At 47.7% G+C, this 71,680-nt stretch overlaps 2 protein-coding genes and 1 pseudogene across 2 annotated transcripts; 1 reads left to right on the top strand and 2 right to left on the bottom strand.

The window, feature by feature from the left end:
- Positions 1-17,212: 17,212 nt before the first annotated feature.
- Positions 17,213-18,171, bottom strand: LOC119142142 (annotated as a pseudogene).
- A 1,447-nt stretch (positions 18,172-19,618) lies between these two features.
- Positions 19,619-20,557, bottom strand: LOC119142141 (olfactory receptor 10AG1-like). The gene is given in 1 exon segment (XM_037374862.1): positions 19,619-20,557. A coding segment is annotated over 1 exon segment (939 nt).
- A 32,768-nt stretch (positions 20,558-53,325) lies between these two features.
- LOC119142143 (olfactory receptor 10AG1-like) lies at positions 53,326-68,836 on the top strand (the record flags this gene model as incomplete). Its single annotated transcript, XM_037374864.1, is given in 6 exon segments — positions 53,326-53,455; positions 59,371-59,402; positions 66,661-67,196; positions 67,198-67,384; positions 67,697-67,718; positions 68,676-68,836. Coding segments are annotated over 6 exon segments (1,068 nt in total), but the record flags the coding sequence as incomplete, so codon positions are not given.
- Between the last annotated feature and the right edge of the window lie 2,844 nt (positions 68,837-71,680).

The raw sequence follows: 71,680 nt of genomic DNA, 5'->3' as shown, positions 1-71,680 counted from the left end.
AGCTAACGACTATGAAGTTGTTCTCCTGAAGTAAGTAGTGGAGTCATAGTATACTACCATGTGTGGGTGAGTGTCCCGTAATCCAGGGGAAAAGTGTGTCTGAGCTGCAGCAACAGCAAACTAGTTGTCCGATATAACAGTTGAAGGGCAAGTCTCGCGTTTCCCCTCTTCCAGCCCTGCAGTCCTGCTACTTCCTTTGCTATTTGGTGAGCACAAGGACCGTTGAGCTGACTGGACTGACCAAATAGTGAGTCTCCCCTCGAAAAAGACTGTTATTATAGTCATAGAGCAAACACCCTAAAAATCATTCTTCTTGTTTAAGTTTTATAAGAAATACATATATATATATAAAAAAAAATATAAAGAAATATTTAAAGAACTGTATAGATCTGTGCTAGAAAACCTAGGACATCTACTTACAGGTAGTACAGTAGAACTCTTTCTTAGTGATTCAAAACAATCCTTCCAAAACACAAGCTGAGGAAAAACTTCTGCTGTTTTTGAGTCGGTTACTGTACTCTGTCAGCAGCACATTGCTGGAGACAGAAGAGAAGAACTAATGTCTTCTGGCAGAATAGAGTGTCCAAAAGAAATGCAAACCCAGCATCACTAAATTTGCACCCCAATCCAGAATGTTAACTGTGTCCTCAGCAGCATCAAAACAGGTTTGCAAATGCATGAAATTTATAACTATTACATGTATTGTTGCGATGACATAACAAAAATAAAAGGCATACCCGGTGACTAATGTTCACTCTGATTGAATACTTATTTCCATTGAATTTTAAACTCGCTGGGGTAAAAACTTGGGAAAACAACTTCTTTCTGGAAAGGATCCCTTTAGCAAGTGTTGTGACCACCCCTTAAATGGTTTTCAGTTCATTGGTCCCCCTAAAGAGTTCTCCAGTTAAGCTCATTCTATTATGCACATGTGAAATATTTTTTTTCTTCCTAGCCTGAAGTTTTCTTTTAACCTAAACGTAGATAGCTTAAATTGATATCACCTAGGCTCTTTTACCTTTATGCTACTCTGTTCCAATAGCCATGATATTTTGTTTGCCTGTCAGTTGGGCAAAGTGTGTGGCTGTAGAATGGTAGTGCATTTTTGTCTGTGGGGCACGAAAACAAGGGCGTATTGGAACCCTGCTGTGACAGGTCTGAACGTTAAAGCTTGATCTGTTCAGGCATTCCTGCTTGGCAGCATTTAATCCTGGCACAGAAAGGCAATTCTGAAGTGCCTGCGTAGGTTCAGTTGAGTAGCTTAGCAGCAGGCCACTTCTAGATCTAACAAAACAGAGTGAACAGAATAGTGATTTGAATTTGAAAAAAAAAGGGGCGGACACACACCAGAATACAGCAATATTATCCAGAAATCCTGTGTCTTTGCATCTCACGTACATTCTCATTGTTTCTTCACTCCTTTCCTGTTTGCATAGGTGAAATGGACCAGCACTTCATCTGGCAAGTTGTTTTTCTTTCCTTCCTCCTGAAGGGGAGGCAACTCCCTGAAACTCCTGGAGAGCAGACAGAGATAAGGAGCATTAGATGCAGGAGCTGGAGCAGTATCAGAAGACTGAGGCCTATGAAGTCTTTAGCAGGAGAGCACAAGACAGACAAAAGGCAAATCACACAGACAAGGCATTGAATGGGACAAAAATATGTGCCCGGAACAACACAAGATTCCCACCTGGTTGTGCAGGCTGACACTCGTTTACAGCCTTTGATGTACAGGCTTGTTAAAACGTGGATGCTCATCTCAGGGAGCTCATCTGTGGACATGAAACAGAACATTTTTCTTCCTGCAGATCCAGGTTTCATAAACGTGACATATACACTAGAAACAGCAATTGTCATCAGCAGTGACCAAACCATTGTTAATTGTTCTCCATTGTTCTGGTATTGCTTGTTAAAGAAAATGTGTTTTGAATTCAGAAATTTAAAGTGCTAAAGCAGCTAAGTGGCAGAACCAGGCCTCGTCCCTAGTGTAGCCCTAATCCAAGGCTGGTTTAACACCCAGTTCAGTTAATCACTGGGAGAACAGAGAAACAACAGATGATCAATTTGTGCACACAGGTGCTTGCAGAAACGCAGGTGTTTCTAGAGAAATCAGTAGATGTGACTAGGAATTGCTTGTTCAAAGACTTAAGTGTGCTTGAAGGAGTGTGTGAGTTAAAGCAGGCAGAGATCACGATCCGAGGAGGAGCCTGGAACTGAGGCAGAGTCTGGAACCGAATAGATCAATCAGCTGGGACAGGGTCAGGTGATGGATTTGCAGAATGGACAAGACCAAAGGAAACTTCTAAAAACTTCGGACATTGACTAATGACTTGATAAGTGTATATAAGCCATGCTGTATCCCTTTGCTCTCTGCCACTCACTGGGGTGGTGGCCCAGCTCTGAGTGGCGATTAAAGCAAACCAATTATAACAAAGTTGTGATTATAGCAAACCAATGCTGCCAGCAACTAGGTGAGATCACCTGATGAGACTTGGACATGGGTAATTCCAGACACAGAGCTGAAAGTGCTCTTGCGTTTAAATTTAAAAAATCGCATACTGGTGAGGAAGGTAATGAATTCGGTAAGAATGGAAAGTACACCCGGCATTGAAAGGGAGGTTGAAAACCTTGCTGAGGTTTTAGAGAATTGGGAAAAGATACCCCTGGCACAGGCTTTGCTGAAATGAAAATTCATTCTTTTGTGCCAGGAGGAATGGCCATTCCTGACTCGTACTAGAGGAGGACCCATGGATGTGTGGTCTCCTAGAGGAACTTTTAAGCCTCATAAACCCACAAATTTGAGAATAATTTTAGAAGACTTTGGCAGCCAGGATATTGATTATTGGTATATACGGTATAATTGGGCACAGCAAAAATGTAAATCACCTAGAAGAAGGGTCCTAGCTAATGCAACTGCAAATTATTTTTTTTATTTGTTAGTTGTTTAACTTAATTCTCACCCTCACGTACCCTTCCCCTGAGTTGTTTGCCTCAGTATCATGTTTGGAGAGATTCTGTGGATTAGTTAATAAATGTTAACTAGTTATTTTGCCCCTTCCAAATCTTTCATCTTTATGCATTACATGCCCAAAATGTGGGTGAAAGGACAGGATAGAGGCTTTTCTATTCTAACGTACTTTATAGGCTTTCTTTCCAACTAATCACCACCAACAGAGAGAGGAACAAACTCCAAAGCAGGGAACATCTTGAGATTTGCCTGTGGCACACTGTGAGCTCACAGGAATAACTTAATTGCCACTCATCCTCTTGGCTTCATACTACTACTATAGCAATCTCTGGACAACACTGTTTTCTTATGGTACATACGCACAGCTGTTCCAGTACTTATCTCTCCCCAGATCAGCATGTCCCTGACATCAAGTTAGTTTCAGTTTCCCTTCTGGAATTTGACTACTACTTTTAATTAAACAAGGACCTCACGATGAAGACAAACTACAAGAAGGAGTGTCAAATGCATCTATCAAAAAAAAAAAAACCCCAAGCCACTTTCTTGTAGAACTTTAGTTCCTTCATGTTTTAGTCACCAGGAATCAGTGTGGGATGGCACACGACGTATAGTCTAAAGCAGTAAGCATAATGCCTTCAAAGACACCATGTACTCCCAGAGGAGTACAATGTCACTTTCCTGACTCACAAGGGAGAAAATGAATTGTGGCAGCTGAACATCAAGCCTTCAGAAAAAGACGGAATGCAGCACCAGCCTGCAGACGGGGCTGGCTGACCGGAGGGACGCGTGCTGCTCTCTGTACACGAGGCCAGCCAGCTCTCCTCAGCCAGCTGCGTGCAGCTGTGCAACACAGGAGAAAAAACACAGAAGCACTCCAGAGATGAAAACAGCAAATGGATGAAAATTTGTGATCCTATCCCAAAAAATCTGAGTAGGTAAGGCATACTTCAAGGACAAATCTCCATGCTTTTGCTTCGTTGAGAACTCACTGTTACTTCATCTTCCCTCCTCGGGCTTCTGCTCAGCGTTTCCAGCAGTCTCAGAGGGCTCATTCTGCAGCTGCCGAACCTGGGACAACTCCTCCACCCAATGTGGGTTATTCACTGACTGTCAAGTTCCACCACCGAATGAGCTCATCTGAAAAAGCCCAGAACAGCAAAACCCTTGAACCGTCGATGCCCTGCCTGGCAGCCACCCTGACAGCGGCAGCTGCATTTTACCCGAAAAAAGCCTCCTGCAGCATGTGCGCTCCCGTGAGGGGCCCATTCTCTCTAATTCCCCCCGGAGCATTTCCCCCCGTGCCCGGCCGACCCCCCCCTGCCGCTCCCCAGGGCACGGACGCCCCCGGCCCCAGACCCGCCCCCCCCCCCCGGCATGTGGGCACATGAAGGAGACCCCAGCGGGGCACGGAGGGGCTGGGGCAGGTGCGGGGCAGGGGGCAGCTGAGCTGAAGGGGGAGCCGGGAGCCAGGTGAACTCCTGAAATCCCCGTGGGGCCGCGGGACAAGGTGGCACCGTCATTGCAATCCAGGCTCACCAACCTGAACAGGGGGGTCCTAATACCTGCTGGTCATGCAGGAGGTATTGAGGATGCCTTTTCAGGGTGGCCCGAAGCACGCCCTTGCCAAACCAACAAAGCTAAAGAAGTAACCAAAGTACTATTACAAGAAAGAGTACAGAGATTTGGAGTTCCAGCAGTAATCTCATCAGACTGGAGGCCACGCTTCATTGAAAAAGTCGTTCCGCAAGTTACTAAGTTTTTAGGAATAGACTGGCAGTTACACACCCCATATAATCCACAAGCAAGTGGTCAAGTGGAAAATGAACCACCTAATTAAGTTAGGAGGAGCGACCCCCCTTGCACCTGGCACCACAATAAACACCCCGCTTTATAACTTACCCTGAGTTACGGAGTTTAATTCCGCATGTCAGATGGAATAAGCAGCCTTTTTACTAAGCAATTAGTTCTTCACCTACCATTTCCCCAGCTATTCCCTCACCTGAATACGCTCAAACATCGACCTGCAGTAAAACTCTCCTGCAGAGCCTCTGTGCCTGCTCTGCAGCCTCAGGATTTCAGGCAGGGAGAGCAGTTTTCTGCTGCTCCTCTCCTGCCCCTCCAAATGCCTTTGCTCCTGTGCTCACTGCCTGCTGCCCGGGGCGGGGCGGGGGGGGGAGGGGGGGAATGGCTCACTCCCACCCATTGCCCTGCAGGACAGAGAAATCCACCGCATTACAGACAGGGTCGGCCCCGCGAGTCTCTGCCTCCTCTTTCATGAGGTCAAGGGTATCGTAGGGTAAGTTTTCACGGTATCAACATTTCTCTTAATACAGGAGATAGGACTTCAGTAAGTTCCATGCTACTGCCAACAGTGTTGCACTGCAATTAATCTGAGAGAATTTGAGAGAAATCTCAAATAATATCCTGCAGTAGGAGAGAAATTATTTTAAAATTTGTTTTGATTGTGCTCAGCTTATTTATTCAAGATTTTGTCAGCAAGCAAGCATTGCTGTTTTTCAGTCCTTGACAAAGCGGAGCTCTCCTATTACCATTCCTCCGTCAGAACTCCAAGCAAGGATTACAAAGTTCGGGAGAGAAAAAATCCTTTAATAGACTGAATTGACAGGATTTTTTTTTATGTTTTCTCTTAAAATATAGATATACAGTGAAGGCCTGATGAAAAGGCATATAATAAAAGGATTACTAAAGTTAGCATCACATTCAAAAAACAATCAAACTCTTTTCTCTTTCTCTAAGCATTAGTTCATATAGTTGCACTACTTTGAATAAAAATGAATCTTGACAATAGTAATACTATAAACACTGGAAATGCTTATTATTTTTCTTGTGCTCACTGGAACCCGTATATAATACAAAACACTAACAGTCAGACCACAGAGGATGCCAAGTGATTTGACATAATGAGTAACTGCTTTAGCTGTCTTTGTCCAGGTGTTACTGTGCAATACAAAATTTGCATGTGAGTCCAAAGAACAGCAGACATTGGTGTTGGGATGCTGCATATTCAATTGTTCCACTTCAATAATGAGCTAAGTCGATGTCAGGAAGAATTTCTCCAGATAAAACCTTAAATTTACCAGAGGAGGGACCTAATTTGGCAGACTTTTAGTTACCACTCATCCTTTGTTTTTTTCTGTGTTCCCAAAGCCTTGCTGATGTTACAGATTTTTGGCACTTGAACATGATTGTGAACAAGAGTTGGCCATCAGGCCACAGATCAATAGGCAGTACTAATGAGAGCAAGAGTCAAGTTGATGTTGGTTCAGTCAGATTAAGCTTGCTCTTTGCTTAGCATGGTAAATGTTGATCTGCATCGATCATCAAGTTGTGTTCAGCAATCCTCTCAATTCCTCAGGACCGCTACATTCAAACAGACTTTGTGCAGGAATCTTCAAACAAACCAACCCAAAACCTCCAATCCAAACAAAACAAAACTTTCATCACTTCCAACTCCCTAACGTTTGGAGATTGTGTTAAGATATTTTTAGATCTGTGGGTGAAAAATTGGCACAGTGGCGCAGAGCGTCATCACAGATGAGTTATCTTATATGTCTGATTTATTTTTTTTTTTTTTTTTTTTGGTCTGCTTGCAATTTCAGATTTTCCAGAAAGGAAATTGGTTCAGTATCTCTTCCAAACATTCTTGCTACTTGACACAGTGCTTTGCAAAGAATGATGAAAACACAGTCTATGCCATAGGGGGCAGATGATTAAAAAGAAAAGAAGCTTTGATCTGTTACTTCTGTGTCATTCAAGAGTAATACCACTGTAAATACTACGAAGATGTTACAAAAGTGTATATGAAATCAGAATATGCTACAAATATCAGAGGTAGAGACACAATAAAGCATCAAAGAGCAATGAGAAAAAGGGAAATTGATAAATGTAAAAAGAACTTTTGAGATAGACTAATGTTAGCACAAAGCAGATTAGTAGTTCTTAAGGTGGTGGGAGAAAAGATTCTGTTTAGTAGTATAGCATGTTCCAAAATAGAAATATTTTTGTGGCTACAAGTTAAACTCGGTAAAATAGATTCATTAGAGCTATTTGTTCATCTATGTAAGTGCTTTGTGAGCCACGTAATTTTAAAAAAAGCTTGATAGATATCAAATATATCTTGAACCTATGAGTTAGTAAGATCTATCCTATAAGTCACGTGTACCTAATTGCATACCCGTAGTTTAAACCAAGCCTCATCATTGCTGTTGGGGCAATGCACAGGACCTTAACGAGCTGCAGGTGAAACCCCAGGATGAGTTGTGGAGTTTGTGTTTGCTTTACAGAGTCCATGCTGACTACCCAAACATCCCAGCTATTTCTGCAAAGCCGTGTTGGGGTACGCTTCCAACAGAAACCAGCCTAATGGGTATTTTCTAGGGTAACAGAGAGAGCGGCGTGTGCTAATCAGCCGCCACTTTCTGAAACTCATTATAGTTTAACAGCTACGTTGGTAACTGATTCCAAATCTTTAGCTGCTGCTTCTGAAATGCTGAACTGCATTTCAGTCTTTTGCACCTTGTTAGCAGCTCCATCTTCATCGTGGTACAGGCCAACAAATGCCCAGATACAAAGTTAAATCTCCACTAGTAGGTACGGGAAGCATCCTTTCTTTTTCTTTTTTAAATCTGCAGATCCATTTTTCCAGAAAATATGGTTCTTGATTTTTTATTCCTAATCCTATCAATCAAGTGAAATATTTTTCCCACTCCTTATTCCAACAATTTAAGGAAGTGATCATGAATAATTTATGCTGGCAACACACATTCCTTGACAACAGAAGTTACTGTCCATATGCGTTTGCAGTAAAATATGTCTACCTTACAGAACACAGGAAATGAATCTTTTTCATCTTCTCACATTGAGCAAATCTCACGTGAAATATTTAAAGAGGTACATTGGAAAAGGATCTTGTTGAAGTAATCCCTTCCAGGAGGAAGTGATCATTACCTGGAGGCCACCCCCTTTATAGAAATACCTATATAGATTTCCACATATATATATATGTGGAATATATACATATATATTACACACACACACATATATATTTCCGCAAAGAAATCTACAGGTACACACGGCTTATATCACAAGCACATATAGGCACAAAAGTTCAAGGGGACAAGGCACTCCCTCAGATTACAATAGCAATGATGGTAGCGAACCTGATTCTAAATATGTTATACTTCCTGCATACTCTAACTTTTTGTAAAACTCCATCCTCGTACACGCTTAGGCAATGTTGGCTGCTCTAAGTGACATAGTTTAACATTAGCAAACGTATGCAGGCAGAGTATGAAATTATTGAAGGGGATTCAAGGAAAGAATGGGCTACACTATGCAGAAAATGTGGAGAAGTAGGGGAAACATGCAGAATTATTCACAGGGTGAAAAGGGGAAGCTATTTCAGGCACTCTGTTTCAGAGACAATTCAGAGAAATATTTTAACAGTCTGCTTTGATAAATAACATCAAGCATACACACATAAAAAGCACACTAAAAAAACACACTCAAACATACTCCTGGAAGAAGATGCATTTTGGACTTTCATACCTCAAACAGCCACACATACGTTAGTAATTACATATGCATTCTCAAGTTCATATGCGTTCTGCTGTGTTTTGGAGGTTTACCTGATGAACTCACTATGAAAAAAAGGTATCATATAGGGGCTGGGATCTGATCTTTATTGTTTATTGTGATAACATAGTGTATTTTCACAGAGGTGTCTGGTTTTGCACTTTCTTAAGAAAGTCTCCAAACTATTTCGACTAATTTTGTTTTTCTAATCATCCTTTGTTACGACTTGTAAACAGATCCCTAGCTCCAAACATAATTTAAATATATTGGGCTGCAAGTTCAAAATAATCATAATAAAAAAACCCCAAACAACCAAAACCCCCCAAAAAACCCCAAAACTGCAAGGAAGGAAAATTGAATTTCAGATAGTCTTTACTTACTACTAGACAAGGACTGTTCATCCAGCTTTGAGCAGAATAGTGGAGTAGATGGCCTACTGCAGTTCCTTCAGACCTGAATTACCCTATAGTCTTACAAGATTCTTGGGTTTGGGTATGTTTTCAGAAGTCCCTTATGATTTAATTTACATGGAATATCTTATTACTGGCTTCCTTCAGACTGAGTGGAAAGTCAATGGCTTTGTGACCTGTAAAATCACTCTCAATGTATTGTTGGAAATGATTTTAATCAGTTCTCTGGGATGTACATCTTATTTTTCTTGGATGAAAGCCCATGATTAGGAAAAAAAAAAAAAAAGACATGGACCTGGAGGAATCAAGACTCAAAGTCTAAAACTCATAATAGAAGAATGAGAATTCTTAGCCTGTACAGACTAATCTTCAAGTGTGGTTCTCAAAGGATATGGCAATGAGAATTCTTTAACCACTGTGCCCGAAGCCAAAAAACCCCCACAACAAAACAGGTTTATTAATATGCAGACTTCCCTCAAACACTGCATTTTGATGCAGTTTACACTGTATACAAAAAAGTTATTTAAGCTATTATTAGCAGCAGAACATATATTAGTGCAATTGTATATGACTTTACCTTATCAGGAAATGCATAACTAAAAGCAGCAAAAGCTATAGTTCAGATGGCTACTTAATTACTTGCTATGAATAGATCCATAAACAGCTTTGATTCTGATTTGTTTGAATATGTTAATTGATCAATTTATCCCTGAGCAGGAGTGATTTTGCAAAATGCTATGATCCCCAAGAGACAAAAAGGTGCAAAAAGTTGAGTTGCTGCACTATTTTCTGAATTTTCTGTTCTCTCTGATGCAATTTTATACAAAAGGGCTAGTCTATTCTAAGTGGTTGGTTGAACATCTGAAAGTTGTAACAGAAATGGTTCAACCTAGAAAAGCACCGGTGGTCAAGGCCACAAATGCTATCCTGACCCCAGGAAATCTATAGAGGTTTTACCACAGGCTTCAATCCAACCAGGATTCTGCTTCCTGAGGAATACAAAAATGTAGATTTTTTTTTTTTTTTTCATTTGCTTGTGTGGGCACCATAATGGAAAAATTTATATAGAAAGCTCTGTGGTGGAAGAAGCCATATGAGCACTCGGAGCGGTGCTGTGAGATGAATAAGGTGTCATATTTAGCAAATAAGGCAATCCTCCGGGGTGGGGAAAAAAAAAAAAAAAAAAAGAAACAGGTATGAAAAATTAGTTCCTTAGCTTAGAAGCTATAGACTGAAACCAAGAATACGTAGCTTAGAAAGAAAATGTATTGGCCTCTTCCCTATGAACACACAAGTCATTGCTGTACTATATGTACAAACTATTACAGGTGTTACGCAAACACTGCGGTGCAATTTTTTGTTACTGTCTAGCTTAAAATGCTTTGTTGTTTCTTTCTCTCACTTAAAGAAAAAAAAAAAAAAAAACAAAAAAACCCCCACAAACAACCCATCTCAGAATGTCTCCAGAAACCTACTTTCCAGCCCAAAAAGCTGGCTTAGAAGGAGTTTCTAAGACAATTTATCTTTCCATATAAAAGGTGAAAATGTGGAAAGGTATCTGCAAAATACACCCAACCATTTCTAAGAAGCTTAAAAATGCAAATATCTGGAACTGACTATTCCTTAAAGAAATCTTCAGTAAGTTATTATTTTGTGTGCTGCTTAATTGGTCTTTTAAATCTAGAAGCTAGGGCAAACACCTGCAATTACAGTATATATTTCTTTTATTATAATATAAATACATACTAACAAGTACAATTTGGTCCTGAAATAATAGTCTTATACATTTAGAGGAGAATCTAGAATCTAACCCTGTACTCCGTGCAAACGACGAGCTTTCTGTGAAAATCATCTCCAGCTCTGTCCCCAGGTGAATTCAACTTCTAAACACCTGCCAAAGATACATCCATATACTACTTTTTTGAAACATATGCAGGAGGGGAGCTTGTATCCATCCGCAGAATCTAATCACAATACTTCTAGTTTATTAACATGATTCAGGATCCTATATGTTAAGGCCCAAGAAAGAAGAAATCATTTTCCACTTGCAGAGTCTCTGTGCTACGCTAAATTAAGCAAAATAATAGCAACAGAGACAAACCATGCGTTAGAAATAGCCCACAAACAGCAGGGAGGAGGGAGAGGCGTAACAAGCATTACAGTATCTCTTAACTAACGGAATGCTTATGGAAATAGGGATAAGGTGCACATGCATGCCAAATGAATCCTTATCTATAGCACCATAAGAAAATATACCAAAATAAATTCATGAGGGAAAGCAGTTTAAAATATAAGACTGTAAGCATCCAGCCATTAGTTTCATCTGAAATGCATTTTAATCGCTCCCATCACAATGAACTCATTTCACATCCATGAAAATGTGTTCTATGTTTCCACTTATAACCCAGTCTTTGTTCAGTACCATTAAGGATTTATATAACATCAAATGCACAAATACACAATTAGAGCATAGAAGAAGTACTGGGTGCATATTAAAAGAGCTTCTAAAACTGAATTCCATCTTTATGTGCTGTTTTACTGATTCTGGAACAACTAATACATTTGTCTTTATCAGTTAGAGGTAAGAGTTGTTGAGGAGGCGCATCCAGCAAGCGAGGATTTGTTCTAGGACTGTTCTCTTCCTGTAGAGTTACACAACAAAAGGAGAAAATAAAACCCAATCTACTTGTAGGCAGCAGCACATCATATGTCTCACACAACCACATTACTGACCATGCCAATCTCCACAATGTGTAAGGCAACCCACAAATACTCAGTGTCTGAGAAACCGTTTCAGAGATAGTATTTGGAAAATTCCAGCCCTCGCTCAGCCAGTGCCCTTGCTGACTGTAGCATACAAACCCTGACAACCAGAAAACCAGGATAAAATTCAAAGCAATTTTTCAATGCCTCTATTGATTAAACTTTCAAAGTTACCCTTATTTACCAAAACCACCCTGCCTGAAGGAGCAACGGATCTGAGAGAAGATAAAATGAACTGAAAGACACTTCAAGGCAGACACACGCATTTGATTTTTCCAGTTGTATAATACCAGGTTATAGATTAGTCTAGTCCTCAGAAGGTAGAATTAGTCGTCGATTCTTCAGTTATTGAACTGAAAAAAAAAAATAAAAAAAAATCCAACCCTTGCCCATATTCTGTTCACTGTGCTGAAAACAACTGTACTGTTAATTCCTTTATGTCCTTTGTTCTTGACTTTAACGTTCCTTAATCTAAACTGAACTGCAATTGCCATCTGTTAGACTAGGCCCTTAAATGATCTGAGTCCTCCTTCATATGGCTGTGCTGTGTCTCATTAGTTATTGTTCCTTTCAATATATAATCATTTTTTAATTCTTCTTTCTATTAACACCTATATGAGGTAATTTTGTTCATTAGGGCCCAAATCTGATTTAAGCTTTTCCTCCCAGGCACTGTTTTTAGCATAAAAATGTTTTGTGTTGCTGCAGTCTTTTTTTTTTTTTTTTTTTTTTTCTTTGAAGGCAGGAGTGATCTGTGTTCTGTTTCTTGACATACTCTTGGCAATACCTACTCTTTTACATACCTACAACTGGTTGAATGGTTGGAAATCATCTCTAGTAATCCAAAGAAGTCATGCTCTGCCTCATTAATACCCCTTCAGATTTCTGACAAGTTGTGTTGGAACAGCCATTTGATTGTCACTTTGATAAGAGTTGGTTCTCTGAAAACTTTATTTTGGTCACTTCTTTCCACTGTATCTTGTAAAGCATCTGATTCATCGATTATATATGTTTTAAAATATTGTAAACTTGTGTCATTCAATATCACGGTATGTTCAGAAAATAAGAGTTTTCTTCTTGCTAAATTGTTACGAACGAGACTACATAAATACAAGGGGAAGTGTACAGCTTCATTGTCTCAGAAGACAATGTCTGTAAGTAAAAAGGAAAATATGCAATCAGTAGTTGGTAATTAAATTTGAAGATTCATTATTATCTTGATGAAGAAACAATGAAAGGAACAGTAGAAGGAGAAAATTACTGCAGGAATGGTTGAATTACATTTTGGGATTGATGCTATTCCCTACCTAAATAGATTAAGAAACTCACTTTTATTTCTATAGAATTCAGCCCATAAGAACACTCTTAATTTACTTTTCTTTTTCTTCAGGATATTGGATTTTTCCGATCTAAACCCAGTTTTCTACATTAGTGAGATGAGAGCAATAGAGCTCATATCACCAGAGTAACTTTACTGCAAAATTGACATTTGCCAATATCAGACGAGATTGTCAAAATACTCATTAACTTCAGTTGAACCTACATTTTTCATTTTTATAAACCAACTGCAGCTCCTTTGAAGTCCATAGCAGAATTAGTTTCAAATTACTATATATAGTTTTAAACTTATATATATATATATACACACTAGAGATAAAAAAAAAGGGGGATGGAAGGAGAAGAGGGTGCTCTCTACTGTAATTTTCCTCCACATCAATTGTATAGCATCAGATCTTGTACCTAGAACATTGCTGCAAAAGAATGCTTAGTTTAATCACATTACTAATGACTGTCGTGGTACCATCCCACACAATTCAAGAGAAACTGGAATACCAACTGTGTTCTTACCAGAAAATACAATTGGAAATCTCATAAAATGAGATGACTATGATTGTAATTTTTATCCTCTCTAGAAGGCAGTCCACTTTTAAATGGGCTTTCTTGTATAGTTTTCTAAGTGATTTGTAGTGTAGCATATTGTAGAACACATTGCGGTAATCTGAAGTGACAAATGGACTGATGATAGTAAAAACCCGCGGTTTCTCTCCAAGGCACACCCCCCCCGCCTCCGATCGGCGCCATGGCGATGCAAGCGGCCAAGCGAGCTAACATCTGGCTGCCCCCAGAGATCAATCGGATCCTTTATATTCGGAACCTGCCATATAAAATCACAGCGGAGGAAATGTATGATATTTTTGGGAAATACGGACCTATTCGACAAATCAGAGTTGGAAACACTCCTGAAACAAGAGGAACAGCTTAAGCTTCTCAAGGAAAAATACGGAATTGATTACAAACCCACTAAAAAAAAGTGCTTCAGATGTTCCCTACAAGAAATGGGTTTCTGCCTTGAACTAGCAAACATCTCTGTGCTTAAAGAGAAGCCTTTTTGCCTTGATGGAGATAATTTATTCTGTATTCTGTATTTATGCTGTATTCTGAATGTGGAAATTGGTTGTGACTAGGAGGCTGGCTTAAAGGCATTTTGCAAACGGGATTATTATTTTTGATCATTATTGTAATAGTTTTAGTAGTGCTTAGCTGTATATTTTCCTGTGTTAAAACGCTGTTATTGAAAATGGTCAACCAAGCCTATGTCGCCCAAAATAAAAACAGGGGAATTGTGGATAACTGGCTAGCTGAAAAAGGTCACATAGACATAGTCCAGCTGGCTGGACAAAAATGCACATAGCACTCATCTTATCTGAAGTAAAGCAAAAATACACTGTCCTTGGCTGTCCTTGTTACACAGTAACAGGAAGATTTCGGTGGGAAAAGAATGTTGCAGGTGGGAACAGAAAACTACAGAAGAGAAACTAGGGGCGGGCTTGGTATTTAGGCAACTAACCAATAATGAGCTTAACTTTTGTAATATGTATGAGCTAATTATAACAAGGCATAAAAGTTGACTGTAAGACAGAATAAACGAAGTCTGCTGATCACTCATATTGAGTGACTGTGTCTTCCTTCCGTCGCGACAGGTACCTGCTTTTTTTTTTAAACGTGTCTGAGATTGAATCTGGTGCCACAACTGATGTCCAATGCCTCTCTTCCCTGACATAAACAACCTAGTTCAGGAAGAAGAAGGGGACAAAATGGTACTAAACCAGCGTGAGGAAGCCTTAGGATCAATAACCTCACATCTTACTGGGGATTTTAATGACCCTGTGGGTTTACATGGCAAGGGTTCGGGAGTGGTCATGGGGTTTGTAGGGCTGGCAATGGTGAGAAAAGATTAAGAGCTGACTCCATGTCCAAGAAAGCCACTTTCAACTCGCTCCATAATAAACCAGTCACTGCCCATAGATGAGCCAATAAGAAATACCAGTGGCACGTCTCTGACAGCCTGTGGGAGAAAGGATGAGACACAGTGTGCAGCATCTGTAAGGGAGAGGAGTGAGTGAAAGACCTGTGAGAGAAACAATCCTACAAACACCAAGCTGTGTGAAGGAAGGGGGCAGTGAGAGAGAGGCTTGTGGGCTCTTGCGAGGCAATGCTCAAGCCACCACACCTTGACAGTCACAGGACAGCACAGTGACAATGCTCCTTTAGGTGTCTGCAGGTTCTTTGCATCAGCATTTTAGCATAGCTGCCAGATGGGCCAACAGCTGCGATGCTTACCTGGATCTGAAACCCTGCATCATCCGTGTCCCCCTTGGCTCTTGTAGCCAAGAAATAATGGTGTCTCATCCCCCAGGGGGAGTGAGGCAGGAGAGCAGCAGAGTGCAGGTGCCAGGCCTCAGGGTGGCAGGCTGTGGCCAATGCTGGGAACATTCTTTGGGCAGTATCACTCAAGGGGAGAAGAATGTTCTGCAAGTGGTTGCAAGGAGGCCATGAGGCCCCAGCGCCTTAGGACAAAATATCTTCTCATTATCCTTGGTGGCAGAGACAATGGCTGTAACCACAAGGACAAAGACTTTGGTTCTCTTGGTGACTCCCAGCCTTGCCAGTGCCCTTTGCCATGTCCATCACAGGGTGTCCTACGCTGTCCCACAGCTACTGCTTTTTCCCTGCAGGCTGCAGACACCCACCTGGTTTCCCCACCTTGCTCTCACCCTGGCATTTCCACACATGCACTGATGTCTTTCCAGCCTCACACTCTGTTCCTCAGATCTCATACTCCTTCTGGAGGACGTCTCTTACCACAGCATTAGCCCTTGAGTGACATTTCCTCCTCATGATCTCCACCCTCCACTTTCTAAGCTGCACTGTGTGGCAGTGCTTCTCTCTCCTGCTCTTTCTTACCTCCAAGGAAAGCTCCACCACCTGGGAAACCACCCTTCAGGCAGGCATCCCAACCCAGCACCCTCCTTGTGACCCTGTACCTGAGCAGATAAAAGGAAGATTCTTTCATGCAATTAATCTAATAGATTTCCTACTCATGTTTTGAGTGGAGAAGTGTTCCTCAGAAGAACTGCGGTATTTCTGTTGGTACTTTTTATACCTCCACTTCTTTCTTCTGGTTTTTCCTTCTTCCTCCTGCTATTCTGTCTCAAATAGCTCTCTAAGAAAACGATTCATGGAACCATCGAATAACTCATGTTGGAAGAGACCCTTGAACGTCGTCTTGCCCAGCTATCCTGCTCAAGGCAGGGTGAAGCAGAGGAGGTAGATCGTAGATCAAAGGCTCTACACAGCTTGGGATCATCTACAGAGGAGCTGAAAAGGCACACCACCACATTATACAGGGCCTTAATAAACACATTCCATACATTTGGCCAAGGTGCTTATCTCAAGGGATTCCACTAGCGAGCCCTTCCCTGGCATGTGCGGAGGCAGAGCACTGCAGTGGGCACAGTGACTGCCTGGCCTCCTGCTGCCCCTGCCAGAGGCTGGCAGCACCTCAGCCCGGGGGTGTAGCGCCCTGCTCGGCACCTCTCGGAGATGGCCCTCGTCATGAGCAGTGGAGACAGGCACCTCGGTTCAAGGGAGCACATCCCAGGGCTGCATTCAGGCGGTTTTTGTCAATCCAGAACATTTTATGGAGGCCAGTTGTGTCACAGAGGTGCCACTGCCTGTCCCTGTCTGCGGTCACAGCACTGCCACGCAGCAGGGCTGTGACCAGGCTGCCAGCGCACTCAGGCCTGACAGCAACGCAAGGGATCAGAAGGAGCATGGAAGTGGAAGGAGGACAGTATTGCAGAGCCAAGGGCTTCCACCCCCTGGCAGTGCGGCCATGCCAGGACTCTTTTCCCCTCCAGCTCTGCACACAGGAACTGCCCCTGCAGCTCCAAATAGGCCTTGGAGGAAGTATCTCAGGGGAAAATAGTGACTGAAGGGCCCTTTATTTTGTTCAAACAGGCAGAGAGCAGGGGTCATCATTTACACAGCCACTGGGGCAGAAAAGCAAAGATGAGAGTGAATTATAAATGCAATAACAATATTATAAGTAAAAAAGAAAAAAAACCCAACCAAAACCAAAACCACCCAAATCCACAAACAACAAAAAATAGAGGACACATTCTGGGTCTGTAATGAGTTACTTTATAATTGCTAGCAGAAGTTTATTGCTTAAGAAAAACATCCAGCTATCAGTTTGCATATTGCACCCTTCAGCTCCTGGTTCCTCATGCTGTAGATGAGGGGGTTCACTGCTGGAGGCACCACTGAGTACAGCACTGACACCACCAGGTCCAGGGATGGGGACGAGATGGAGGGGGCTTCAGGTAGGCAAAGGTGGCAGTGCTGAGAAAGAGGGAGACCACAGCCAGGTGAGGGAGGCACGTGCAAAAGGCTTTGTGCCGTCCCTGCTCAGAGGGGATCCTCAGCACAGCCCTGAAGATCTGCACGTAGGACAGCACGATGAAAACAAAACAGCCAGAGACTAAACAGGCACTAAGCACATGAAGCCCAGCTTCCTTGTAGTAGGCCCGTGAGCAGGAGAGCTTGAGGGTCTGGGGGATTTCACAGAACTGTCCAAGGGCATTGCCTTAGCAGAGCGGCAGTGACAGTGTATTGGCCGTGTGCAGCGCAGCACAGAGAAACCCAGTGCCCCAGGCAGCTGCTGCCATGTGGACACAAGCTCTGCTGCCCAGCAGGGTCCCGTAGTGCAGGGGTTTGCAGATGGCCACGTAGCGGTCATAGGCCATGGTGGTGAGCAGAGAATACTCTCCTGAAATGAGAAAGAGAAATAGAAAGAGCTGTGCAGCACATCCTGCATAGGAGATGTCCCTGGTGTCCCAGAGGGAGTTGGCCATGGCTTTAGGGGGAGTGGTGGAGATGGAGACCAGGTCAAGGAGAGACAGGTTGAGGAGGAAGAAATATATGGGGTGTGTGGAGGTGGTGGTCACAGCTTACAGTGGTGATGATGAGGCCGTTGGCCAGGAGGGCAGCCATGTAGATGCCCAGAAAGAGCCAGAAGGTCAAGAGCAGCAGCTCCCATGTGTCTCCAAAAGCCAGGAGGAGGAACTGGGTGGTGCAACTTATATTGGACATCTGCTGTCTCCAACCCTAGGGTCCTGTTCATGGAGCAAGCATAGTGACAAGTCAGGAAAGACTGCCGTGAGCCAAGGTAAAGCCCTTTCTCTTAGATCCGACCCCACTGCCCCATGTCCCCCCCTCTCCCGTTCCTAGGAGAGCTCCCTTCAGAGCCGTGGCTGGAGCTGTGCTGAGTGCTGGCCGAGTGTGCTGTGAGGAGCAGGGGCTGTGCCCACTGGCTGCCCAGCAGTGAGCCCCGCTCTGCAGCAGGGGCTTCATGGGAACCGTGGGGGCAGGGGCCAGTCCTGCCCTTGGACTTGGTCAGACCCAACTGCTCCCAGCGCAGAAGGGCCTGTCAGCATCTGCTCTGCCCGTGCTGAGCAACGTCCATGGCCAGAGTCAGGTCAGAAGGTTTTTGTGCTGTGCTCAGGGAGAACAGGGTGAGTGCTGAGAGGCAAGGGGACTGTCTGTGCCTTAGGGCAGTGTGAGGGAATCTGGTGTGTCCCTCCAGCTCCTTCTCAACTGCCCAGCTCTGCTGGATGAGGAGGTACCAAGGAGCCTGGAACTTATGAGCTAAAGGCTGTGATAGCTTATAGAAGAGAGAAAACTTGTGTATTTTCAGGGAAGGCATCTGCATGGTAGGGCACAGTGGGTGGTGCCCCTATCTACCCTGTGTTAGTGTTCTCCTCAGCATTCCTCCACTGCCCCAAGCCCCCTCTGTCCCTATGTCTCCATCCTGCAGCTCTCCCTGCCAGCAGCTCTTTCTCTGGCCCCATGGTTCTTCCCTGCCAGCGCTCACAGAGCCCAGCTCAGCCCCTGTGTGCCCAGTTCTGCCCTGCAGCCGCTCCCTGTCTGCACGCCTGAAAGAACAACAGGTCATCCAAACCCTGATGGAAAAGGAAAGGATATTTTGATGTGGAAGCTGGTGGGGAGTGAAGGCACTTGCTGAAATTCCTGGTAAACCTGTGTAATGCTTTAATAGTCTGTGCCCCTGTTCTGACCTCCACAGCTGAGTTTCCATTTCTAACAAGCCAAGACACAGAAAAGTGGACGCACAGATTCAGGAAAGCACAGAGTGAAGCAGGGAACCCCTGCAATGAACATGCTCATGACACGTCCCCTTGGAAATGACCTGGGCCTGAGCTGGAGTTGTGAGTACCTCTGACCCGTGCAGCACCCGATCACCAGCACAAGGACCTTGCCCTCAGTAGGGTTGCTCCTTCCACCCACAGCTTCTCCCCACAGCCCCACGGGAGCTCCTGGGCAGGGTGAGAGCTGCCCCTGGCAGGCGGCAGAGCCCCTGCCCCAGCACACAGCCCCCTGGGCTGCAGGGACCCTGCTGGCAAGGACAGCCCTGGACACCACTGCCTGCACAGCCACCTTCACAGCCCTGCAGCCGGCCCTGGCACAAGGCAGCCCCAGTGGGACTTCTGGTACCATTTAGGAATATTTTACATACCCTGTGGTTTCACTTTGTCCGTAGGAGTCTCTTCAAGGCAATTCTCACTTCCTTATTCCTCAGGCTATAGATGACAGAGTTGAACATGGGAGTCACAATTGTGTAAAACAGGGCAAAGTATTTATCAGTGTCTACGGAATCCTTTGACCGTCACTTTAAGTAGGCGACTGTGGCTGAGCCATAGAAGAGCATCACCACCCCGAGGTGTGAAGAGCAGGTGGAGAAAGCTTTGTGTCTGCCCAGAACTGAAGGCATTTTCAGAATTGCCCTGATAATTGCAATGTAAGAAATAAATATGAAGGAGGCAGGAAGGACTGCAAATACCACGATGATGGTGTACAGCACCACATGGTTCCAGAAAGTGTCTGCACAGGCCAGTTCTAGCAGCGGGGGAACATCACAGAAAAAGTGGTTAAGGTCATGGGATGCACAGAAGGGTAAAGTGAACACCTGGTAGGTCTGTCCTACTTGCACTGGTACGACAGCCACCCATGACCCCACCACCAGTCTGATGCAGAGCACCCTGCTCATGGTCAGGGTGTAGTGCAGGGAGTCACATATGGCTACGTAGCGGTCGTAGGCCATGGCAGCCAGGAGTAGGCATTCGATGCTGCCCAGCAAAACCAGGAAATACAGCTGGGCAGCACAGCCAAGGAAGGAGATCCTGCCATCTTCCCTCAGGAAACCCACCAGCATTTTTGGCAGGGTGACTGACGTGTAGCAGATCTCCAGGAAGGACAAGTTCCTCAGAAAGAAATACATGGGGCTGTGAAGGCTTGAGTCCACCACTGTGATGAGAGCAGTCAGGCTGTTTCCTATGAGGACCACAAGGTAGATTACCAGGAGGACTGTGAAGCACAGGCCCTGCAGGCCGGGCAGGTCAGAAAACCCCACAAGAATGAATCCAGATCCAACAGTGTGATTCTCCAAGCCTTTTCTTCGGGGCATTTTCCCTATACAGAGCAATCCAAACAACAGGCTCTTAGAGGATGCTGATGGCCTGTCCACCATCACATACGCTTCAAGCCTAGAGAAAGACTCCAAACACCAGCATACACGTGATTGCAGGATTAGGTGAGGTTGACCAAGGCCTGCATGAATGTTAGGGAATCTAACAGGGGTTGCTCGATGCAGGGAGCTTTGTAAAGAGAGGGGAGAATGGAATCCTTGAGCCTCAGTGACTGGGTTTTGTCATCAGGAAAAAAGAAACTTGACTTCTTTTTAAAGGTGATTTTATTAAATAGAAGACCTGGTGACTGATGAGAAGAAAGGAATTAAATAGATATATACTAGCCCCTTCAAGAACAGTCTTTCTTACACTCCCTGTCCAGGTCTTGTAAGAGCTGCATTTAACATCAGAACATGCAGAAGAGATAGGGTGAAAAGGAGGATGGGGAGGAAAAGGGGGAAGATAAAGCAAGACAAGGCTGGGTAAGGAGAAGCCATCAAAACAAAGCAAGGCAGAGTATGACTTGTTTCTTAGACCTGAGTGAGAGACATGAATCCCAGCTCTCCTCACATGTAAGGGCTCATCCCCTGATGCTGTGTCCACACACTCAAATATCTGGGAGACTCTTTTAAATCTGAATCATTCCTTTTTGCATGGTGACATGTGAATCTCCTCAGAAGTAAAACACAGTTTTATCTGCCAATGAATCCAGTGACATTGATGCATCCGCAGAACATCTTAGGTAGGTAGATAAGCAGCAGCTGATGCATACATCACAAGTTTTCAGGGTGCTTAAAGACATTTTTTGCAATCAGTCAAAATGCTTCATGCAGTTTCCAGTCATACAGAAAAGAAAGAGATTAAAAGTGGGTGACCTCCCCACAACACCCAGTTTTTCCTGAGTAGGTCATGCTTTTAGAACTCCTGGAGTCCTGAATCATTTTAAATTTGCTGCTTTGTCTCCTGGATTTACGACAGCTTACAAAACCAACCGAGGACCCATTTGCTCCAATCCCAGCCCTGCAATGCTTCCCAGTCCCCTGCAAGCTCTCGTGGAAGCAGAGCGATGCTCTTCTTGTCTGAGGAATGGAGCCTTTCCTTTGCGTGTCCCACCTTTCCCAGAGCGTAGACTTCTCACTGGGCACACTTGAAGGCTGTGAGCTACAAGTGAGCAGCACCACAACCGCAGATTGCCTCTTACGAAGCAGAGACTCAGCTGAAAGATGTTGAAGAATCTCAGTTGGACATGGGGAACGAATATCCTCTTCCAGGCAGAAGACTGAGGATGCTGGCTGCGTCTCTCCAGCTGTCACTAACACCCTTTGAGAAGTCGTCTTAAACTCTGACGTATTAATGATGAGAACAGCAGGTCAGAACACACGTAATAAAAGCATTCAAAACAGCCAAGTGAAAAACACGGGGTGGTTTTCTCCAGAGAAAATTTTCATTTCACAAAAGCATGTCATCCTAAGAGTTTGATTCTCTTTCCAAGGTATTCCTGCCTTTTCCCTCTGGGTTGTATCTATCTCACAGAGGTGCCATTCAAAATTTCCCAGATAAAATTAGAGTTCACATGAGAGAAATGTCACCATAATTGTTTTCTAATCTAACTCCTTATATAAATGCACAGAAAAATGCAATACTTTTCTTTAAAAAACAAACAAAAAAAACCCCCAACAACTAACAAACCAAACAAGACCTGTGAGATACCAACATCTATTTTAAACAAATGCTTTAATTCAAAGCAACCCTTCACAGGCAGATTATCCACATACCAGCATGTCCTGCTTGTTTCCAAAGTCCTCAAACATACAGACTATTCTTTCCAATTCTCAGATGTCTCAATGCTTCGCAAGATCACAGTTCAGGAGAGCTTTGCTCATAGGAAACTGGCAGAGTACTTCTTCCATGGTGATTGTCTCATGGGCAGCATTTGTCAAAGGTGAAGGAAGCCCATTCCAGTGAGCCCAGCCATGCTGGACAGATGCCTGTGGCTGCTTTTGGTGCTGTCTGTGCTGCCCCACTCTCAGCACTTCAGGGCATGCCCAAAGGGATTTAGCATGGTCAGGAGCCAAGGGGTAGGAGCACAACTCTCAGTACATGATGCTGCAGGAGGCAGTGAGTGACCTTTTTCTCTCTAGCATTCCCCTGGAAACCATCTGGAGAAGGTTCTCTGGACACCTCTCTGTCACTCTCACCTGTTATAAGACAGTTAGTAAGCAGCCTCAGGAGAGAAGGTGGGGACGCTGGTGCTGCCGCTGCTCCCCCCTGGATGCTCACAGCACCATGAATGATTTTTAAAAGGCTGTCAGAATCATGTTCATTAGCCTGACTGGCAACTTCCAGTATAATTACATAATTTCAGGACTTTAAAAAGTAGAAAAAAAAAAAAAGACATGAAGTTTAGGTGCTAAAAGTGCCAAACCTGTGGAAGGAAGTTAAACCAAACCAAAGAGAAGGGAAGCAGAAAATAAATCCATTCAATCTGTGCAGGAACAGAAAAGGCTTCCCTATACCTCCACCTCCCTGGCTCCAAACCCGTGACTGTGCCCCATGTTATCCTCGAGACCGAGTTGGCCATGAGATGCTGAACTCTGTTCTACAGGAGAAATGAAGATGTTCTTCAAGAGCGATGCACAAAGGGAAATGAACTGAATTTGCGATGGGCCATGAGATTTTTTTCTCTGATGTGAGCAAATCTACGTCTGAAGGGGAGCATGCTAAGCTTCCTGGGCATTTAGCACTGAGAAAGAAAAGTGAATTTTCTGATTCCCAGTTAACAGAAACCTCTCCACAAAGAGACTCAAATGGTAATGGAAAGGCCCAGCAGGTCACTTAGCTCCTTTTTCCTGATGAGGAGGGTGGCATTCTTGATTAGTTTTAGTATTCCTTCAGCTCATTCTATCATGTTGGATACTTGTCTCAAAAATCAACCCACAACATTCCTTCCATAATGACTGTCCTGCTGCTAAGCCCCACACAGCTTCCCCCATGATGGGATGGGGAAAAGAATTGAAAGGCTCAAAGTAAAATGTTCTTGTGGTTAGTGCCTGTTTAGCCTTTGCCTGTTTTGTTTTCATCATGCTGTCCTACGTGCAGATCATCAGGGCCATGCTGAGGATCCCATCTGAGCAGGAATGTCACAAAGCCTTTTCCACGTGCCTCCCTCACCTGGCTGTGGTCTCCCTCTTTGTCAGCACAGGTGCGTTTGCCTACCTGAAACCCCTCTCCATCTCCTCCCAGTCCCTGGATCTGGTGTTGTCAGTCTTGTACTCAGTGGTGCCTCCAGCAGTGAACCCCCTCAGCATGAGGAACCAGGAGCTCAAGGGTGCAGTGTGCAAACTGATGACTGGATATTATTCCAAACACGAACCCATTGCTCTTCCGCACAGCTGTCATCATGGAAATCATTACAGACCTGGGTTGTGGTCTGTAATTATTGTTGATGTTGGTGTTGTGTTACCTGTAATGATGTCATGTCCCCTCTCAGTCACTGTTATCAGTGGTACAGAATCCTCCATGCAGGCAGTTACTAGCTGCATCCCTCAGTGACCAGCACTTGGACCAACACTGTTGAACATCTTTCTGATCCCCCTGTATGCTATGACTGTGTGCACATTCAGCACCTTTGTGGATGGTACAAAACTGGGTGGAGGTCTTGAGCAACCTCCTCTAGTTCACCATGTCCTGGGCAGGTGAGCCAGACAAACTGTTGTTCAGGGCTCCCTTCAAGCATGAGTTACTCTATGATGCAATGAATCATCCCCTTGAAAGGTTTTTGAAGAAAGACTATGCTGAGGGAAATAATAAAAAATAGAAAAAAAGGAATGAGAGGATATAGAAAATATGTCAATACAAATATAGGATTTTATTTGAGAATATTTCTCCACTCAAATGGTTTCTAGGGATTATATTTGATAAATTTGATAAAACAAACACGCTTTTCTCTGGTCAGGTCCCAGGCCAGAAGGATCGTGACAGAGGAGTACGCTGTTAGGAACTCAGTTATGCTTACAGAAACTGCTAATGCAGAAGGAAGTGCATGGCTGTGAAGGGGGATGTGAGGTCATTTCATTCTTGGGAGGTGCCAGGCCAGCCACAGGAACGTGGCTGGGACAGTCCCTCGGCCACTGTACCCCCTAGGCCTTCTCCAGGAAGATAGGGATGCCATGTCCATTTTCTTGGGGACATGACACGACAGCAGCAGGCACGTGACTTGGTCATGTCTCTGGGAGAAGCTGAAAGGCCAGAAGCAGTCATGTGGTATAGAAGACCATGTGCAGGTTCCTTCTCAGTGGTGAGGGGAAAGAGCACGAGAAAAGGCTAATGGGTTGGGTTCCATGCTTAAAGGAGGGTTTCTGCGATGGACAAACTTTCCTGGGTAGTGGGGAAAAAAAGGAGAGGGAAAAATATGTCACAAAGTACAACTCAGAAGGTGGAGAGTGGCTATCAGGAGGAAGAACTGTCACTCCAAGGGTCCTGCTGTGGTGCAAGAACGCATCCCAGAGGGAGTCTGGATCAGCCCATGGCTTTGTGTTTCAAGGAACAGCCAGTGAGAGTGGAAGTACCTCAGTGAACAGATGGAACTGCTGGGGTGAGAGCAAAGCAGGGCAGCGAGATGGTGCCTACAGCCTGCACGGAAACAGGGGCAGTTGTCCAACCATGTAGAACAGCCTGCGGTGGAGATGGAAAAGGGTTTTAGCAAGGCTGGAAAGCTTGAAGAGAACCCAGCTCTTTGTCCCCTTGGCTATGGCAGCTGTTTCTGACACTGAGGCCTGTGAGAAGACAAGTTGTCCTCATGGCACAGGGGCATCGTTGCCTCCTTGCAGCCCCATGGGGAAGCTGGAAGTTGTTGTGCCATTGTTGTCCTTAACATGGCATTGGATCCCCCACCTTCCATGGTCCCCAGGAAGAGCCCTGAGCCCTCTGTGAGGGACAGCACCGACCTTCCCACAGGCTGCAGGTCACGGCTTGGCCTTTCTGCTTCATCAAGCAAGCCAAGGCTTTGCTCAGCAGCAGAGCTGCCTGCACAGCGCCTTTGCCTACCTGCACTCACAGCCTCCAAGGATGGGCTCTAACAAGGCCATGGGGAGGCTTTCTCAGTCATGGCCCTCAGCGGGGCTTGTTAATGCTTCCAGGGACTGTGGGATTTGCTTCTGACTTGGTGTTCTTGAGAGGTTTCTTCAGTCTCCTCTGAAGACCTCAAGTTCACAGCACCAAAGACACCCTGGGCTCATTACGAATCAGAAAGCCCTGACAAGCCATGTCTCTCCCATCAGGGACATCTGGTCTTCAAGTCTTGCTTGCACAGTTAATGGGATAAGTTTCAGAAGTACAGTGAAAGAGAAAGGCAGGTAATGCTTTTCCAATTGCAATTGATGCAGAGTATCTCGCGAGAAAGTGCGGACAGGTGGGAAAAGCAGTCCCTGGAGATAAAACACTGTGTGGACAGCCTTGCTCCTCAACTCTCCTGCCCCACTATTTCTATTCTTGTCTCCATGGGACTTACATTGCTTTTCATGAGACTTCTTTAACCAACTCTGCAGCTGAGTGTAGCAAGTGCTTGGCAGTAATTGTTGCCTGCTTTCCTTAGACAACGGGGTGTTAAAGACAAATAAAAGAGGGATTTCTTATGGAGGGGGGGTGTGGGGGATAGGGTTAGAAATTAATAAATAAAAATTACATTTCTCAGATATTACTTCAAGCAGATCCCCATGAGGTCTATTGCCACAACTGAAGAGTTGCCCATAGGGAATATTAGAGACACTACTGAAAGACAGTCCAACTTTTCCTCTCTGAACCTTAAAGGAGAAGCTGCATAGGTAAAATGGATTGGCGTGATCATAGAGGAAGAGGAGAAAGGCATCTGGAGATGAACTTCTTAACCCAGAGCTGTAAATCAGGAAACCAGGATGTCAGCGTATTCCAAATGTCTTGAATTCCATAGAAGGTGTGAACTTTCGGGAACTCATGAAAAATATTAGAATATTTCCAAATCTTTTTTATATCTGTAGAAATTCCCCCACTTTGATCTACATATACGCAACAACTGGTATTAACAACAGTACAGGCTCTGCCTTGAGACGCCAGCTTCATATCTAATGCCATTCCATTTTGCACAGCTATAGGGGCTATTCCTCAAACTCCTTCCTGCAAAGCCTTCATGGCACCTGCAGGGTCCTTGGCCATCTCTTATAACTTTTGTGCATCTCTTTATCACTGCCCTCTACAATTCAGGAACCGCTAACCAAGGAGTAACCAAGGCCACAAGAAGGCTGATGATCTGGGCTATCATTATGACATCCATTACATCTGAGAAGCTCATAGGCCACTAGGAGGCACATGGTCATGAAGGCGAATTTGAGGTCCCTGGAGTGTCCAGTTCCCTTGGGGGATGGGCCATCAGCAGCCCAGCTGGTTATGGCTGCAGTAAGAAAGGCACTTGGACTCTGAGACAAAGTGTCATTTCAAATGGCCTTGGTTAGAGCAAACTCTCCTCACACGGAGACAATCGTGTCAGCTGTATTCCGTCCCTTCTGAGGCTGGAAACACAGAGTTTACAGTGTTGGGAGAGTGGTGCAGCAAGTTGTGCAGATCCTGCCTGCAGAAGGCTTATCCCACATTGTCTCCTGTGAGACCTTGAAGTGCTTTCTGCCAGGGAAACCCATTCTAGTCATCACTTCTCGTGTTCTAAGAGGAGATGTTCACTTGGGAGTTGGTAACTGCAGTCCCAGGTAAAGGTAAGGGCGAGCGGTTGGCCATTCACCAGCAGCTTCCTGCAGATTTCTTCTTCCAATATGGCTTATTCTGCAACCCAGGGACACACTCAGCACAGCACAGCCTGAAGGCCAAGAGGTACGTGGAGCACAGCACAGGCCTGCTCAGGTTTCCTGTGACACTCATCACTAACTCCTTCATGTACAAAGGTCTTCTGCTCACATTCTCTGAACCTCCTGATGAAGGTTAGAAGGAGAACAACATCTCCTTTAGACTGCTAGAGAAAGAGACCTTTACTTGAAGGCCTTAGCTGAAGAGAAAGTGGAAGATGATCCCTCACCAACATGGCGCAAATGCTCTCATGGACTTGTTTTGAACAAAAAGACAATGTAGGAGTGGTGAAAATTCTGGACAACATCTTTGAGTCAAGTATGGGTAATCTGGTAAAGTAGAAATGAAGGGCAAGTCAGCAAGACAAATTGTAGAAGGGCTGAGTATAGAGGAAAGATCACCTCCACCAACCCCTGGGCAGAGCTTCCTAATGCAGCCCTGGATGCCATTGGCCTTATTTGAAAGGTGCAAAGCCAGGAGAAGAAGAGGCTTTGGGGACAACCTGGTAACAGCTTTCCCATGTGTTCTTGGGTCATATCAGCAAGAAAAGGCAAACAGGTTTATGCCTCTTGTGCATGACAGGACGATGAAGGCAATGGGCATCAGCTGAAGCAAGGGAAGACAATCTTTCTCCCCATAACAGCAAGGAAGATGTGTATGACTGCGAGTGAGGTCAGTGAAGAGTCACTGAGATGCTCAGGGGCTGGAACACTTTCCTGGGAGGGGAAACTCTCTATGCTGGGTTAAAGCTGGCTGGACAGCCAAGCCCCAGGAGTGGTAGTAAATGGAGTGACATCCAGGTGACCGCCCATAAGGAGTGGTGTTCCCCAGGGCTCAGTGTTGGGGCCAGTCCTGCTTCAGAACTTTATCAATGATGCGGCCAGGGGGATTGCGTGCACCCTCAGTGAGTTTGCATACAACAACAAGTTGGGTGGGAGGGCTGATGTTCTTGAGGGCAGGAAGGTTCTGCAGAGGGATCTGCATGGGTTGGACAATTTCAATGAGTCAAGTTGTATGAAGTTCAACCAGGAGAAGTGCTAGTTCTGCACTTGGGTCACAACAAGCCCACACAACGCTACAGGCGTGGGGCAGAGTGGCTGGAAGGCTGCCCTGGTGGGAAAGTACCCTGAGGGTGCAGGTTGACAGATGGTTGAGCATGAGCCAGCAGTGCGCCCAGGTGGCCAATATCATCCTGGCTTGTATCAGAAAAAAGGTGTATCAGAAACAGTGTGGCCAGCAGGACCAAGGCAGTGTTCGACCCCTTGTAAATGGCTGAAGCCAAACCTACAACACTGTGTTGTCATTTTGGGCCCCTCACTTCAAGAGAAATGTTGAGGTGCAGGGGAAGGCTCCTTGCAGCTCTCACTCACCGCTGGTGGACCCCTTGCACTGGCAGACCCCGCAGGGAAGGGTGCTTGCCCACTACCCCATGATGCCTCTCCACAGCCAGGACAGACCCCCAGTACAGCCCCACCAGCGTTCCCCAGGAAGGGGCATGTGAACGCCACACAGCTTTGCTACCCTGACAGCAAGACCAAGATTGACCTCTGGCCCAGACCAGAGAGTGGAGAGGACAAAAACAACCCAAAAGTACCCCAAGGTCCCCTCCCAACTCCACCCTCAAGGAAGGCTGGCCAGCACACAGATGTTGGCATTGTAGGGTCGGCGGTACTAGCCCCGTGTCTTCCCCTTTCACATGAAATTCAACTCCCAAAACAAAACACAGCTGAAATAGGAAGCTACGGTGGGAATGGGAAATCTGCACTGAGCACAGGAAAGCATCAGCAGGATGGGAAACCATTGAGATGGGAAGTTGTTCCAGAATTAAAAGTCAAACCATCACAACGCTGGCTGAAGCAGGTGCTGGTAGAATGATCGCCATGGGGACAGAACACTGTTTGCCCCAACAAATGCCAACTGGCCAGCCGCCACGGCACATATTGCAGCAAACTCCTCGTGGTGCTCCTGCCCTCCGGGTAACCCCCAACCAGCTCTGCCGGCCAGAATCTCACCCCATCACCCCCCTTTGCTTCCCCCAAGAGAGAGGTTCCCCCTCCAGCTGCCGATGGTGTCAGAGGTGCTTAGCATGAGCTTCAGCACTCCGACCATGCCACCACCAGTCACTACTGGCATGCTGCCCTCTGCCAAAACCACAACAAAGCCGCAAGGTGAGGTCTGGGAGTGGCAGAGCCTGTAGATGGGTGGCCGTGCCAAGGAAAGCTTGCATTGCCCTGGGGGTGGATTGGATTTGTTGTCATTTTTGAGAAGTGGGGACCACCCCAGCAAGCCCAGAGAAGCCCCTGGACCTGCCCGAGCTGTGGCCAGATGCCTTCAATGAGGCCTCTCCTGAGCTGGCAGAGGACAACCTGCAGTTTCAGGATGAGCATTTGTCCACCATGGACAGCAGTGACCCGCTCACGTGGCTTGACAGCATCCTGGAGCTCCCTGAAGTTCTCAACAGCTGCTGTTTGACAACCCTTCTCAACAAGCTCCCAGAGCTCTCAGAAAACGTGGCAAATGGTGGCTGCTCCATAGAGCAGACAGTGACTGCAGGGCTAGGGGACAGCAAAGACACCGACAGTGGTGTCCCTGATGTCCATGTCTTGACCACCACCCTCACCTGACCTCTTGGAGTACATGATGGAGGGCGAATGTCCAAAAGAAAAAATTGGCGGCCGCGACGCAGGAGGACACCAATTCCTCCTGGTGGAAGGTGGCAACATCCCCCTGTCGCATGCTGGTCTGAGACCGGAGCATTGTTCTGTTTGTCTTCTCGGGAACAGAATTAAGACTCAAAACAGAGTCAAGAGCCAAGGAACTTTATTTGCCCAACAATCAGTCTGCAAATGCAAAGGGAGAGAGAGCGAGAGAGAAAGACAGAAAGAAAGGAAAGAAAGAAGGAAAAATAAAGAAAAGAGTTCAGAGCAATAGCTACCACCCGGAGCTGCAGCATCCCGACAGTCCGATTCGTTTCCAAGTCCAGTGGCAGAACGTTCCGTCCAATGTTAGGTGGTTCCGTTTTTTATAGTGTTGTTACAAGCTGTTCTGCTACACCACACCTTCCACCCGGCAATGGTGTACGTGCCCAACATTCCTCAGGGGCCTCCAGGTACCTTTATCCCCCTGACCCCTGGTCTGGGCACAAGCACAGGGGTTTGGTTAAGTTTTGCAGGATCAGCCTCCCCTGTTGCTCCATGGCGTCAGTCAGCTTCCTCCTTAAACCTCTGCAGTGGCAGTGGTGTGATCTTCCTGCCTTAAATCTCTTCTGTAGCAGTGATATCTTCCTGCCTTAACGACGTACAGATCGTTCACTGCGGTGATGGCATGAGCTTCCTGCCATAGCAATGTTGAGAAAACACATCTGCTATGGCGATGGTGGGTCTCACCAGCGCAGTTTCTCACACCCCCTTGCTGGACCCCAAGGGGAAGCAGGGTGGGGTGGCAGCGCTCCTCCCCACCTGCCTGCCAGGGAGTCCCATGGAGCTCTCTCAGGTGGGTACGATGGACACTTCAGAGGAGAGCTGAAGTGTCCAGAAAACCAGAAGGGTCCAAAAGACCACAAGACCAGAGGGTTCCCAGAATGGTCCCCCAGAGAGTCTCCTGCAGATCCTGCTGCAGAGTCCCCTGGCCAGACCCACGGCTGCCGCTCAGCATCATCTGCCCCACATGGCCCAATTGGTGGAGGAGGCACTGCAGAGGCAGCCCCGGGTCATTTTGACCCACTTGCAGTCACCACTGGGTGTCCCCTCCAGACGGGTGGTGCCCAGATCAAGCAAGGCTGCTGGCAAAAAAGCCAAGCACCCTGCACTGGCTGGTACCCCCAGGATGCTAAAGACCTCCCTACGAGACAGCATGACACCCAGGAAGTGCAAGAAGATGGTGGTCTGCTAGGTGGCAAAAAGCTCCAAAACCCTCTGGGAGGGGAACCTGGACAGGGACGGCACAACTGCGGGCTGTAGTGGGCAGCAGGTGGGCGGCAGCAAGCAGAGGGCATCCAACAGCGACTCCGTGCTCACCAAGTGAGCCAGAACCCTGAGGGACTCCAGGAGACAAAGTGCTCCACACTGCCCCAGTCACCGTTGATATATTGATAGAGAAGGTGTGGAGCACAGATCCCTGTGACGTGTGACCTGCACCCGCCCACTACAGCCCCAGCCCTCTCCCATATCTCTCCTTAATTCATTAAAGGCTTGATGTTCCGTGCACAGTGCCTCTGCTTGCGGTCATTCACGCAGTGGGAGATGGGGATTAATGCAGCCCCTGCCACATGCAGAGAACCGACCTTCCACACTCCCCTCTGTCTAGGTGACACCTCCACCGACATGACCCACGCTCTAAAGCAGTTTCAAATGAAGGGACTTCCCATCAAGGGAGGCAGCCTTGGCAGGGGTGAGAAACAAAGACCAGGTCGTGAAAAGAACACCGTTAGCTAAGTTACGCAGGAAGAAGCCTTCCAATGAGGAAAGTTCTGGCAGCAAGGGAACACAAGCTGGTAAGGTCTTGGGATCCACTGACACCAACAGAAAATGAGTTAAAAATAGGACAAAGATAATTGCGGGAGTGGGAGATGGCGACCTCCAACTCAAATAGTTCCACCCGAAAGAGGCCAAGACCCTGCTTGGAGAGCATGCGTAGTTTGGTAAAACACGTCAGTAGTGCTATTGAGGATGCATACGTATTTGCATTAGAAGTGAAAAACCAGTAACCAAACCTGTGTATGACACATGACTATGCAATGTATGGCACTCTGAGAAAGGCCCCGAACCCCTTCTCAGTATTCCAATTGGATCAAAAAAATTTCTGTGCACTTTTTAATTGATGGAGCTGTCCAAATGTCAGTAGTCACTGCTGACCCGGCCAAGGCATTACATACACAACCTGGCTGCCGCAAAGTAAGGTATACCGGAATAGAGGGAGTAAGTAAGGAAAGCTAAGTGGCCAAAATTAATTTATGGCTACCCCGGCCAGGAAAAACAAATGGCAGATGCAGAAGTGCTCGCTGGAGAACCTGAGAGTAACATTTTGGGATCTGACCTGCCATATGGTCGGTGCAGGAAAACGCCTGGCCGGTCTGTATGGTCTTTTGCTTCTCTGGTGACAGCAGATGAGGAAGACGATGGGGAGCCCCACATAATTACTGGGTGGATGTGGGAGAAAAATGGAACAGGGAATTAATTTGTCTGTTACAACCATCCACACCTCTTCCTCGCTCTCCAGTTACCAGTTAAAACAATGCCCCTTGCCAGCAGCAGCAAACTCCGCTATGGATGGGGTGATGGCACACTTAGAAAAGAGAGGTATCGGCACTTGAGCCCACTCTCCATACAGTTTTCTGCTTTGACCAGTCAGAAAGCCTTACGGGCAATGGCACCTAACTCTCGATAGCCGCAAGTTAAATGCTAACTCCTTTTTAGTGTGGCAGTGCCCAACAAGACCCAGCTGGTGACACAAATACAGGGAGCCTCCCTGATTTGGAAGGCTCCTTTTGATATGGGAGATATGTTCCTCTAGATTCCGCTCCACATCCAAGATAAAGCCCAGTGTGCCTTTACCTGGAAAGGGACTCAGTACGTTCTCAATAGGCCTCTGTAAGGATATAAACACTGCCCTGCTATTGCTCACAATGCTCTGGCTGTAGTCTTAGCACAGATCTATTCCACCTGGCATCACAGTGTATCGGTACATTGATGGAATCCTCAGGGGGTGAGAAGGGACAGAAAGCATTAGAGAGACAATGAAAACCATTTGGGAAACACTGATCAAGTTGGACTCAAAGTCCCAGAATCAAAGTGCCAAGGGCCAGCACAAGAAGGTAGATTCCAAGGAGTCTGGTGGGTTAGAGGAGCTGCCTCTGTTGCACCAGAGACACTGGAACAGAAAGCATCTGGGCACAACCCATCTAGTATGCTGGAACTACAAGTTTGCATTCTGGTGTAACCGTATTCTTGCCTTTTCTGTCATTGCTCAGCCCTGGTATAATTTGTTAAAAAAGGGAAAATCATGGCAGTAGACATCTGATCAGCTCTGTGGTACCATCATGTTCCCATTCCTATTCAAATACAGGAACTTATTAGTAAGCATGGGCTAATTCCTGGCACACCACGATTCGCACAGTAGCCCACAAATCCCTCAACTAGTTTTGTTCTGCCTGTATTGATGACAGTTACATGGCTCTACATTATGAGGGAAAGCAGATCACACAGCTTGCTCGTTTGATGTGCAGGGCTGTGTTTCAAAGGACTATGACAAGCCCAGAAGAGCACAGCATAGTACGGTTAAGAATCAAGTAAATATCGCATCACAAACCATACTGCATGTGGCTTCACGAGAAACTGGGGTTTATGTAGGTGCATGGGAAGCGGGTCTCTTGCTCAAAACACAGCAAATACTGTTTAAAAGTATTCATATACTGAAACAATAAGATGACATACTTTTTCATTTGTCTCTAAATCCCCATGTAGATGTAATTCCTGAAATCGTACAGCTTGAGGCACTTTTCATGTAAAGCCAAGAAAGCTCAACTCAGAAGGCAAAGAACCTTATTAACAGAACGGATCATCTGTGACTACAAGACACCTTCCCTCTCATTGAAACAGAACAGCATAGTTAAAAGCAGGTTTTAAATTCCACGTGGAGATATTCAGAGCTTGAAAACTACAGGACATACTCTTTTCAACAAAAAATATTCCATTCCTTTCCACTTCTCTGTCAGCCTTAGCCTAGTGTTTCTTATTTTTCATGCTGCAGCACAGAAAGCCAGTCCCCACAGCTGCACAAAGGCTTCCACTGCCAGTGCGCAAAGCATTGAGGAGTCTGGGCTCCGTCTTGGCTGTACAGGAACGACCCACCTCAAATGCACTACACAGCCTGCACCTGGGGGTATCACAGAGTGATACTTAATCACTGCTTTTCCTCCCAGTAATAACAAAACAAAACAAAACAAAACAAAACAAAACAACCAAACCAAACAAAAAAAAAAAAAAAAAAAAAGGAAAAAAAACCCAAACCCTCCTTGCTTCCACAGGTCTTCTTACCAGGCGAGAGGTTTATGGAAGTGATGACTGATTTCATCTAACATACAAGCCACCTTCTGAACAATTTTCAGAGCTGTCCAAAAAAACCCCAGATCTTACACATCAATCAGTCCAAAGAAAGTACAGAGGTCTCTGCACTACTAGGACACAGGCAGGAACACTTGGATTTACTAGACACCTTTGTAAAAGCAAAAGGCGTTACACAACCGTACCAGATCCTTGACCAAAAGACTTTTCAAACCACCTGTTTTTTGACACAGTCCCTGCACTTCAACTCTTCCACCCATGACAATATTCTCTCAGGGATCAGACTTGCCTGCTCTGATCAGAGAATCAGTCAGCACAGTTCACTTTGAACCAAGCTAAAAACAAGGCCCAACCTCTACATTCACACTTGGGATACACGGCTCCTAGCGCAGGGCTCACACTGCGGTCCCACCTGAGGTACGTATCTGAAGTTGCATCTCCCATGGGTCAATTATTCCCCCTCAGAGCTCCCTTGAAACTGAGGGCTCGTGGTCAGTGAGAAAAGAGAGTTCCTTACCTCTTGTGCAGTCAGGGCACGTTCTCCCGTTAAAAGCAGCATGCTCAGGCCTCTCATTTGTGTACAATCTGTTCAAAGAGCAAAACCAAGTCTGAAGATTATTCATTTGCTTCTTTAAAGCACCTACTATTTGCAGCATTCAGCCCCCAGAAGACAACTTCTCACAGGTGCTCCAAGACACCTGCCATGAAAGGCAGTACAACAGAATCACCAGCAACCAGGTCTGTACCCTCTGGGACAGACTTTCAAAGCTCTTTGGAGGATTGCATTGGATTTGCTGCTTTAGACACTCCCATTGTGTGGATTTACTATTTGACTGGCAAAGGTTTTATGTACCACACATGTGAACATCATCAAAAAACCTACTGTAATGATCTCATTCATAAATAGACACAACGATTCTCTTAATATCACACGTTGAGAACTCAATGGATGCTCCTACCATGGCAGTGCTTCCCCTCTGTAGCCACTGAACAGGCAAAAAGATGGATTAAAACAACATCATCAAGCTCTGAAGCAAAACTTCTGTGTTCCTTTAGCTGTAATTTAGAGCTTCATTGAGTGCTGAAGAGTGTCAGCCTGACAGCTCTGAAGCGTGAAGCGCTTGATCCTCTGTGCCAGATTCGCACAGGCACTGGCCACGCAAGCTGCCTGCATACTCGCTGCCCTGCAAACGCAACAGAGAAGTAAGGAAAATACAATGGAGACAGAAATGATCTTCCTCTACCTATGCCGGCAGCTTCTTGCCTCCAGCATTCCTGCACCTCAGGAGCTTGGGAAATGACAGCAAGAAGTGAAAGTTCCTGAAAATACTTTGCCTGACACACCACAGTGTAGCACTTCCATATGCCCACACCACACTTCTGGCTCCCAGCTGCTCTCCTGTGCTTCCCTTCAGCTACCTGAGGGCTGCCTCTTCCGTCTCCTCGGATCTGGCCAGCTAAAGAACACCCAACTTATGGCTCTCACATTCTGACCCTTCTTCTTAACATCTTCTTGATGGTCTCTGCATTCTGCCCTCCAAATAAAGGAGCTTATCATAACAGGACAAGAGTATACTGGTTGCTTGGTTTGGTTTTGGTTGTTGTATTTTGTTGAGTTTTTTTGGGGGTGTTTTTTTGTGTTTGTTTTGTTTTTTGGTTTGTGTTGGGTTTTTTTTTTTGGGTTTTTTTTTGGTTTTTTTTTTTCCTGTAAGGAAGCCAAGTAATTAAAAGGGAAAAAACCAAAACAAAACCAAAATGACAGCTAAGTGGAAGTTTCATTTGGTGCTTAAACCACTTGAATACTTACGCTACAGCTGAGAGCTGGCCCTTAGTGGCTGATCAAGATAAAGCTCCAAATCCTTCCACTGAGGTTTCAAGTTACCAAATAACTTCATCGAAGGGAAGGCAAAATGGGTAAATACAAACATCGCCATGTGTTTACAGGGCTTTCTCAGCACAGTGTTTCTCTTATGGCACCAAACTTTCCGGTACGAAGAATTACAAATTTGAAGTCCTATTATAGGCAACATACCCTTAAACCAACAGCAGTGACAAAAGAGCCCAGATATTGACTTGTAGAATGGGAGATCACTCGTGACTTTCTCAACAGCTTCTACTATTGATGAAGCTTATAACAACCTCGCCATTTGGGAACAACATACTTGCTAGTGTTGGTCTGGCTGGAACCTCAGCAGGCTGGCGTCTTCATCTTTGCAAGTTTCCAATCCCAGGAAAGAACAAATTGAAGAAGAACTAAGCAGGAGGAAGGGCAGCAGGTACCGCTTTCACCTAACTCTCACCTGGGTGCAGAATGAAGCTTCTTTCTAAACACAAAAATTGCATCTCCATCAGGAGGATACTGGCTATGCTAGGAAGTGTCTTTTTCCCACCCTTTGCTTCACTAACGCGCTTTTTGGCCCAGGCAGTTATCTCCCAACACAGAGATGAGAAAGTATTGGGAATCATCCATTCTATACATTTGTAGAGAAAAGCTGTTGCCCACTGAGCTGTGTAGCTGTGAGGGTAGGGGCTGCAATGCTCACGTTCCTCTGCCAACAGCAGTTGTCTTTGCCTTACGCCTTAGCATATCATAGGTGAGCCCCGCGGTGAGAAAAACCTGCTCACAGCTTTCTGGCTGGATGTGCAAGGATATCACTAGTGTGGCTGGCACAAGGGGATGTAAGGGCTTGGGATGTTTAGAACTGGTCTCCCATTTATCACAACTGTGTAGCATGAAAAATTATTCTGATCGTGTTTCACAGTTCCTTCAGAGCCAGGAGGAATATCATCACAGGAATTCTCATGCCACTGAACTGGCAGCAAGCTATACAAGCCTTTTAGTCCCTTTTGATTCTTTTGCGCTTGTTCCATAAAAACATTCCCCACTCTCCAGCTCACCAGCCCTCAAAGAGGAAATGTCCCATCTGCCACACACTTGTCATAAACTACACAGGATATGACAAAGGTTCAAATATATCAGAATGTATCAAATCAGAAACTTTAAAATACAGAATGAAAAAAGAAAATAAAAATGTCTGGTAGTGGGGAAATTACTTTCTACCTTGACAGTTAGGTTCTTAAGCTGCCAGTGATTAACATTAATGTATCTGTATTTCAAGGTCATGATGGCAACAGTTCTGTTATTGGTGGATATCAGCAAGAGATTCCCTGCCTTTCACAAGCTCTGTGTCTCCAACTACACATCGCTATGGATTTGGTTTTTGTTTTTGTTTTTGTTTTTTTTAAAGAAGTGCTTTTGTTTTTTTAAAGAAGTGCTTATCACGTTAGAATCTGTCACTCACAAGAGCAGATTATAAGTAAAATAGCATTATACTTCTCTTGATTTAAATACTGTTTAGTAGTATTTAGGTAGTTAGCTGCACTGCTACATCGAACCACAAGAACATTAACACCTCCAGCTTCATAGACACCCATAATTTATTTTTGTAAGGAGCAAATGACTAAACATGGAACAACGCTATATGAAAGAGCAAAAGAACACACACAATCAGCATTTCCCTTTTTGGACTACTAATTGACCATCTCTAACAGCAGGTAAGCCTGGATTAAAAATCAGTCACATCTGGATCCCAAACAGGGCATGGGTTACTGTATGCCACAGACCTGGACTTGACTCTTGAAAGGAATTGCACACAAAAGAAAAGTTTAGATGGTTTTGCAGAAGTTTGACTGTCTCGGCCACTTTACTTGGGACATGCGCTACAGTAAGGTATGTGCACTACAGCACCATTGGCAGTAAAGGAAACAAGTCTTGCAGTTCAAGTTCAACACTGCATCCACAAATGAAATGAGGCTGCTACGTTTGAGGAACATGGATGGAAACCTCACCTGCCATCCCAAAGTTAAGCTACAGCTTTTCTTCCCTTTTTGTCACTTTCCTCAGCCTTGGTACATATTTGCAGAGTCTGAAGCAAAGGCCCATAGCTTCTTCGTGCCTGTAACAGTGAATGTCCTGGTTTCACACATCGGTTTCTTGTGCGGCACCACTTACACCCTACATTTGCCTTCATAAATGCATCCTTACACTAGGGAAGGGAAGGAAAATTACCAGTCATGCCATCATAGTGACCACAGGGCAACAGAGTGCCCTGCTTGTAAGGGGAGCTAAGACAGTAAATAACCCTCAAATACCTGGCTAAAGAAGCACAGTTCAATCTCATGCTTGGAGTCTCACTATTGACACAATCTAACAAGAAGACATGTTAAGGAAAGAAAAGTTGTAATTAAATTGAAGTGGGGCTTTTCTTTCCTCTCCTGATGGTTTACCACCCAGAGCAGGCTGAAGTTCTGAACCTGCAAAGTGCTCCTGGGACCACACTTGTATGCTCACTCTGGGAAACAAAGACAGCTGTCTGAATTCTTTTGCAGGTACAGTCTTTCTTGAGTTTCAAGTTGGAATGAAATGAAAAGCTGCCATCAGTCCCACTTTTGGCACAGAGGCACAGCGATGGTTCATGCACATGCCTGCACAGAAACGCAGCCGAGGGAAACAGTCCCTTGGGTCTCAAATACAGAAACAGCACTGAAAACCTTGACTGCTGAGACAGTCACGGCAGCGTTCTCCCGGGTCAATACATAGCATGCTTGTGGCAGGATCACCTGCCCAGCCCCTTCTGCTCCCCCTGCCCCTCTGGCCACCTCCCGCCCCTCTCTGGCCACCCCTCCGCCTTGACCCACCTCTCCCTGCCACTCGGTGCCTCTCTCCCCCTAGTCCCTGCCTCACGGAGGCTCCGGGGCTGAGGCCTGTGCCAAGCAGCCCCAGGTAGTGGCCATGGAGCCTGCAGGGCCAGGCCCAGAGCCTGGTGTCCCCGCAGGGCCTGACTGCAGGGCAGGTGTGCCCCATGGCCTGCTGGGAGAAGTTGTGCCCCGGGGCATGCTGGGAGCTGTAGGCCTGGGGCTGCCAGGTGGCCATGTTGTTCCCAGGGCATGCTGGGAGCTGTAGGCCTGGGGCTGCCCCATGGCCATGTTGTTCCCAGGGCATGCTGGGAGCTGTAGGCCCCAGGCTGCCCCATGGCCAGGTTGTTCCCAGGGCATGCTGGGAGCTGTAGGCCTGGGGCTGCTCCATGGCCAGGTTGTTCCCAGGGTGTGCTGGCAGCTGTAATTGCCCACCCTCAGCCTCCTGGCAGACACGGGCTGGGGGGTCGCAGCCTGTTTTGGGTCTGCAGCCAGGCTGAGTGGGGGCTGGGGCCAGCCATGGGGCAAGGGAGGCCCTTGGGCCGGCGCAGGGGTGTCTCCTGCCTGCTGGCTGCCCGGGGGTGTGTGTGTGTGGGAGCTCCCACCCCCCAGCGTGCCGGGCCCCCGGGCAGCTGGAGTCAGGATGGGCTGGGGCAGCCCTGGGGGAAGCCCAGTCCCCTGAGGGACTGGGAATATGCAGCTGCCTGGGAGAATTACCAGCCAGAGCATGCGTGTTCAAGCCTTGCTTCCCTTGCTGGAAAATAGTTCATTTTTATATACAGCCTCTCACCACCGAGATCCAGGCAGTAGGGATTGTGCCCTGTGGGGAGCAGCCTGGTGACTGGAGCCTGCTGCCCTTCAGTGGCAGAGCTGGATGCTTCTCGCTGGCAGGATTAAGTTGTAAAGAGTCACCAGGAGAGGCTGCAGCTAAAGCAGTGATTAATTTGACTTACTGAATAAGCTCACCTAGGGGTGGCAAGCCTTCTGAGGCGCCTGGGCTATAACAATAGCCAAGGGAAGTGGGGTAACAGAGCGCTGCTGTCAAAACCATATAGCACCGAGAATAAATGAGGTTTTATAATACAAGCAGAGTGCATGTGCCCCAAGAAAGTTCAGCAACTTGTTGACCACCAGTAGTCTCAAAAGACCCCAAGAAAGCCCCACAGGAGCAAAGTGACATACACAAGTGCCTTATGCATATGTAAATAATTTCAGGGAACTATTTAGTGTGAAGTACAACTTGCCATCAGAACATGCCCAGAAAGGACCCTGAGGGGCTGGATATTGAATGGTGGAGCATGTTGATAGGTCACAGGTTTTTTCTTTTCCTTCCCTCACAAAATTCCACTTTGTTTTGATAGTAAGTGAAACCACATATATTTCAATGTGTTTTCTCGATTGGTAGTTTTTGCCTAACATATGGGATCTCCAGGTTTAAACCCTGGTGCAAGAAAACCCCAACAAGGTCACATGTCTGGAATAAAGGTTTGCAAGTCTGGGGTATACCATGGTTCTATTCCATGATTCACAACTAATTGTTCACAAACAATTCCTGAGGAGAGTATTCTCATGGGGTAAGGGATTTATTTCCCGTGTTTCAACTCTCTTATCTGTACTGGACAAAAAGTGTTTAAGGGACCAAGCCCTTACCCCATTTGTTAGGCATTTGAATATGCCAACCCGGGGACAACAGGACTTTGTGTTTGTGGTGTATGGATTAACTGTGGCGTCTCAATACATACTGGATCCCCCCTTTGCAAGGGGTCCAAGTCCCCTGCCCAGTAGGAATCTCATTGAGGGGCCTACCAGGACCTCCTCTGCCAAGCTGCTTTCCAGCAAGGTGACCCCTGACTGTGCCGGGGCCTGGGCTTGTTCCTCCACAGGCACCAGACTCAGCACTTGTTGGACTTGAAGAGGTTTCTGCCGGCCCCTTTCTCCAGCCCAGCCTGGTCCCCACACGCCACCCACTGTGGTACCAGACACCCCCACCCCCTGTTTTGTGGGTGCAAGCCGTGCCCAATGCCTGCTTGTCCCCACTGGGTTCAGGCACTCAGAGTGACACAGCCCCAGCTGCGGGACGGATGGATGAGCCCCAGCACCAGGATAGAAAAAAGACTGAACATTTCAGATGGGGGGCAGCCCAGGGGGTTCCCAGCCCTGCACCCTGCCAGCCGCTCACTGGCAGGGAAATCCACTGCTCTTCTGGGAGCAGCGCTGCCACCACGGGGGCTTGCAGAAGCGGATGCAGTGGGGCCAGCAGTCGCATCTCCACCAAAGCTTTGAGCAGCCCCTCAGGCGGGAGCAGCCCTCCTGCAGGCACAATCCTGCCCAGCACAGTCCTGAGGCCACCTGCCCACGTGCCCTGCCCACGGGCACCTGGTGCTGGGGCCTGGGGTCTGCTGGGGTGCTCCTGCCCGGCCCCACATGGATGGTGCTGCCCAGGCCCATGGAGCTGATTCTGTCTGGTGTCATGGGGCTCCTCTTCGTCACCCCCACCGGGCTCCTTCTGCCCATCCGCATAGGGCTGCTTCTGCTTGGCACCGTGTCCTGCCCTTGGTCTTTGTCCCCATCTGCTGTCTTCCCTGAGTCTGCATCTGCCCCCAGCAGCTCCACTCCAAGGCCCTGGAAAAACCCTCTGGGCTCCAGCAGGCCTGGTTAGAGCTGCTCCTCTTTCCTGGCGGGGGGGGGGAGGAGGGCACTGCAGGGGGGTCCCACCACAGGCTTCCTTTTGCAACTTGGCCATCATCACTTGCAGAAACTTTTGTTAGTGCTGATCACTGTGAGGGTGTCCTGGACGATGTGGATGACCTCCTTGATGAGGTTCTGTGTAACCACAGCTATGGCTGAGGGGCTGCTGGGGGTGGCCTCACATGGATGGGGCTCTGTGCTGTTTCCCTGCCATCCATGAGGAACTCCTGCTCTGGCAGCTCCAGTGAGAGGTCCTGGCCAGGGGCGATTCCCAGCTTCCCCACTGGCACCGAGTGGCCCTGAGGGACTGGGAATGTGCTATGCAGGTTAGTGCCACTGGTCTGGGATGCGGTAGAGGGAGCCCAGGGTAGAGGAGCCACTGCATGACAGGGAGGGCAGCCGGGCCCGTGGGGACTGGTGGTCCCTCCCCAGAACATCTGCACTTGCCCTGCAGTGGAGGATGGGGAAGAGAGAGAAGGCTGTTGCCCTGCAGTGCTCATGCACATCTGCAAGCCGACGTGTGGAGTTCCAATTTCTGCTAGTGAGGGCTGGCAGGTTTCTTGGACAGGGAGACTGGGAGGGCAGTCAGACGTTGGGTTGCCTGAGGATCCTGACATCTTCTTCCTCAGCCAAAGTGCCACGAGTCCCAGAATCACACAATGGTCGTTGTTGGAGGGAACCTCTGGAGATTATCTAGTCCACCCCCCTGTAAAAGCAGGCTGTGCTAGAGCAAGTTGCACAAAATTCTGTGTAGGTGGCAGTGGAATGTCTCCAGAGGCCTCTCTGGGCGGCTTGTGCCAGTGATGTTAGTTGGAGTGCTGTGTGAGGGTCCCTGCGCTGGTGGTGGGCAGTGCCTGTACCAGCTGCAACATCAAGGCACTGCAAAGGGGCAGGGAGATGATGAGCACAACAAGCCCATGCCACGCTCCCTCCCCCCACACATCACAATGCCTGTTGCCAGGTCCCTGATGGCTGTGGAGGCCACCTGGCCCTGGGCACCCTCTGCCCCAGGGTGCGCTGGAGCTGTCTTTGCCCTGGAGCTGTCTTAGGCTCGCTCTAGTCCACCCAGGATTCCTCCTGAGCCCTTCCTGGCACCCCAGACCCCTCTGCAGGGACTCTAGCACCAAAAGAAAGCCCACTGGACTCGGGGCCTGGCCCCCTAGATTTGGCCATTCCCCTTGAGTCTCCACGGCACTCCTCCATAGGTGTCTGTAATGCCCCAGAGCCTTGTGCTGCTCTCTAGCCAGATCATGGGAGCCCTCCTGAGGCAGTCAGGGCGACCCAGGCACTCTGTTTGTCCCACAGTCCCTCAAGGAACCCTGCAGGGTCCCTCTGGCCCCCTTAGCACCTCTGTACTCTGCCTGGAAAATTGCTGAGCGCGTCATGGTGCAGGGACATGGCGGAGCAGTCAAAGCAGCTGCTGTGCTTTCACTGGGTACCTGGAGAATCATGGGACAAAGTTACGATGGACTCTCCTCTAACTTCTCCCCTCCTTTGTTCAGTCTTTAGGCTTCATGGTACATTGCATAATCGTTGTTATACACAGGCTTGGCTTGTGTATGCTGAAGGAGGTCTGAACTAGATGAGGTCCCAGTCAGCCCCTCTCTCCAGCCTGCCCAGGTCCCTTGGGATGGCACCACGATGCCCTGGCCTAAGTGCCGCTCCTCCCGCTTTGGTGTCATTTACCAAAGTGAGGGTGCCTTCTGCCCCATCATGGAGACCATTAATTAAGGAAGGTGTCAAAGAGGTTTTCAGCCAGTACTGACCCCTGGGTGCCACCGCTAGTTCCTGGCCTCACACCAGACTTGGTGCCACCGAGCAGCACCCGCTGGGCCCAGCTGTTCAGTCCTTTTCAGTCCCGCTCGCTGTCGGCTCACCTAGCCCTTTTCCATTTGAGTGACTTGAACTCCATGTTTAAAAGGAAGAGATGTCAAGAGGGGCCCATGCAAGCACACAGCTTTCAAAACCCCATGGCATAAACTTCCCACACTGGGTATTTCCACCAACTCCCCCAAAACCTAGAGAAGTACATGCCCCCTCAGTGACTTGTGCAAGGCCAGCAACTGCTTTTAATTCTGGCTTTGGCTTCTCTGCCGGTGGGTTCCAAATGAGTGTTGTTTTTGCAGGGTGATTCCCAAAGCAGAAGAGGGATTAAAGCTCTTCGTTGACGGACCTGTGGACAGGTGGGCCAGCTGGTGGAGCTGTCCCAGTCTCTGGAAGCTCCCTCTGAGCTCTTGGTGACCACAGGCAGCACTGGGAGGAGGGACAGGGTGGGCTGCTGGTGCTTTTTGTGCAGCTTGTTCCCTGTTGGGGTCACTTGCGGTGCTTCCTGGATCTTCCTCCTCCTCCTTCTCTCTGATATTCCATGATACAGATGCTGTGCTCCATGCTCATCCAGGGTTGCAAACCGCCCGTGTCTCCACCACAGCACCCTGAGTATTTCTCTCAGCTGCATCTGTAGTGCACTGAAACCCTCCTCCTCCTCCTTGCTGAGTGGTGGTACTCTGTGTACTCCACAAACCAGCTGTGGAGATCATAGCCACGCCGTGGGGATCTGCTCCGCCTCAGCAGGCTTTTCTCTCCAGCAGCCCTGGGTGCAAGAGGTGACTCGGAAAAACTGTTGGAAAGTCCTTGAGTTGTGTCAATCCTGGGAGCATGACGATGACTTGGAGGACTTGTTCTCCTCCTCTTTGATGACTGGTGGTACTCTCTGTGCTCCACTAATTGGCTGCAGAGATCATAGCTGCGCCGTGGGGATCTGATCTCTCTCTGCCTCAGCAGGGTTTGCTCCCGAGTAGCGCTGGGTGCAGAATTTTGGGAGCTGCCGTTAGAGGTCCCTGGAGTTGCGTTATCATTGGGATCATGGTCATAACTTGGAGGACTTGTTGTTCTCCTCCGCCTTGCTGAGGGGGGGTACTCTTTGTACTCCACAAACCGGCTGCGGAGACCATAGCCACGCCGTGGAGATCTGCTCCGCTCTCTCTGCCTCACCAGGGTTTGCTCCCGAGCATCCCTGGGTGCAGGAGAATACTGGGAGCTGCCACTGGAGCGCCCTGGAACTGGGTTATCATTGGGAGCGTGGTCACGACTTGGGAGACTTGTTCTCCTCATCCTCCTTGCTGAGTGGTCATAATCCATGGTGTGCACGAACCAGCTGCGGAGATTGTTTCCCCACTGTGGGGACCTGCTCCGGGTCCTCTCCCTGGCACTGTTCCTCTGGCAGCGGGAAGAAGTGCTGAATCCGTGCTCCTCTTTGTCATCCTGTTCTCGTACACTGCGAAGTGCACGGTGTCTTGGTTGACACCAGTCTGGGCATGCTGCTTTTTGTCTAGCCAGCAGCCTTCCACAGCCGCAGAAGAAGCGATGCAAGTGTGCGCCCATGTAGGAGGCAATGCTGAGCCCACCTGCCCAGAGGGGCCACAGCCAGCCTGCAGCTGCCTCCCATGGACCTGTTGCAGTTAGCTGGTTGGTGCTGGCTCCTGTGAAGGAGCTGCTGTCCTCTGGAGTGTCCTCCTTGCTCGTCGCCATGTCCTGCCAAGAGAGCTGTGAAAAGGTCCTGTCCTTTCCTCCTGAAAGGACCAGAGCAGTGGGGAACCCCCAGAGCTCTCTGAGGGGACAGCTAAAGACCTCCCAAAGGCCCTCCTGGACGGCTTGCAAAGGCACATAGTAGCGTGGATCTAGGTGGACACAAGTAGGATGGATCTAGGTGGGATGCTTTGAGTGGGAGCAGTGTTGCAGCCGTGAAGAGAGCTGCAGTGTGTGGGGGCAAGGAGAGCAATGCCAAGACCCCAGAAAGAAATCCACATTGCATCTGGTGCCCTGACCCACCTCCCCGGGGTTACCTTAGTCCAACGAGGCTGATACAGTGGTCCCACAGGACCCGTCTCCTGGCTGCTGGTCCCCCACTGACTGAGGAAGGAGCGGGCATATGATCCTCTTGGTGAGGATGAAATCCGCTGACTGATTTGCAAATCAGAGCATCTGCAGGAGAAAAAGAACAAACAAGGATCAATGTTTGTTTAGAGCTGCTTTTGCAGCCCCCTCTGGGGTTCACTCATTTACTTGGAGTGGTTTCTATAACAGAGAGAAGACATGTCAAGACAAGAATATGGGAAATTCAGTTGGGGTCTTCCCACTAGGTCTGCCCCTGTCACAGCAAGACCTCGCCTTCATACCCCCTACGGCCTCCATTTCATAGAAACATAGCATCACAGGATGGTTTGGCTTGGAAGGGACCTTAACGGTCATCTAGTTCCAATCGCCTGACATGGGCAGGGGCACCTTCCAACAGACCAGGTTGCTCAAAGCCCTGTCCAGCCTGTCCTTGAACACTTCCAGGGACGGGGCATCCACAGCTTCTCTGGGCAACCTCTGCCAGTGTCTCTCCACACTCACCGTAAACAAGTTCTTCCTAAGATCGACTCTAAATCTACCCTCTTGAAGTTTAAAACTGCTGCCCTCACCCAATCACTACACATCCTGATCAGGAGTCCCCCAAATCTTCCCTGTAGGCCCCTTTAGGGACTCTTCTCTGCATCAAACAGCTACAGAGAGCAGACAAGTAGCAGTTTACATCAGGGCAGCAGCCTAAAGCCCAGCAAGGGAAGGGAATGACTGACGGGGGGCAGTTCACGTTGGACAGCACTGAATGATGCGGGTAGTAACTGTCTGCTAGGACAGAAAGACTCAGGAGGATCGGAAGGAAAATAGCCAAACTGGGAAAGGGAAATGTATTCTCGACACATTTTGGTAGTGGCTATTACCTGACATAAAAAAGTAAATAGGCTTGCTGTGCGAGAACTGTGTTTATGTTGCAACAATCCACCAACATATCGTCCATCTGGTACCACAGTCCATCGCTGGCCTGTAAATATAGGCAATGATATCTGGAGATGAACTGCGTGGTTTCTCCGGAAAAACAGAGGCAGCAAACTACAGAAGCAAGTGTCCACCAGTGCAAATCCCGGCCAGCCAGTCAGGAGACCTTCTCCCCCAAAAGCTTGGCTACCAGAAAAGTTTGCCTTCCCCAGCACACATTCTTCCCCGTGACAAAGGAAGTGGCTCTTTACCTTTGTGTAGCAGAAATAGTGTCCTGCCTGAAAGCTGCCACCGCTGTGCACCAGGACAGCATATAAGGCGTAGAGGAGCGGTTCTGCAGCTCCCTGAGACATGTATGGCTGGAGATCCAAGTACTGGGGATACTGCACAAACTGCGGAGAGACCAAGAGGGCTCAGGAAGGATACTGCCATACCACGTGAAAAAGCCTGCCAAGACCAGGGCCCAGCCATGTTAAAATACATCTCTGGGGCTCATCAACACTTCTTGTCCCTGAAGCAGCAGGTAACGCCTTGGGTGGCAGGAAACTGTTCTCGGCCAGAGCAGCTCTGTCGCAGCAGAGCATGTGCTTGCCTTGCCACAGAAGCTCTCCTCTCCCCAGAAGGGAACATAAAAAGCTCCACCTGAACAGCTTGTGACAGAGCATCCTGCTTTGGGAAATCTCCTGCTCCAGGAAGAGAAAGAGAGTTGCCCTCCAATTGCGTACACACCTTGCCGATCTTCTTGCCGGAGAAATCAAAGCGTTTCAGGCACAGCGTGAGCACCCTGGGCGCGCGATCGATTGTAAACCTCTTGAGGGCAGTAACCATCTCGTCACACCTTGAAAGCAAGCAGAGAGCCAAGCACTGAAATGCACCCTAGCTTGCCCCACGGCGGCCAGACAACCTTTTCCACCTCACACGTCCTCACGCCATTTCAAGACTCTTCAGAACCATTAGGCCGTAAGAAAGAAAAGCTGTGCCTCCTGATTGTACATCGAACCTCCTGAGGCTCGATGACAGGCAGCATCTCCACACAGGCACAAGTCTTAATCTGGTGTTAGACATCCTCTTACCTGTTACATCGAAAGCTGTTTTCACCAGCCAGCCGCTCAGGTTTGACAAAGTCCTCCAGAGATGCAGTGACAGATGAGGCTGCCTGGAGGGGTGAGAAAGGAGAGCTCTGAGCTGGGAGAAATGCCCTCGCCCAAGCACTCAGGGGGAGTTGCCCACAAGACCCAGGTGGATGACGCTGAGAAGACCCACCATGACCCTGCAAAGAGTGGCCAGAGGGAGGAGGAAAGAGGGTATGATGCCGAACATTTCCCTCACTTCCCAGAGATTCCCGGCTGACACTATCAAGAGCTACCTCACTGTGCCACTGCTCATTTCAGCTGCCGATAGTGTGCAGCATCATCAGGAATGAAAACAACATAAGCCATCAGCCTAGGAGCCAGGTGGGTGTTGAGGGAAGGCAAAGAGATGGTGGCTGAGAGTCCCTCAGTGCAGAGAGTATAATGCGTGCTTGCCCAGCACCTACAGGGAGGCTGCTGCCATGGCCTTTGCAGGACACCTCCCATACCACTTCCCACCTCCCACCAAGCTCTCCTGTGTTCACAGTGCACTTTTCAAAGCCAGCTGCACACATTCTGGGAAGCCACAAGGAGCTTGGGACGTCTTGAAGCACAGTGAGAAACCCTCTTACTTTGATATCCAAAGGGACATCCAGGAAGGCCTCGTAGGAATCGGAAACTGCTTTGCAGCTGCGGCACGTGGCTGGAAGGCAAACGGAAATGCTCAGCAACAGGTGAAGTCGATTGGTCGTGCCCATCTATGCTTTTGATCTTTTCTAGAGCCAGCCACATGCTCATCTGTTTCTCACAGGCACACAGCAGGGCACAGGCAAGTGTAAGGAGAGCAACAGTTGTGGAAACATACCTCTGGACCTCAGGAAGCCCCCAAATATTTGATGGACGATGGTAGTATATTGAGAAGAGATGTCCCAGCTGGAAGGAAACAGTAAAGCAGAGAGTTATCTCCTCCAAGAGATAACGCCCTGGGCGTAGTGTTTCCTTGATGGGGGTACATCAAGGCAGCCAAAAGGCCGGGCAACACTGAAAGGTCATTTGTTTGTGCTTACGCGCTGCTTCCAGCCAGACAAGCTCTCTGCATGGCAGTGACAGTACAGCGTAAGAAGTCGTGGGCGTCTTCCTGCATGCCAAGCATGAAATGTCCTCCTATGCCTAATCAAGAGGAAGGTAGTACTTCAGTCCTCTACCGACAGAGGAAAGCACATCAAAGTAGCTGAGGTGACCTACGTGGGAGGGCACTGATGACGTCCCTGGGCTGGATGGCACTGGCTGAGGTGTTCAAGGCATTGTTAACGTGCGCTTCCATGATGCACGTCATGCAGAAGCCTTGCTGGCGACCTGAAGAGGGAGGGAGGAAGGGAAGCAAGCCAGTCAGGTTAGTCAAAGAGCCATTGAATGGGAAACCTCATGGAGATCTTGGAGTTGTCCTAGACAGTCTCCTAGTCCTCCCCAGGTGCCAATGGCCCAGTATGCCCAGGACATCTCAGTACACAGAAAACATTCTTGAGAGGGATGCTTCACTGACAGAAGTTTTCTGTGCAACCAGCAGAGAGAGTTTAACCTGCAGGAATCGGGAACAACACCCGGGACTAGAAAGAGGCGTCTTTGTGAGAGCGAACACACCTTGATAGGACAAGCGGCTTCTAGGCTTGAGTGTTCCCAGAACACCAGCTTGGGGGCAGCTGACAAAGAAGGGCTGTTTTTCTCCTACATCCCGTTGCAGGTTCTGGGGATGCTTGGGAAGTGCCCAGCAGACTGACAAGGAGATCTTCCTAAAAGTACTCACAGGAGCTGCTGTGCTCATGAGAGAGCAGGTAGTTGGCAAGAGGGGGTGTGTACGTCAGGCACTGCAGCACGGAGTTGAGGAAGCACGTATTGTCCACGTTGTAGAGGCCTGCTCCAGCTTTCTGCCTTTGCTGCCAGTCCATGCAAATCTTCTCCGGGGAAAAGAGGATCCTTTGTGGTGGAGCCATTCCCTCGGCAACGACTGCAGGGAAATGATGGTTTTGTTGCACAGAAGCGTATCTGAAAAGCCAAGTTCTCTGCAGGAGCACCCAGGACAACCAGCTCCAACCTCCAAGCCAGAACAGGGGAAACCCAACGCTGCCTGTGACATTTACTGCTTGGAAAAGGTTTGGGAAAAGCCTGTTCACCTCCTTCTTTTGCTGGAAATCCAACAAACCCACACTCTGATTTCTGGGCTCGGGATACCCGCCTTTCCATCTAGAGTGTTGAATGATCAGGTCAAGCCTTCCCTTTTTCTGACTGTCACTTGACAAAAACAAGCAGGCACCAAGCCCAGAAGGGAACCCTACTGATGTCAGTTTGTTCTACGGGCAATGTGTAGAATGGCAGAGGAGGGACAAAATGACCAATTGCTGCGTCCAATCAAAAAACCCTGGGTAGGCCTGGCTGCTCCCAGGAAACACCCCAGAATTCCCTCAAGGTTGTCCCCACAATCAACATTCCAGGATGGAGCAGGAGCCGTGCCCATTGCATTTGGGGGCTCACAAAGCCCAAGGCTGCTGGTGAAGCTGTTACTCACAGGAGTCGTTTCCCATTGTGGCCGTGGCTCCTCTCAGGAGCAGAGCAGGAAGCTTTGGCTGGCAAAGAATGTCCAGATGCGGCCCAGAAAGAGAAGATCAGCACCAATACCGTCACCTGGTTGCAATGAAGAAAGTGGAGCTCAAGAAAATCATTCAACCACCATAAAAAAATACAGGCCAACACTTGCCATCAAAAGTGTTCAAGTGGTCGCTTTAACTGCCTGTAGCAACTGTCAGCAACAGAGCCCTCTGGCTCTCCAGCCCACACTTGCCCACCCTGTTTGCAGGAGTGACCGGTGCCTGGCCGCTACTATAACGGTTGCCTTTGCTGGGCTGTGTTTCTGGTCTCCCTTCCTGACCCATCAGTCAAGGTGGGCTTTGGGTCAGGCTACGCTGAGCTCAATGCCTCGGCCTGCCACCTCACTACTTCCCTAGCCTTGGCAATGGCAAAAAAATAGGAATTACCAAACAGGAACTCTACCCATAGGGCCTGTCTGGCCAGCCTAGAAGGGTGGAAAAGCTCAGCATACAGCTTGGGAGGTAGAGAGCAGCCTCCACTTTTATCCCCAACCTACCTCTTCTAGGACCTGTCCCACAAGCAAAGTCCTAGTTACCTTTGGAAGAGGGTGGAAGCTGAGGAGCAGTCAGCAGGAAAGGAGAAATGTTTAGAAAGAGGTAGCCACGCAAGTAGCTCAAGAAGGAGCCGAGTTATCCTGACGGGCAGCTCAGCCCAACTGGCTTTGGCCAGGATGTCCAGCCCTGGCCAGGTGAGGTCACAAGTTCCGGGTGGGTGCCGCATCACTGCCCCTTTGTGACACGGGGCTGCACGGCAACACACTGTGGCCAGGCAGCTGCCCCAGCCTGGGCACCTCCCCTGCAGCCAGCAGCCGGTGCCGCTGGGCTTCCCCACGTGCTGCTGGCGAAGGGCTGCTTGGCCGCCGGCACAGTTCCCACCTCTTCCCCGCTGCGCACAGCCAGAGGAGTCAACGCCTGCCCCGGGCTGGAAGCTGCCCGTGCACAGCTGTGGCTGGCACCGTCGCGTTGCGCAGGGTTTCTTTGCCATTCATCCCAGCTATAGGACTGTGTGCGTGAGACTCGTGGAGCAAAGCACCTGCCCATGACTTGCATCTGCCCCCAGGACTCAGCCTGTGCTTGGGACATCCACTTTGGCCACAGCCTCGCTTGGGTGGCTTTTTGTCATCATGTGCCCCTGGGGATGGCTGGTGTTTCCCCTCCTGGCCTGGGGAGGCTGCTTTTGCCCCTTGTCCACACCAGGTACCTGGGCTGACTCCTGCCCTGCTCAGGGGGCTCTTTATGCCCCTGCCCATATTGGGGTGGCGAGCTTTGCTCCTGCCCCTCAGGGGGCATTGACTTCTGTCCCTGTCCTGCTCAGGGCATCTTGCCCTGCCCCTCCCCTGCTGGGGGCAGCCGTTTTTGCCCTGCCATAGCAGGACACCAGGACTCCAGTGCTGTTTTGCTGGCACCAACTACCAGCGCAGGCTGGATCTCAGTGTCACACCACAACCTTGCTGCTCAGGACAAAGTCAGCTCCGCTCCAAGTCTCCTTCAGCGCTGTTCCTCCAGCTGGCATCTGACAGGCGTAGGTGCAAATTTCCCTCCCTGCTGAGCTGGCTGCAGGGCCAGGCCGCAGGAGCTGGCAGCACCCAATGCCACCCAGGGAAGTGAAGGATCCCAGCAGCTGGATGTCAAGTAGGCTGTGCCTCTTCCTCCCGTTCCTCACTCACACACTTCAGCTACAGCTCTTGTGCTTGGGCACATGGCGAACCGTTATGCTTCACAAGATGCCGCAGTCAGTGGGATGGGTTGTGTGAACGTGGCTGAAAAGTTCCTGTGCCCCGACAGGCTCCCTTCACAAAGGCATCTTGTCCATGAGATGACCTGTTCAGAGTGGTTTTCCGTATTTAGCTTTTTAGTAGCATTGCACTAAACAAAACACCGTAACCAGTAGTTACCTGGAGGAGAAAAATAAAAAAGGGGGAGGGAGGGGCAGCGGAGAAAGGGAAACATAATAAAAAAGGGCAGACTGAAATAAAACAGACAACAAAAACTTGACTGCAGTTCTTAGTAAAGCCAACATGGAACATGACCAGAACCAGCTGCCAGGCGTTCCAGGTCCTAGGAAGCTCTGTCAGACCTGTGCAGAACACCTCTGCCCTCATTAGACATTGCTGGTATTGCAAAGACCAACTTGCAAAGCTCTCTTCAGACTTGAAGGTATCTGCTGCCCTGAGGGCCTTTGGTGGAGGAGAAGGAGATCTCCAGGCACACCATGGAGCTGCTGACAGGCCCACTGTGAAACTGCTTGGCGTGTTCCCCAACTGTATTATCCAGGGGCTAGTAAGGCTTGTTGGAGGTAAACCCCAGCAGCCTGAGAATGCAGGCACACGAGTGGAGACCCCGGTGTGATGTGCCTTGTGTGCCTGGGCTGCTCTGCATCTGCTGGGTAGAGGGAGGACAGAGCTCACTGCACTGCAGCAGTGGTATCGGTGGCTGGCACAAAGGCACCCAATGTGTCTGCAGGGCTGCCTGGGGTGCCCTCCGCGCTGCCCTGCTGAGGCTCCACCTGGAGTGCTGTGTCCAGTGCTGGGCTCCCCAGTGCAGGAGAGACAGGGAGCTGTTGGAGAGGGTCCAGAGAAGTGCGACGGGGATGAGGGGTCTGGAGCATCCCCCTTCTTATGAGGACAGGTGGAAAGAGCTAGGTGTGTTCAGCCTGGAGAAGACAAGGCTGAGGGTGTCTTACCAATGCCTACAAATCCCTTAAGGGTGAATGTCAGGAGGATGGGGCCAGGCTCTTTGCAAGCTCTCCTGCTCGCACACCTACTACAGGGAAGTGGTTAGTGCCTTAGGAAGATTTGGTTGTTTTATTTTCATTGTGCTGTCCTATATGCAGATCTTCAAGGCTGTGCTGAGGGTCCCGTCTGAGCAGGGACGGCACAAAGCCTTTTCCACGTGACTCCCTCACCTGGCCGTGGTCTCCATCTTTCTCAGCACCGTCATGTTTGCCTAACTGAAGCCCCCCTGTATGTCGTCCCCATCCCTGGATCTGGTGGTGTTAGTGCAGTACTCGGTGGTGCCTCCAGCAGTGAACCCCGCCATCTACAGCATGAGGAACCAGGAGCTCACAGGTGCAGTGAAGAAGCTGCTGCAGTCAGGTGTCTCTCAGGAGAAATGAGCTGCTTTGTGTCTCTTCACAAGGGACTTCCTGTTCATCTTTGGATCATCCTGTACATTTATGACTGTATCTGTTACAATCCTGTTTTCCCTGCAATATCTGCACCCATTGCACTTCTTCAAAAGCAGGAACCCAGCCTGTGTGACCCAGAGGACTTTTTGTGCATGGGAGGGTGGTACAGCTGGCCTCCAGTGTTGCATCTCTGTAATAAAGGTGGTTTTTCTCAGTGCCCATGTCTGGAGGTTGGGCTCTTCTTCCAAAGCTGAGCTCAGGAACAGGCTGAAGGAATTGCCCCCAGGAGCGTGCTGCTGGGCTTGGGTTCCCCATGGCTCAGGGGAGGAGGGCATGGGTCAATGCGTTAAGGAATGGGCCTGTGTTGAGCCTTCCCGTGTGGGTGCCCAGTGCCCATGGGAATGGTGGGTGACCAACAGGGATGTGCCTGGGACCATCTCCCTGGGCTTTCAGGCACCGCTGCCCTCCACAGCAGCACCGCCTGCTCAGGGCCATGCCTGAGACCACATCCCTGGGCAAGAGCAGGTGTCTCTCTGCACGCCCCAGCTGGGGCAGGCTGCTGTGTCCCTGGTGCACCAGGAGGTGCCTGGGGAGCCCCCAGGCCAGCAGTCTGGTGCTGGGGACAGGGACTGGCCCAGAGGGGCTGCCGGGAGTGGGCAATCAGGGTCTGTGTGAGAGAAGAGCAGCAGGCAGAGGGGGACACTGGCCTCTGTCCCCTCATGCCATGGCTGGTGTCAGCCCTGGGGCTGTCTGGCAAGATGAGACCCCTCTCTGATCACCAGCATCTGCTGTGCCTTTCAGAGAGGCTGGGTCTTTGGGATGAGTGCCCAGAGCTCTGCAGCCCCCTTTGGGTGGGCAATTGCATGGGGCCAGCCCAGCGTGGGCTGCTGTGACTGCCTGGGCTGGGGAGAGGGCAGGGGAGGGGGGCAAAGCGTGGAGGGAGGGGGCAGGGCTGGGCTGGGAAGGGCCTGGGAGAGGCAAACACCAGTGTAGAGCTCAGCTGTGTGAGTGTGCATGGTGGGGTACAGAGCAGGGTGGTCCTGGTGCAGACCCAGGGGTCATGGTGAAGGAAGCAAGGCACCAAAGGAGAGGGCCTGCACTGTTTCATGCTCCTTGGAGACCCCAGGGAGGATGCAGCAGGGAAAATTTCCCCAAGAAGTCCCAATCACCGCTCATTTCCCTGTGTGGTCATAGACCCCAGCCCCAGCAAGGGACCTTTGCTGCATTGTCACGTCTATCCTTCTTGGTGGCTTAGTGAGACCAAACTCCATTGCCATTTTCAATATAAAGTGATTCATTTTCCTACAGACACTTCTTACACACAAGTGTCCCATAGCTCTTGCCACAGTTGGTCACTCAGCCAAGGCCGTGGTCAGAGACTTCCAGCCAGATCATGTGCTCATGGCCTTGTTTTGACAAATATTGAAACAGGCCAAGGATTGCCATCCAGCAGCAGCCCTGGGCCCAGCGCTCTGGCCTTTCACTCTAAACGATTCCTCAAATAAAACCCCAACTCTCTCAGCCCCTCCTTGTCCATAATGTGCTCCAGGTCCCACCCATCCCTCTGGCCTCTTCAGGACCTGCTCCAATCTGTCGGGGTCTTTCTGGTGCTGGGGAGCCACATTCTGGGCACAGCAGTCCTGATGTGGTCCTGTGGTGGGTTAACCTTGGCCCGAAACCTACCAGTGCCCCAGCTGCTCATTCACTTCCCTGACTCAACAGGACAAGGGAGGAAATGAACCAGCAATGTTCATGGGTCAAGATAAAGACAGAGAGATTACTTACCTATCCCTGTAATGACCAATTAGATGTTGTCTTGCCAAAGGTCAATTTCATTTATTGCCAATTCAAACGGATTTTGATTATGAGAAACAATGTCCAAAGTATTATATGACCATTCCCCTCACAGGTCCTTCCAGGGCCAAATTACTCCATTGCTCCCAACCACCTAATCACCCACACCCTGAGAGGTGCCGGAGGGATGTTGAAGAGTGGGCTGATAGCACAGAACGCCTCTGCTGCTCCTTTCTGCTCACAATTCTGCCCTGCTAATCTTCATCAGCAGGTTCAGGGAATGTGAGCAGAAGACCTTTGTACATGGAGGAGTTAGTGATGAGTGTCACAGGAAACCTGAGCAGGCCTGTGCTGTGCTCCACGTACCTCTTGGCCTTCAGGCTGGTCTGTGCTGAGTGTGTCCCTGGGTTGCAGAACAAGCCATATTGGAAGAAGAAATCTGCAGGAAGCTGCTGGTGAATGGCCAACCGCTCGTCCTTACCTTTAGCTGGGACTGCAGTTACCAACTCCCAAGTGAACATCTCCTCTTAGAACACGAAAAGTGATGACTAGAATGGGTTTCCCTGGCAGAAAGCACTTCAAGGTCTCACAGGAGACAATGTGGGATAAGCTTTCTGCAGGCAGGATCTGCACAACTTGCTGCACCACTCTCCCAACACTGTAAACTCTGTGTTCCCGGCGTCGGAAGGGATGGAATACAGCTGACACGATTGTCTCCGTGTGAGGAGAGTTTGCTCTAACCAAGGCCATTTGAAATGACACTTTGTCTCAGAGTCCAAGTGCCTTTCTTACTGCAGCCATAACCAGCTGGGCTGCTGATGGCCAGTCCCCCAAGGGAACTGGACACTCCAGGGACCTCAAATTTGCCTTCATGGCCACGTGCCTCCTAGTGGCCTATGGGCTTCTCAGATGTAATGGGTGTCATAATGATAGCCCAGATCATCAGCCTTCTTGTGGCCTTGGTTACTCCTTGGTTAGCGGCTCCTGAATTGGAGAAGGCAGTGATAAAGAGATGCACAGGAATGGAAGAGATGGCCAAGGACCCTGAGGGTGCCATGAAGGCTTTGCAGGAAGGAGTTTGAGGAATAGCCACTATAGCTGTTCAAAATGGAATGGCATTAGATATGAAGCTGGCGTCTCAAGGCAGACGCTGTACTGTTGTTAATACCGTTCATTGCGTATATGTAGATCAAAGTGGGGGAAAACCTACAGATATAAAAAAGATCTGAAACATCCTAATATTTGTCATGAGTTCCCAAAAGTTCACACCTTCTATGGAACTCAGAAATTTGGAATATGCAGATGTCCTGGTTTCCTGATTTACAGCTCTGGGTTAAGAAGTTCATCTCCAGATGCCTTTCTCCTCTTCCTCTATGATCACGCCAATCCATTTTACCCATGCAGCTTCTCCTTTAAGGTTCAGAGAGGAAAAGCTGGACTGTCTTTCAGTAGTGTCTCTAATATTCCCTATGGGCAACTCTTCAGTTGTGGCAACAGACTTCATGGGGATCTGCTTGAACTAACAATAATACAGCTGAGCAATATATTTTTTATTTATTAATTTCTAACCCATTCCCCTACACACACACCCTCCATAAGCAATCCCTCTTTTATTTGTCTTTAACACCCTGTTCTCTAAGGAAAGCAGGCAATAATTACTGCCAAGCACTTACTACACTCAGCTGCAGAGTTGGTTGAAGAGGTCTCATGTAAAGTGATGTAAGTCCCTTGGAGACAAGGAGAGAAATAGTGGGGCTGTAGAGTTGAGGAGCAAGGCTGTCCACACAGTGTTTTATCTCCAGGGACTGCTTTTCCCACCTGTCCACACTTTCTCGCGAGATACTCTGCATCAATTGCAATTGGAAAAGCATTACCTGCCTTTCTCTTTCACTGTACTTCTGAAACTTATCCCATTAACTGTGCAAGCAAGACTTGAAGACCAGATGTCCCTGATGGGAGAGACATGGCTTGTCAGGGCTTTCTGATTCGTAATGAGCCCAGGGTGTCTTTGGTGCTGTGAACTTGAGATCATGAGAGGAGACTGAAGAAACCTCTCAAGAACACCTAGTCAGAATCAAACCCCAATGTCCCTGGAAGCATTAACAAGCCCCGCTGAGGACCATGACTGAGAAAACCTCCCCATGGCCTTGTTAGAGCCCATCCTTGGAGGCTGTGAGTGCAGGTAGGCAAAGGCGCTGTGCAGGCAGCTCTGCTGCTGAGCAAAGCCTTGGCTTGCTTGATGAAGCAGAAAGGCAAAGCCATGGCCTGCAGCCCGTGGGAAGGTCGGTGCTATCCCTCACACAGGGCTCAGGGCTCTTCCTGGGGACCATGGAAGGTGGGGGATCCAATGCAATGTTAAGGACAACAATGGCACAACGACTTCCAGCTTCCCCATGGGGCTGCAAGGAGGCAACGATGACCCAGTGCCATGAGGACAACATGTCTTCTCACAGGCCTCAGTGTCAGAAACAGCTGCCATAGCCAAGAGGACAAAGAGCTGGGTTCTCTTCAAGCTTTCCAGCCTTGCTAAAACCCTTTTCCATCTCCACCACAGGCTGTTCTACATGGTTGGACACCTGCCCCTGCTTCCGTGCAGGCCGTAGGCACCATCTCGCTGCCCTACCTTGCTCTCACCCCAACAGTTCCATCTGTTCACTGATGTACCTCCACTCTCACTTGCTGTTCCTTGAAACACAAAGCCACGGGCTGATCCAGACTCCCTCTGGGATGAGCTCTTGCACTACAGCAGGACCCTTGGAGTGATAGTTCTTCCTGCTGATAGCCACTCTCCACCTTCTGAGTTGTACTTTGTGACATATTTTTCCCTCTCCTTTTTTTCCCCGCTACCCAGGAAAGTTTGTCTGCGGCGAATGAAGAGATGGGACGCAGCTTGATGCAAGCAAATGTCCCTTTATTAGTGATTTTCTTACAATTATATATGTTTCTACCTTCTACATATTACACACTGATTGGTTAAATCTTAAGCGTAAAAAACACTGATTGGTTAATATTTAAGGCACACCGTTAGAACAATAGGAACTTACTAGTTTATCTTGACATAGCAATAATTTCTATTCCAAAGTTGGGGAGTTTCTTTCTACGCGGCTTTCTTGATTACATATCGGTGCCATCCGTTCCCTTATCTGGCTACTTGTTTCTCTGTCCGTCTGGTTGCCTCCTCAACTGTGACGGCTCAGGGGTCTGCAGTTAGCTTGTTCCTTTGCTCCCAGGGCTTGTGCCCTACAAGTTCTAACAAGTCTCTGTTCATCAGGCTATCAGTACTTGGACTCTTGTCCTTGAGGCCTTGTCCGACATCTCCCCCTTCCTGTTGCACAAAAGAACCCCTGAAATCGAGCAAAACCAAGGCACAAGTAATAGAACAAATAAAAAACCAACTAAGACATATTATCAATGTCAAAATAACCCACTGTCTTTGTTCCGTACAATTTTACAATTTCCCCTTTTGGTTTTTGAACAGCTAGTACCAGGTTTGCCATGTTCTGCAGGGCCCTTGCAAACATGACAGCAACCAAGGTAATAGCAAACAAACAATACTGCCAGTTGAGTGAATGGATGCCAAAAAGGCTGACATTTTCTCAGATTTTGATAACATGTTGCTGCAGTGGGGCGCCTAAAATGCACGCAGCACATACCATCCAAATCCTCACAGCCATGTCCCTGAACCAACAACAAAAGCAGTGGCAATTTTGACTCACATTCTTAACTGCCTACCAAACAAGGTGATTTAACTCTTTAATGCTTTCCCTGCTGTTACTCTGGATAAGAGAAGAACCGCTGCGACACGTTCCCATCATAGCCTCCTACTACATTAGCATCTACAGAAAGACAATTATCGACATTCAAAGTGTAAACAATATCAGCTTCTTTTGGATTAACATTATACATAGGTGGAAGGGCACACCAAACAAGAACTGGTTCAGTCAAAAAGTTGGAAACATCGCATGCCTTCTCTGAACATACCTCTGGGGTCATTCCCTTCATTCCCTCTCTTTTTTATGCAAAGAGAAACACTTTTACCATAACAGAGAAGCCCCTATTTACATCTCTGAGCCCGGACACAAACCGCAGCTGTATGCTCCACCAGGCTCCGGGCAGAAATCGTTCATGTAGTTACATAGCTATGTATCTCTACAAGTATGCAGACACCTATTAGACACTAGATAACCATGTTTATCTTTCCTAGTCTCCTTCACAATACCCAGCTGTTCTCTCATCTCTTGTTAGGTCAAATATTCTCCAGCTTCCTCTCCTATCTCTCTCTTCAGACATTCTCTGTCCTCCTCTTTTTTGCTTGTTAATTGCGACGAGGCAAAGGGTGTGTGTAGCTGGGTGACCATGACCTGATTTATGTTACAATCAACTAAACACTGAATACAGGAAAAAAAAAAAAGAAAAAGGCATGGGAGACATAAGGCAAACATCACTAAGGTGGTTAAAGATAATTATAATAAATCCTGTAATACTTTTGAGTCATGGCCCAAAGTTTCCCAGCCGTGAGAAGAGACCAAAGGCATCCCGCCCCTGGCTCTGTTGCAGATCTTTGTTTTAAGGCTTTTGAGTTTTGTATACTTTTGTAAATTAATTCACAGTGGTCACTCAGATTCACGTAACACATCCTATCAAATTCTTCACACTTGTGTCCCTGTGCTAATAATAAAAATCAATAGCAACTCGGTTCTGTAGCAACATATGATGGACAGAATCAACATCTGTTAATAAGCCAGAAAAAAAAGAACAGTATTTGTAGTATTACTTTGTGTAGCAAGCTAGCAGCCTAATTTACTAAGCAAGTTAAGAGCGTGTACTATTCTTACAGAAGAGATTAGAGAAGCAAAAATGTGTTATGCTGCATTCCAGAACTCAGCCTGAGAATTACAGTCTGCTGTGAGTTCTGCGTTACAATCATTTGACACATGTTGGGGTTGCGATTGTGAAAGTTGCCCGTTTACAATTTTCATTGGCATTATCACAGCTAGTTGTTTTAAAAGCAACCCTTGAGCTTCCTGATGTTCGACTTGTTGCAAAATATTCTGAAGCCAATCAATCAAGTTAGTATTACAGTTAGTGACTCTCTAGGACCCTGCAAGACTGTGGCAAGACTCCCGCATCCTGACTGCCTTAATAGCCATCTCATTCATTTGCAAACAGCTGTCCCTGGGATACCTTGCCTGAGTCACAGAATCGGCACAGTTAATTGCTCCAGCCAACTGCTCATAGTTAACAGCAATTCCCCGATTAAGGTTTTCAGTCAAGGCCACTACACATAGCTCACAAAAATCAAATAACCACATCATATACTGTATCAGTTAGTACCATACAAAGCAGTAACTTCCAATCATGCAGTGTGAGTGTATAAGGCTCTGCCATCACTTCAAGAAGGGACATAGCAAATGTATGATGAATCCTCCCTTCCCGCACTGCTTTGCTTAACCCTTTAACAGCCTCGTATTGCACAGGCTGCCACTCTGCAGGTTGATTTGTCTGACAAAATACTGAACATGCCCTAGCGACTCCCAAAACCCAACACTTAAGTGTTTCCCACTTGCATTCCTGCCACCAATCCCTCAGACTCCCTTTCACCCTCCCCAAAAATCCAATCAATGCATCAGGAGAGACAAGGGGGTGGGGGAAAGGTCTAGCTCCTTTTCCAGATCTATAGGACCTGGATCAAAAGGTTTCTCAGGGTCAATAAAATCATTGTCCGAGTTGTCCTGTTCCCGTGCTTGGTCCTGTGTTGTGAGGGTCGCTGCAATCAGTGACAGAAGCTTTGGGGGCAGAGGAGGTGTGGACAGAATCGCCATCGCTGACGGTGTCTTGAGAAGAGTCGCGCTGTCGGTGGAATTTACAGCTTCCTCTGGTTTAGCACCGTTAGTAGAATTAGTCCACACTTGGCAAAGAGGAGTCAGAATTTGCCACCAAGATGTTAAATGCATTCCCGACACGGTGTTCCCCTCCGCGGCAGCATCATACAATTGGCTGCTGTCTGTACACACTTTCATTCTTTCAAAGTCTCTAAAGTTTCTTGGCTGCTCACCTGTCTCGATGCATACAGGCGTTATCCTCGGGGTTTAGGTTGTCCGCCTGGTCCAGACAGCAAGACGATCGTTCGGCCAAGCCGTCTCCTCCGGAACGCAGCCCTCTTCCACGAGCTGTCTTTTTTTACCGACCAGTTCCGTCCTTATTCTTCCAAGGCTTCGGAACACCACCATAGGGGTCACCATTTGAGGAGACTGAGGCACGGACTCCCGGATCTGACTAGAAGACCTTCATGAGTCCATATACGTCTCATTCTGGGGATGAAGCCTGATTCCCCGTTACAGATTTCCCACAGCTCACCTCTCACCTCCGGAGGGATTTCTGGCCAGCCGGCTCCTGCTTCCTTTCAGCAGATCATTCGAAGTTATGTGGGATTCGCTGCATGTCACTCAGATAGGCGATTTGAGAGCCCTTCACGTTAGATCCTTAAACGCATCGCATCGGGGTCACCAATTTGCGGCGAATGAAGAGACGGGACGCAGCTTGATGCAAGCAAATGTCCCTTTATTAGTGATTTTCTTACAATTATATATGTTTCTACCTTCTACATATTACACACTGATTGGTTAAATCTTAAGCGTAAAAAACACTGATTGGTTAATATTTAAGGCACACCGTTAGAACAATAGGAACTTACTAGTTTATCTTGATATAGCAATAATTTCTATTCCAAAGTTGGGGAGTTTCTTTCTACGCGGCTTTCTTGATTAACAAAGTTACATATCGGCGCCATCCGTTCCCTTATCTGGCTACTTGTTTCTCTGTCCGTCTGCTTGCCTCCTCAACTGTGACGGCTCAGGGGTCTGCAGTTAGCTTGTTCCTTGGTTCCCAGGGCTTGTGCCCTACAAGTTCTAACAAGTCTCTATTCATCAGGCTATCAGTACTTGGACTCTTGTCCTTGAGGCCTTGTCCTACATTTGTCCATCGCAGAAACCCTCCTTTAAGCATGGAACCCAACCCATTAGCCTTTTCTCGTGCTCTTTCCCCTCACCACTGAGAAGGAACCTGCACATGGTCTTCTATACCACATGACTGCTTCTGGCCTTTCAGCTTCTCCCAGAGACATGACCAAGCCACATGCCTGCTGCTGTCGTGTCATGTCCCCAAGAAAATGGACATGGCATCCCTATCTTCCTGGAGAAGGCCTAGGGGGTACAGTGGCCGAGGGACTGTCCCAGCCATGTTCCTGTGGCTGGCCTGGCACCTCCCAAGAATGAAATGACCTCACATCCCCCTTCACAGCCATGCACTTCCTTCTGCATTAGCAGTTTCTGTAAGCATAACTGAGTTCCTAACAGCATACTCCTCCATCACGATCCTTCTGGCCTGGGACCTGACCAGAGAAAAGCGTGTTTGTTTTATCAAATTTATCAAATATAATCCCTAGAAACCATTTGAGTGGAGAAATATTCTCAAATAAAATCCTATATTTGTATTGACATATTTTCTATATCCTCTCATTCCTTTTTTTCTATTTTTTATTATTTCCCTCAGCATAGTCTTTCTTCAAAAACCTTTCAAGGGGATGATTCATTGCATCATAGAGTAACTCATGCTTGAAGGGAGTCCTGAACAACAGTTTGTCTGGCTCACCTGCCCAGGACATAGTGAACTAGAGGAGGTTGCTCAAGACCTCCACCCAGTTTTGTACCATCCACAAAGGTGCCGAATGCGCACACAGTCATAGCATACAGGGGGATCAGAAAGATGTTCAACAGTGTTGGTCCAAGTGCTGGTCACTGAGGGATGCAGCTAGTAACTGCCTGCATGGAGGATTCTGTACCACTGATAACAGTGACTGAGAGGGGACATGACATCATTACAGGTAACACAACACCAACATCAACAATAATTACAGACCACAACCCAGGTCTGTAATGATTTCCATGACGACAGCTGTGCAGAAGAGCAATGGGTTCATGTTTGGAATAATATCCAGTCATCAGTTTGCACACTGCACCCTTGAGCTCCTGGTTCCTCATGCTGAGGGGGTTCACTGCTGGAGGCACCACTGAGTACAAGACTGACAACACCAGATCCAGGGACTGGGATGAGATGGAGGGGGGTTTCAGGTAGGCAAACGTGCCTGTGCTGACAAAGAGGGAGACCACAGCCAGGTGAGGGAGGCACGTGGAAAAGGCTTTGTGCCGTCCCTGCTCAGATGGGATCCTCAGCATGGCCCTGATGATCTGCACGTAGGACAGCACAATGAAAACAAAACAGGCAAAGGCTAAACAGGCACTAACCACAAGAACATTTTACTTTGAGCCTTTCAATTCTTTTCCCCATCCCATCATGGGGGGAGCTGTGTGGGGCTTAGCAGCAGGACAGTCATTATGGAAGGAATGTTGTGGGTTGATTTTTGAGACAGGTATCCAACATGATAGAATGAGCTGAAGGAATACTAAAACTAATCAAGAATGCCACCCTCCTCATCAGGAAAAAGGAGCTAAGTGACCTGCTGGGCCTTTCCATTACCATTTGAGTCTCTTTGTGGAGAGGTTTCTGTTAACTGGGAATCAGAAAATTCACCTTTCTTTCTCAGTGTTAAACGCCCAGGAAGCTTAGCATGCTCCCCTTCAGACGTAGATTTGCTCACATCAGAGAAAAAGATCTCATGGCCCATCGCAAATTCAGTTCATTTCCCTTTGTGCATCGCTCTTGAAGAACATCTTCATTTCTCCTGTAGAACAGAGTTCAGCATCTCATGGCCAACTCAGTCTCGAGGATAACATGGGGCACAGTCACAGGTTTGGAGCCAGGGAGGTGGAGGTACAGGGAAGCCTTTTCTGTTCCTGCACAGATTGAATGGATTTATTTTCTGCTTCCCTTCTCTTTGGTTTGGTTTAACTTCCTTCCACAGGTTTGGCACTTTTAGCACCTAAACTACATGTCTCTTTTTTTTTTCTACTTTTTAAAGTCCTGAAATTATGTAATTATACTGGAAGTTGCCAGTCAGGCTAATGAACATGATTCTGACAGCCTTTTAGAAATCATTCATGGTGCTGTGAGCATCCAGGGGGGAGCAGCGGCAGCACCAGCGTCCCCACCTTCTCTCCTGAGGCTGCTTACTAACTTTCTTATAACAGGTGAGAGTGACAGAGAGGTGTCCAGAGAACCTTCTCCAGATGGTTTCCAGGGGAATGCTAGAGAGAAAAAGGTCACTCACTGCCTCCTGCAGCATCATGTACTGAGAGTTGTGCTCCTACCCCTTGGCTCCTGACCATGCTAAATCCCTTTGGGCATGCCCTGAAGTGCTGAGAGTGGGGCAGCACAGACAGCACCAAAAGCAGCCACAGGCATCTGTCCAGCATGGCTGGGCTCACTGGAATGGGCTTCCTTCACCTTTGACAAATGCTGCCCGTGAGACAATCACCATGGAAGAAGTACTCTGCCAGTTTCCTATGAGCAAAGCTCTCCTGAACTGTGATCTTGCGAAGCATTGAGACATCTGAGAATTGAAAAGAATAGTCTGTATGTTTGAGGACTTTGGAAACAAGCAGGACATGCTGGTATGTGGATAATCTGCCTGTAAAGGGTTGCTTTGAATTAAAGCATTTGTTTAAAATAGATGTTGGTATCTCACAGGTCTTGTTTGGTTTGTTTGTTGGTTTGTCCGTTGTTGGGGGGGGGGGGGTGGTTTGTTTGTTTTTTAAGAAAAGCATTGCATTTTTCTGTGCATTTATAGAAGGAGTTAGATTAGAAAACAATTATGGTGACATTTCTCTCATGTGAACTCTAATTTTATCCGGGAAATTTTGAATGGCACCTCTGTGAGATAGATACAACCCAGAGGGAAAAGGCAGGAATACCTTGGAAAGAGAATCAAACTCTTAGGATGACATGCTTTTGTGAAATGAAAATTTTCTCTGGAGAAAACCACCCCGTGTTTTTCACTTGGCTGTTTTGAATGCTTTTATTACGTGTGTTCTAACCTGCTGTTCTCATCATTAATACGTCAGAGTTTAAGACGACTTCTCAAAGGGCGTTAGTGACAGCTGGAGAGACACAGCCAGCATCCTCAGTCTTCTGCCTGGAAGAGGATATTCGTTCCCCATGTCCAACTGAGATACTTCAACATCTTTCAGCTGAGTCTCTGCTTCGTAAGAGGCAATCTGCGGTTGCGGTGCTGCTCACTTGTAGATCACACCCTTCAAGTGTGCCCAGTGAGAAGTCTACGCTCTGGGAAAGGTGGGACACGCAAAGGGAAGGCTCCGTTCCTCAGACAACAAGAGCATCGCTCTGCTTCCACGAGAGCTTGCAGGGGACTGGGAAGCATTGCAGGGCTGGGATTGGAGCAAATGGGTCCTCGGTTGGTTTTGTAAGCTGTCGTAAATCCAGGAGACAGAGCAGAAATTTAAAATGATTCAGGACTCCAGAAGTTCTAAAAGCATGACCTACTCAGGAAAAACTGGGTGTTGTGGGGAGGTCACCCACTTTTAATCTCTTCTGTATGACTGAAAACTGCATGAGGCATTTTGACTGATTGCAAAAAATGTCTTTAAGCACCCTGAAAACTTGTGATGTATGCATCAGCTGCTGCTTATCTACCTACCTAAGATGTTCTGCGGATGCATCAATGTCACTGGATTCATTGGCAGATAGAACTGTGTTTTACTTCTGAGGAGATTCACATGTCACCATGCAAAAAGGAATGATTCAGATTGAAAAGAGTCTCCCAGATATTTGAGTGTGTGGACACAGCATCAGGGGATGAGCCCTTACATGTGAGGAGAGCTGGGATTCATGTCTTTCACTCAGGTCTAAGAATCAAGTCATACTCTGCCTTGCTTTGTTTTGATGGCTTCTCCTTACCCAGCCTTGCCTTGCTTTATCTTCCCCCTTTTCCTCCCCATCCTCATTTTCACCCTATCTCTTCTGCATGTTCTGATGTTAAATGCAGCTCTTAGAAGACCTGGACAAGGAGTGTAAGAAAGACTGTTCTTGAAGGGGCTAGTATATATCTATTTAATTCCTTTCTTCTCATCAGTCACCAGGTCTTCTATTTAATAAAATCACCTTTAAAAAGAAGTCAAGTTTCTTTTTTCCTGATGACAAAACCCAGTCATTGAGGCTCAAGGATTCCATTCTCCCCTCTCTTTACAAAGCTCCCTGCATCAAGCAACCCCTGTTAGATTCCCTAACATTCATGCAGGCCTTGGTCAACCTCACCTAATCCCGCAATCACGTGTATGCTGGTGTTTGGAGTCTTTCTCTAGGCTTGAAGCCTATGTGATGGTGGACAGGCCATCATCATCCTCTAAGAGCCTGTTGTTTGGATTGCTCTGTATAGGGAAAATGCCCCGAAGAAAAGGCTTGGAGAATCACACTGTTGGATCTGGATTCATTCTTGTGGGGTTTTCTGACCTGCCCGGCCTGCAGGGCCTGTGCTTCACAGTCCTCCTGGTAATCTACCTTGTGGTCCTCATAGGGAACAGCCTGACTGCTCTCATCACAGTGGTGGACTCAAGCCTTCACAGCCCCATGTATTTCTTTCTGAGGAACTCGTCCTTCCTGGAGACCTGCTACACATCGGTCACTCTGCCAAAAATGCTGGTGGGTTTCCTGAGGGAAGATGGCAGGATCTCCTTCCTTGGCTGTGCTGCCCAGCTGTATTTCCTGGTTTTGCTGGGCAGCATCGAATGCCTACTCCTGGCTGCCATGGCCTACGACCGCTACGTAGCCATATGTGACTCCCTGCACTATACCCTGACCATGAGCAGGGTGCTCTGCATCAGACTGGTGGTGGGGTCATGGGTGGCTGTCGTACCACTGCAAGTAGGACAGACCTACCAGGTGTTCACTTTACCCTTCTGTGCATCCCATGACCTTAACCACTTTTTCTGTGATGTCCCCCCTGCTAGAACTGGCTTGTGCAGACACTTTCTGGAACCATGTGATGCTGTACACCATCATCATGGTATTTGCAGTCCTTCCTGCCTCCTTCATATTTATTTCTTACATTGCAATTATCAGGGCAATTCTGAAAATGCCTTCAGTTCTGGGCAGACACAAAGCTTTCTCCACCTGCTCTTCACACCTCAGGGTCCCTGCAGCCCAGGGGGCTGTGTGCTGGGGCAGGGGCTCTGCCGCCTGCCAGGGGCAGCTCTCAGCCTGCCCAGGAGCTCCCGTGGGGCTGTGGGGAGAAGCTGTGGGTGGAAGGAGCAACCCTACTGAGGGCAAGGTCCTTGTGCTGGTGATCGGGTGCTGCATGGGTCAGAGGTACTCACAACTCCAGCTCAGGCCCAGGTCATTTCCAAGGGGACGTGTCATGAGCATGTTCATTGCAGGGGTTCCCTGCTTCACTCTGTGCTTTCCTGAATCTGTGTGTCCACTTCTCTGTGTCTTGGCTTGTTAGGAATGGAAACTCAGCTGTGGAGGTCAGACCAGGGGCACAGACTATTAAAGCATTACACAGGTTTACCAGGAATTTCAGCAAGTGCCTTCACTCCCCACTAGCTTCCACATCAAAATATCCTTTCCTTTTCCATCAGGGTTTGGGTGACCTGTTGTTCTTTCAGGCACGCAGACAGGGAGCAGCTGCAGGGCAGAGCTGGGCACACAGGGGCTGAGCTGGGCTCTGTGAGCGCTGGCAGGGAAGAACCATGGGGCCAGAGAAAGAGCTGCTGGCAGGGAAAGCTGCAGGATGGAGACATAGGGACAGAGGGGGCTTGGGGCAGTGGAGGAATGCTGAGGAGAACACTAACACAGGGTAGATAGGGGCACCACCCACTGTGCCCTACCATGCAGATGCCTTCCCTGAAAATACACAAGTTTTCTCTCTTCTATAAGCTATCACAGCCTTTAGCTCATAAGTTCCAGGCTCCTTGGTACCTCCTCATCCAGCAGAGCTGGGCAGCTGAGAAGGAGCTGGAGGGACACACCAGATTCCCTCACACTGCCCTAAGGCACAGACAGTCCCCTTGCCTCTCAGCACTCACTCTGCTCTCCCTGAGCACAGCACAAAAACCTGACCTGACTCTGGCCATGGCCGTTGCTCAGCACGGGCAGAGCAGATGCTGACAGGCCCTTCTGCGCTGGGAGCAGTTGGGTCTGACCAAGTCCAAGGCCAGGAGTGGCCCCTGCCCCCAGGGTTCCCATGAAGCCCCTGCTGCAGAGCAGGGCTCACTGCTGGGCAGCCAGCGGGCACAGCCCCTGCTCCTCACAGCACACTCGGCCAGCACTCAGCACAGCTCCAGCCACGGCTCTGAAGGGAGCTCTCCTAGGAACGGCAGAGGGGGGGACATGGGGCAGCGGGGTCGGATCTAAGAGAAAGGGCTTTACCTTGGCTCACGGTAGTCTTTCCTGACTTGTCACTATGTTTGCTTCATGAACAGGACCCTATGGTTGGAGGCAGCAGATGTCCAATACGAGTTGCATCACCCAGTTCCTCCTCCTGGCTTTTGGAGACACATGGGAGCTGCAGCTCTTGACCTTCTGGCTCTTTCTGGGCATCTACATGGCTGCCCTCCTGGCCAACAGCCTCATCATCACCACTGTAAGCTGTGACCACCACCTCTACACCCCCATGTCTTTTTTTCTTTTCAGTCTCTCACTGCTCGACCTGGGCTCCATCTCCACCACTCTACTCAAAGCCATGGCCAACTCCCTCTGGGACACCAGGGACATCACCTATGCAGGATGTGCTGCACAGCTCTTTCTATTTCTCTTTTCCCTTTCAGCAGAGCGCATGCATGTGCATCTTATCCCTATTTCCATAAGCATTCCGTTAGTTAATAGATACTGTAATGCTTGTTACTCCTCTCCCTCCTCCCTGCTGTTTGTGGACTATTTCTAACGCATGGTTTGTCTCTGTTGCTATTATTTTGCTTAATTTAGCGTAGCACAGAGACTCTGCAAGTGGAAAATGATTTCTTCTTTCTTGGGCCTTAACATATAGGATCCTGAATCATGTTAATAAACTAGAAGTATTGTGATTAGATTCTGCTGATGGATACAAGCTCCCCTCTTGCATATGTTTCAAAAAAGTAGTATATGGATGTATCTTTGGCAGGTGTTTAGAAGTTGAATTCACCTGGGGACAGAGCTGGAGATAATTTTCACAGAAAGCTCGTCGTTTGCACGGAGTACAGGGTTAGATTCTAGATTCTCCTCTAAATGTATAAGACTATTATTTCAGGACCAAATTGTACTTGTTAGGATGTATTTATATTATAATAAAAGAAATATATACTGTAATTGCAGGTGTTTGCCCTAGCTTCTAGATTTAAAGGACCAATTAAGCAACACACAAAATAATAACTTACTGAAGATTTCTTTAAGGAATAGTCAGTTCCAGCTATTTGCATTTTTAAGCTTCTTAGAAATGGTAAATGGTTGGGTGTATTTTGCAGATACCTTTCCACATTTTCACCTTTTATATGGAAAGATAAATTGTCTTAGAAACTCCTTCTAAGCCAGCTTTTTGGGCTGGAAAGTAGGTTTCTGGAGATATTCTGAGATGGGTTGTTTGTGGGGGGGGTTTGTTTGTTTTTTTCTTTTTTTTTTTTCTTTAAGTGAGAGAAAGAAACAACAAAGCATTTTAAGCTAGACAGTAACAAAAAATTGCACCGCAGTGTTCGCATAACACCTGTAATAGTTTGTACATATAGTACAGCAATGACTTGTGTGTTCGTAGGGAAGAGGCCAATACATTTTCTTTCTAAGCTATGTATTCTTGGTTTCAGTCTATAGCTTCTAAGCTAAGGAACTAATTTTTCATACCTTTCTGTTTCGGGGGGTTTTTTTTTTGGTTTGGTTTTTTTTCCCCACCCCGGAGGATTGCCTTATTTGCTAAATATGACACCTTATTCATCTCACAGCACCACTCCAAGTGCTCATATGGCTTCTTCCACCACAGAGCTTTCTATATAAATTTTTCCATTATGGTGCCCACACAAGCAAATGAAAAAAAAAAATCTACATTTTTGTATTCCTCAGGAAACGGAATCCTGGTTGTATTGAAGCCAGTGGTAAAACCTCTATAGATTTCCTGGGGTCAGGATAACATTTGTGGCCTTGACCACCGGTGCTTTTCTAGGTTGAACCATTTCTGTTACAACTTTCAGATGTTCAATCAACCACTTAGAACAGACTAGCCCTTTTGTATAAAATTGCATCAGAGAGAACAGAACATTCAGAAAATAGTGCAGCAACTCAACTGTTTGCACCTTTTTGTCTCTTGGGGATCATGGCATTTTGCAAAATCACTCCTGCTCAGGGATAAATTGCTCAATTAACATATTCAAACAAATCAGAATCAAAGCTGTTTATTGATCTATTCATAGCAAGTAATTAAGTAGCCATCTGAACTATAGCTTTTGCTGCTTTTAGTTATGCATTTCCTGATAAGGTAAAGTCATATACAATTGTACTAATATATGTTCTGCTGCTAATAATAGCTTAAATAACTTTTTCGTATACAGTGTATGCTGCATCAAAATGCAGTGCTTGAGGGAAGTCTGCACATTAATAAACCTGTTTTGTTGTGGGGTTTTTTTGGCTTCATGCACAGTGGTTAAAGAATTCTCATTGCCGTGTACTTTGAGAGCCACACATGAAGAGCAGTTTGTACAGGCTAAGAATTCTCATTCTTCTATTATGAGTTTTAGACTTTGAGTCTTTATTCCTCCAGGTCCATGTCTTTTTTTTTTTTTTTTTTTTTTCTAATCATGGGCTTTCATCCGAGAAAAATAAGATGTACATCCCAGAGAACTGATTAAAATCATTTCCAACAATACATTGAGAGTGATTTTGCAGGTCACAAAGCCATTGACTTTCCACTCAGTCTGAAGGAAGCCAGTAATAAGATATTCCATGTAAATTAAATCATAAGGGACTTCTGAAAACATACCCAAAACCAAGAACCTTGTAAGACTATAGGGTAATCCAGGTTTGAAGGAACTGCAGTAGGCCATCTACTCCACTATTCTGCTCAAAGCTGGATGAACAGTCCTTGTCTAGTAGTAAGTAAAGACTATCTGAAATTCAATTTTCCTGCCTTACAGTTTTGGGTTTTTTGGGGGGTTTTGGTGGGGTTTTTTTATTATTATTATTTTGAACTTGCAGCCCAATATATTTAAATTATGTTTGGAGCTAGGGATCTGTTTACAGGCCGTAACAAAGGGTGATTAGAAAAACAAAATTAGTCGAAATAGTTTGGAGACTTTCTTAAGAAAGTGCAAAACCAGACACCTCTGTGAAAATACACTATGTTATCACAATAAACAATAAAGCTATAGGTACACTGTGAATTTCTGGGGAAGCCATTTTCAAGCAGGGACCCTGCAGTTCGTGCGGTTGTCTCACAGTCTTTATGCCAGTTAACTACAGTCTAAGGAGA

This window comes from Falco rusticolus, unplaced genomic scaffold (genome assembly GCF_015220075.1).
Source record: "Falco rusticolus isolate bFalRus1 unplaced genomic scaffold, bFalRus1.pri scaffold_56_arrow_ctg1, whole genome shotgun sequence".
NCBI lineage: Eukaryota > Metazoa > Chordata > Aves > Falconiformes > Falconidae > Falco > Falco rusticolus.
This window is presented reverse-complemented; position numbering and strand designations above follow the sequence as displayed.